The 71,185-nt window shown below is 42.8% G+C and overlaps 3 protein-coding genes and 1 long non-coding RNA gene across 12 annotated transcripts; 3 read left to right on the forward strand and 1 right to left on the reverse strand.

Moving 5' to 3' along the window:
- The first annotated feature begins 2,813 nt into the window (after nt 1–2,813).
- On the forward strand, nt 2,814–7,426 carry mtg2 (mitochondrial ribosome-associated GTPase 2). 2 transcript variants are annotated; one of them, XM_024384868.2, is made up of 6 exons: nt 2,814–3,396; nt 3,744–3,870; nt 5,937–6,052; nt 6,230–6,448; nt 6,610–6,748; nt 6,837–7,426. In XM_024384868.2, exons 1-6 carry the CDS (start codon nt 3,163–3,165, stop codon nt 7,232–7,234), a joined length of 1,233 nt encoding a protein of 410 aa, XP_024240636.1. In that variant the 5' UTR covers nt 2,814–3,162; the 3' UTR covers nt 7,235–7,426. The 2 variants fall into 2 exon arrangements, with proteins under 2 accessions (XP_024240636.1, XP_024240635.1); XM_024384867.2 differs by having other exon boundaries at nt 2,817–3,396; nt 3,744–3,891; nt 6,837–7,425.
- Nucleotides 7,427–8,735: 1,309 nt separating this feature from the next.
- On the forward strand, nt 8,736–12,883 carry LOC112222185 (uncharacterized protein SCO4629). 3 transcript variants are annotated; one of them, XM_024384869.2, is made up of 6 exons: nt 8,736–10,389; nt 10,909–10,997; nt 11,388–11,511; nt 11,644–11,796; nt 12,280–12,462; nt 12,670–12,883. In XM_024384869.2, exons 1-6 carry the CDS (start codon nt 10,362–10,364, stop codon nt 12,786–12,788), a joined length of 696 nt encoding a protein of 231 aa, XP_024240637.1. In that variant the 5' UTR covers nt 8,736–10,361; the 3' UTR covers nt 12,789–12,883. The 3 variants fall into 3 exon arrangements, with proteins under 3 accessions (XP_024240637.1, XP_024240638.1, XP_024240639.1); XM_024384870.2 differs by having other exon boundaries at nt 10,385–10,482; XM_024384871.1 differs by lacking the exon at nt 8,736–10,389 and adding an exon at nt 10,491–10,761.
- A 155-nt stretch (nt 12,884–13,038) lies between these two features.
- LOC112222183 (cadherin 26, tandem duplicate 1) lies at nt 13,039–42,316 on the reverse strand. 6 transcript variants are annotated; one of them, XR_002949116.2, is made up of 12 exons: nt 35,104–35,219; nt 34,834–34,979; nt 34,422–34,649; nt 33,857–34,078; nt 33,374–33,504; nt 30,822–30,905; nt 27,875–27,943; nt 22,884–22,991; nt 22,649–22,681; nt 22,438–22,509; nt 19,823–20,410; nt 13,039–13,931 (listed from the first exon to the last, which is right to left on the reverse strand). XR_002949116.2 is itself a non-coding variant. In XM_024384864.2 (11 exons), the coding sequence occupies exons 1-11, from the start codon at nt 35,118–35,120 to the stop codon at nt 20,204–20,206; spliced, it is 1,317 nt and encodes a 438-aa protein (XP_024240632.2). In that variant the 5' UTR covers nt 35,121–35,219; the 3' UTR covers nt 18,811–20,203. The 6 variants fall into 6 exon arrangements, 4 of the variants coding, with proteins under 4 accessions (XP_024240632.2, XP_042159921.1, XP_024240633.2 ...); XR_002949115.2 differs by lacking the exon at nt 13,039–13,931 and adding an exon at nt 18,811–19,414; XM_024384864.2 differs by lacking the exon at nt 13,039–13,931 and having other exon boundaries at nt 18,811–20,410.
- Nucleotides 42,317–49,729: 7,413 nt separating this feature from the next.
- Nucleotides 49,730–51,272, forward strand: LOC112221453. The gene is made up of 2 exons (XR_002949032.1): nt 49,730–49,988; nt 50,280–51,272. It is a non-coding gene; the product is annotated as an uncharacterized LOC112221453 (long non-coding RNA).
- The last annotated feature ends 19,913 nt before the right edge of the window (nt 51,273–71,185 follow it).

Here is a 71,185-nt window from a genome sequence, read left to right on the forward strand (position 1 = left end):
TGTGCAGACCAGCTGGCTGGAGTGTTTCCAGACATATTCAATCTCTCCCTATCCCAGTCTGCTGTCCCCACTTGCTTCAAGATGTCCATCATTGTCCCTTTACCCAAGAAAGCAAAGGTAACTGAACTAAATGACTATCGCCCCGTAGCACTCACTTCTGTCATCATGAAGTGCTTTGAGAGGCTAGGTAAGGATCATATCACCTCCACATTACCTGATACTCTAGACCCACTTCAATTTGCATACCGCCCCAATAGATCCACAGACAATACAATTGCAGTCACACTGCCCTATCTCATCTGGACAAGAGTAGTCCCCGTGAATAGTCCCTGCGAATAACATCGAATAGTCCCCGTGATATGCAACTGTTCAGAGAAGTCAGGAACCAATACACACAGTCAGACAGGAACGCAAAGGCTATCTTTTTCAAAGAGAAATTTGCATCCTGTAGCTCTAACTCCAAAAAGTTTTGGGACACTGTAAAGTCAATGGAGAACAAGAGCACCTCCTCCCAGCTGCCCACTACTCTGAGGCTAGGTAACACGGTCACCACCGATAAATCCATGATAATCTAACATTTCAATAAGCATTTCTCTACGGCTGGCCATGCTTTCCTCCTGGTTACCCCAGCCAACAGCTCAGTCCCCCCCGCAGCTACTTGCCCGAGCCTCCCCAGCTTCTCCTTCACCCAAATCCAGATTGCAGATGTTCTGAAAGAGCTGAAAAACCTGGACCCGTACAAATCAACTGGGCTAGACAATCTGGACCCTCTATTTCTAAAACTATCCGCCGCCATTGTTGCAACCCCTATTACCAGTCTGTTATTAAACCTCTCTTTCGTATCGTCCGAGATCCCTAAAGATTGGAAAGCTGCCGCGGTCATCCCCCTCTTCAAAGGGGGTGACACTCTAGACCCAAACTGTTATAGACCTATATCCATCCTGCCCTGCCTCTCTAAAGTCTTCGAAAGTCAAGTTAATAAACAGATCACTGACCATTTCGAATCCCACCGTACCTTCTCCGCTGTGCAATCCGGTTTCCGAGCTGGTCACGGGTGCACCTCAGCCACACTCAAGGTCCTAAACGATATCTTAACAGCCATCGATAAGAAACATTACTGTGCAGCCGTATTCATTGATCTGGCCAAGGCTTTCGACTCTGTCAATCACCACATCCTCATCGGCAGACTCGACACCCTTGGTTTCTCAAATGATTGCCTCGTCTGGTTCACCAACTACTTCTCTGACAGAGTTCAGTCTGTCAAATCGGAGGGTCTGCTGTCCGGACCTTTGGCAGTCTCTATGGGGGTCCCACAGGGTTCAATTCTTGGACCGACTCTCTTCTCTGTATACATCAATGATGTCGCTCTTGCTGCTGGTGAGTCTCTGATCCACCTCTACGCAGACGACACCATTCTGTATACTTCTGGCCCTTCTTTGGACACTTGTGTTAACAACCCTCCAGGCAAGCTTCAATGCCATACAACTCTCCTTCCGTGGCCTCCAATTGCTCTTAAATACAAGTAAAACAAAATGCATGCTCTTCAACCGATCACTGCCTGCACCTGCCCGCCTGTCCAACATCACTACTCTGGACGGCTCTGACTTAGAATATGTGAACAACTACAAATACCTAGGTGTCTGGTTAGACTGTAAACTCTCCTTCCAGACCCACATCAAACATCTCCAATCCAAAGTTAAATCTAGAATTGGCTTCCTATTTCGCAACAAAGCATCCTTCACTCATGCTGCCAAACATACCCTTGTAAAACTGACCATCCTACCAATCCTCGACTTTGGCGATGTCATTTACAAAATAGCCTCCAATACCCGACTCAACAAATTGGATGCAGTCTATCACAGTGCAATCCGTTTTGTCACCAAAGCCCCATATACTACCCACCATTGCGACCTGTACACTCTCGTTGGCTGGCCCTCGCTTCATACTCGTCGCCAAACCCACTGGCTCCATGTCATCTACAAGTCCCTGCTAGGTAAAGTCCCCCCTTATCTCAGCTCGCTGGTCACCACAGCATCACCCAACTGTAGCACGCGCTCCAGCAGGTATATCTCTCTGGTCACCCCCAAAACCAATTATTTCTTTGGCCGCCTCTCCTTCCAGTTCTCTGCTGCCAATGACAGGAACGAACTACAAAAATCTCTGAAACTGGAAACACTTATCTCCCTCACTAGCTTTAAACACCAACTGTCAGAGCAGCTCACAGATTACTGCACCTGTACATAGCCCACCTACAATTTAGCCCAAACAACTACCTCTTTCCCTGCTGTATTTATTTATTTATTGTGCTCCTTTGCACCCCATTATTTTTCTTTCACTGCAAATCTACCATTCCAGTGTTTTACTTGCTATATTGTATTTACTTTGCCACCATGGCCTTTTTTTTTGCCTTTACCTCCCTTATCTCACCTCATTTGCTCACATGTTTATACTGTATTATTGACTGTATATTTGTTTTACTCCATGTGTAACTCTGTGTCGTTGTATGTGTCGAACTGCTTTGCTTTAACTTAGCCAGGTCGCAATTGTAAATGAGAACTTGTTCTCAACTTGCCTACCTGGTTAAATAAAATAAATAAATAAACATTGAAGAATTTCAAATATAATTTTTTTTTTGACTGGTACTGTATATATATAACCAATTATGAATGTGTAGCTGCTTGTTCAGCTTCGATTTATTTTACTGTTTTAATACGTAAAATAAATCGACTTTCCGCTAGTTTTGTATCCGTATTGTATTATGTATTAAGAAGCAATGTGTAGACCCATCCCTGTGATTTGCTGTGCTTTTTGACCCTCCGTAGGTCCCGTAGGTAGATCTGGTGGAAGATGACGTTCAACATAGGTACCGTGTAGCTCATTTGATCTAAAAGCTACATATTACTTAGAGTTGCAGATGTTATGTGTAAACTCTAGATAGATTATTGTTTTCATTTGTTAGCGATTTAATTAGCTAGTCGGTTTATTGACGGTGATTTCGTTAACTAGCAATAGTAGCTAACATTAGCTCGCAGGCTACAGCTGGTCTAACGCAGGGTTTTCTGGGTGCACGTTTTGGTTTTTGCCGAGGTCAGGGCTACACTGGCTGTCTCACTACGAAATAACTACGGTCTATGCTCTGAGATTACATTTGATTACTTTGCAATGTTAACTATATTGACCAGATTTCAAAGCCGAAGATGGTTTGTCCAAGAGATAAGTCGACTATTTGCACAAGTTTGCGTTAGGCACGAGTTCATTGGCAGCTTGTTGCTAGGGCTCAAAAGCAACTTGGCAGCACAGAGGAAAACAACTGGAATCATGAATGTCAGCACGTCCTGTGCATTGTGCGCCAAACCTCGAATTTCTAAAAAGAAAGAACTTTCAGAAAAGAAACTGGTATGTCATGATATACTAGGTAGATGGCTATCATATCCTCTGTCCTCATCACACTAGCCAAGCACACGTTGGTTTGTTTATATTTGCAATACCCAAGTTAGCTAGTTTGTTTAGATTGCTTGTTTTCTTGGTCTTCTGCTTGTTTTCTTGGTCTTCTGCTCTATCATGCACTCACACATGGATAAGTAGATATTGATGACACTATGAGTTAAGATGAAACATTGGTGCTATGCCAGTCCAGTGTGATATGAGTTTAGACCAATGACTTGTGTATATAGACTGCAGGTGGCTAGTTAACTAAGCTTATGTTAATGTTCACTTTGGGTCTCTCTCTCTGTGTTGCTCAGACTCGCCACTTTGTGGACCACCGCAATGTAAAGCTACTGGCTGGAGCAGGTGGAAAAGGGGCCTGCACCTTCCACAGTGAGCCCCGGAAAGAGTGGGGTGGACCAGACGGAGGGAATGGAGGAGATGGTGGGAACATAATCATCAAAGGTGTGTCAGACACACCGTTACACTCAAGTGTTGCACTGTTCCCAAACAGAATTGTTTATTAGAGGTCGACCGATTATTGGAGGACCAAAAAAATCCGATACCGATTAATCGGCCAATCTTTTTTTATTATTTTTTAAAAACATTTTTATTTGTAATAATGACAATTACAACAATACTGAATGAACATTTATTTTAACTTAATATAATATATCGATAAAAATCAATTTAGCCTCAAATAAATAATGAAACATGTTCAATTTGGTTTAAATAATGCAAAAACAAAGTGTTGGAGAAGTAAAAGTGCAGTATGTGCCATGTAAAGAAGCTAATGTTTGAGTTCCTTGCTCAGAACATGAGAACATATGAAAGTTGGTGGTTCCTTTTAACATGAGACTTCAATATTCCAAGGTAAGAGGTTTTAGGTAGTAGTTAATATAGTATTTATAGGACTATTTCTCTCTATACCATTTGTATTTCATATACCTTTGACTATTGGATGTTCTTATAGGCATTATAGTATTGCCAGTGTAACAGTATAGCTTCCGTCCCTGTCCTCGCCGCTACCTGGGCTCGAACCAGGAACACATCGACCACAGCCACACTCGAAGCAGCGTTACCCATCGCTCCACAAAAGCCGCGGCCCTTGCAGAGCAAGGGGAATAACTACTCCAAGTCTCAGAGGGAGTGACGTTTGAAACGCTATTAGCGCGCACCCCGCTAACTAGCTAGCCACTTCACATCGGTTACACCAGCCATTAGGCTGATAGACTTGAAGAGCTGCTGGAAAAACGCACGAAAGTGCTATTTGAATGAATGCTTACGAGCCTGCTGCTGCCTACCATCGCTCAGACTGCTCTATCAAATCATAGACTTAGTTATAACATAACACACAGAAATACGAGCCTTTGGTCATTAATATGGTCGAATCCGGAAACTATCATCGAAAACAAAATGTTTATTATTTCAGTGAAATAAGTAACCGTTCTGTATTTTATCTAACGGGTGGCATCCCTAAGTCTAGATATTCTTGTTACATTGCACAACATTCAATGTTATGTCATAATTACGTAAAATTCTGGCAAATTAGTTCGCAATGAGCCAGGCTGCCCAAACTGTTGCAAATACCCTGACTCTGTGTAATGAACGCAAGAGAAGTGACACAATTTCACCTGGTTAATATTGCCTGCTAACCTGGATTTCTTTTAGCTAAATATGCAGGTTTAAAAATATACTTCTGTGTGTATTGATTTTAAGAAAGGCATTGGTGTTTATGGTTAGGTACAGTCGTCCAACGATTGTGCTTTTTTCGCAAATGCGCATTTGTTAAATCATCCCCCAGCTTTGCATCGATTATATGCAACGCAGGACACGCTAGATAAACTAGTAATATCATCAACCATGTGATTGTTTTTTATGAGATAAGTTTAATGCTAGCTAGCAACTTACCTTGGCTTCTACTGCATTCGCGTAACAGGCAGTCTCCTTGTGGAGTGCAACAAGAGGCAGGTGGTTATAGCGTTGGAATAGTTAACTGTAAGGTTGCAAGATTGGATCCCCCGAGCTGACAAGGTGAAAATGTGTCGTTCTGCCCCTGAACAAGGCAGTTACCCCACCGTTCCTAGGCCGTCATTGAAAATAAGAATGTGTTCTTAACTGACTTGCCTAGTTAAATAAAGGTATAAAAAATTGGCAAAATCGACGCCCAAAAATACAGATTTCCGATTGTTATGAAACCTTGAAATCGTCCTTAATTAATCGGCTATTCCGATTAATCGGTCGACCTCTACTGTTTATACATTGTTTATAATCTCGTTACAATATGTTGGTCTTCTGAGGTGCTCTCGTTTTGGCTATTCAGATCAATATTTTGATCATCAGGATATCCACAATAGGCTTACAATTTCACACAAGGATATAATCAGACCGAAGAACATTTTTTTTAATTTGTAGGGATATTTTAACCAGGGCATTGGAGACGGTTTTCGTATGTGTACTTCAAGCCATCAAGTCCTATTTCCGAATATCTGTGATTTGCGTGCCTCCAGTCGACCTGCAGGTGAAATCCCTGGCGCAGGTCGCCCCTGTTTACAAAGGAGACAACGGCGATTCAGGAGGCAGTAAGAACTGCTACGGACGCAACGCCAGCTCAACCTACATCGCTGTGAGTTAGTTCCCATGACTACAGCTGGGGTGTTGCTTTTAATTAGGGGTTCTTTATATTATTATTATTTTTTTTAAACTATCGTTTAGCTGTGTAATTGCCACAAATACCAGATACTAAAATGCCGACTGTAAAATAGTGTAACTGAATATTGTTTGGTATTTTGTGATGGTGCAGGTGCCAGTGGGCACGGTGGTGAAGGAGCAAGGGAAGACGGTGTCAGACCTCTCCCAGCACAACCAGGAGTATGTGGCTGTGTTTGGGGGGGCGGGGGGAAAGGGAAACCGCTTCTTCCTGTCCAATGAGAACCGCGCCCCCATGACAGCCACCCTGGGAGAGAGGGGACAGGAGAGGGTCCTCCAGCTGGAGCTGCGCACCATGGCCCACGCCGGACTGGTGAGACACGGAAGAGGGACTCACTCCACTGACTAGGCCCATCTTATTAAATGTGGGCTGGTTAAAATAATATTGTAGAAATATAAATGGTATGTAGTCTATCCCCCAAAAATGTATAACATTTTCTTGATTTACCTGTTGGTGTGTGTCTTCCACTCCAGGTTGGGTTTCCCAATGCAGGGAAGTCTTCCCTTCTAAGGGCCATATCCAATGCCAGGCCTGCTGTGGCTGCCTACCCTTTTACCACCCTTAACCCCCATGTGGGTATTGTCAACTACAGGGACCATGAGCAAGTGGCAGGTAAAGCAGTTTTTGATTTTAGTGTTGTATATTATGTTGGGCACAAAGGTTGGTGTTGTAGTTTTACTGTCCCCATCCTCTTGTCTAGTGGCTGACATTCCTGGTATCATCTGTGGGGCCCATCTGAACCGAGGCCTAGGGATCTCCTTCCTGCGCCATATTGAGCGCTGTCGCTTCCTTCTCTTTGTCCTGGACCTGTCCTCCCCAGAACCCTGGACTCAGCTCCAACAACTGCGCTATGAGCTGGACCAGTATGAGCCCGGCCTCACCCACCGGCCTCACGCTATCGTAGCCAACAAAATGGACCTGCCTGGGGCTCGGGGAAACCTTGAGGCCCTCCGGGGCCACGTGGCACACAGGGTGATCCCTGTGTCTGCCCTCACCGGCCAGAACACAGAGGAGCTGATCCTGCACCTCAGGGAGTTATATGATGGCTATCTACAGACCCATGGACAGGGCAGTGGGCAGGACATGCCCACCAGGTAGTAGGTCTGCCCTGGAAAAGGACTGAAAGACTTCCATGCCTTTTCCTCACTGCGCCCCACCTGCTAAGTGTATTTTGTTTAAATTATAGAACTAAATAAATACACTGCTCAAAAAAATAAAGGGAACACTAAAATAACACATCTCAATGAATGAAATATTCTTATTAAATACTTTTCTTTATGTAGTTGAATGTGCTGACAACAAAATCACACATGATCAATGGAAATCAAATTTATCAACCCATGGAGGTCTGGATTTGGAGTCACACTCAAAATGAATGTGGAAAACCACACTACAGGCTGATCCAACTTTGATGTAATGTCCTTAAAACAAGTCAAAATGAGGCTCAGTAGTGTGTGTGGCCTCCACGTGCTTGTATGACCTCCCTACAATGCCTAGGCATTCTCCTGATGAGGTGGCGGATGGTCTCCTGAGGGATCTCCTCCCAGACCTGGACTAAAGCCTCCGCCAACTCCTGGACAGTCTGTGGCGTTGGTGGATGGAGCGAGATGATGTCCCAGATGTGCTCAATTGGATTCAGGTCTGGGGAACAGGCGGGCCAGTCCATAGCATCAATGCCTTCCTCTTGCAGGAACTGCTGACACACTCCACCCACATGAGGTCTAGCATTGTCTTGCATTAGGAGGAACTCATGGTCTCACAAGGGGTCTGAGGATCTCATCTCAGTACCTAATGGCAGTCAGGCTACCTCTGGCAAGCACTTGGCCCCCCCAAAGAAATGCCACCCCACACCATGACTGACCCACTGCCAAACCAGTCATGCTGGAGGATGTTGCAGGCAGCAGAACGTTCTCCACAGCTTCTCCAGACTCTGTCACGTCTGTCACAAATGCTCAGTGTGAACCTGTTTTCATCTGTGAAGAGCACAGGACGCCAGTGGCGAATTTGCCAATCTTGGTGTTCTCTGGCAAATGCCAAACGTCCTGCACGGTGTTGGGCTGTAAGCACAACCCCCACCTGTGGACGTCAGGCCCTCATACCACCCTCATGGAGTTTGTTTCTGACCGTTTGAGGAGACACATGCACATTTGTGGCCTGCTGGAGGTCATTTTGCAGGGCTCTGGCAGTGCTCCTCCTTGCACAAAGGCGGAGGTAGCAGTCCTGCTGCTGGGTTGTTGCCCTCCTACGGCCTCCTCCACGTCTCCTGATGTACTGGCCTGTCTCCTGGTAGCGCCTGGACACTACGCTGACAGACACAGCAAACCTTCTTGCCACATCTCGCATTTATGTGCCATCCTGGATGAGCTGCATTACCTGAGCCACTTGTGTGGGTTGTAGACTCCGTCTCATGCTACCACTAGAGTAAAAGCACTGCCAGCATTCAAAAGTGACCAAAACATCAGCCAGGAAGCATAGGAACTGAGAAGTGGTCTGTGGTCACCAACTGCAGAACCACTCCTTTATTGGGGGTGTCTTGCTAATTGCCTAGAATTTCCACCTGTTGTCTATTCCATTTGCACAACAGCATGTGAAATTTATTGTCAATCAGTGTTGCTTCCTAAGTGGACAGTTTGATTTCACAGAAGTGTGATTGACTTGGAGTTACATTGTTGTTTAAGTGTTCCCTTTATTTTTTTGAGCAGTGTATTTATTCAACTGTGAAAATGGAATTGATTTAATAAATGCGTTTCAGTAAATCTGATTCCTCATTGTTTTATTTACACAAGTACTGAGATCTGTGTACAAGGGTCAGTACTGATGACATCAGATAGTTATTGTGATGTCATATGTACTTGTGTTTTCCCTTATATCAACATCACACATTTTACCCCATGGATGTCTAGAAACACACTTCATCAAAAATGCAAGTACTGGTACATCTTAGACATTTGGATTATTTTAACTACGCTGATAAAAAAATATTAACGCAACAGGTTTCCTTATATGAACTGTAGCTCATTAAAATCTTAAATTGTTGCGTTTTATATATTTCAGTATAATGACAGGAATTCTCATTGATGCATCTGTCACCTTCGCTAAAGGATTTTTATGTGTTTCTTGGTTGAAAAACAAAACAGCAGTGAGTTTCTGCTGACCTTTGACCTCGGAGAGCAAACGAGATCAGGTATGGGCTGGCACACCATGGCTAGGTTTCATTCTAGAAAACTGATCCCTCTGTCCTTGTTATATGGCAGAAACTAGGTGGAGCAAATGTATGTAAAGGGGAAACAATTAGAGAATAGAAGGGGATAAAATAAAATGTAGCGCTTGTGTTATGGATGGGGTTGGGTCTAGTCATGTGACAAACAAAACAACATCCAATTTAAACTTGAGTGGGTGTGCAAGCAGGTTAGCAGGAAATAGCTAGGCTTTAACAGCAGTAGCGCTCTGTTGATGGTTTCTCACAGATCTTTCACTTTGGAACCTTTCAGATTTGTGTCTACTTCTTTCTACTCCACTTAGAAACACAATCATCAGCCTACACTCAGACCAGTCAGAGTCAAATAAAAATGGACAAAGACAGTTATAAACTAATGCCGCGTTCGTGCTATAAGAATTATCCGAAGCTCCAAGTTCCCTGTGGGAAATTTCGCTTGATAGACACACCAAATCGTAATTACAAGTGGGAAACTTGTGTTTGCCAAGTTGTGACTTTTCACTCACTGACCTTTTACCTTTTCAACCAAAAGATGACAATAAATCAGTTTATTACAATACATATTGATCTTATCAATATGTATAATGTAGCTAATTTGACAATATGTCAATGTTAAACAAGCTAGCTAATAACTGGGAACTCAGAAAGAAATGTGGTCAAATCATGACATCAGTGATCTTCAGGTCAGAAAGTCGGAACTCTAGTTTCCGTTTTAGAATTCCGTGTTGGATGACCTTTCAAAACGATTTATCCTAATCGGATATCGTTTTCCCCCTAGTTCCCAGTTGCCTTGAACACGCTATAGCCGGAGATTTACCAGTTCCTAGTTGTTTTGAACGCGGCATTACAGAGACCCACCAACCAATCGAATAAGAGAAAGGAGGCCTAATCAGCCGGTCTAATAAAGAGTGAAATGTAAATTAGCCAATGAGAGTTAGACTGAGCAGCTGGATATAATTTAGACTAGCCAATCACAATAATGCCATAGAGTGGAATCTGAAGTGGAATATGCCGGAACATTGGCAGTGCATCCTGGGTAAGAAAACATTGACAGGTGAATGAGAACAGTCGAGATAGGGAGAGTATCGCGCAGGATGAAAGAAAGAGACCTGGATAGAGAGCCGCTGGGGTGTGTAAAGCTTTCATCCTTGCGACAAATGAGAAATAGAACGGCAATTCTAATGGCTTCTGAATGATGTTCAGGGAGTTAATGAGTTTAACACTGGTGCAGTGTAGTGTAGTGTGTTGAGCATGGTCACTTCTTCAGCAGACGTCTGTAATTTAAATGGATGACCCACGACACCTGCCCTCAGGGCGCTGTTATTGTGGTCTGCATGCTGCTGTTGCATCACATGTTCATTGTCAACTCGACGGGCCTCCACTACAGCTCAGTTTGTTCTCCCCTGAGGTGAGGTGGAGTGCCTCCTCTCCACACATGTATTTAATGAGGACATTGTTGACCTGTGAAAAGGTCTACTTTTAAGTATTGATTCATTCAGTATCATGTTGTTTATTCCATTTGGTTCTGCATTTGAAGTGTCTTTCGCTCCCACAGACCAGCATGTGAGAGAAATGGACAAAGAGAGTGAGAAGTGGGCCAGAATTCTGTGGGACTACCTTTGTCTGCCCCATTCTCTGGAAAAGGCAAGCCTTCATATCTGATTGTACAGACACATAAGATACGTTTTGACTGGATTTAAAATGAACTGCAATCAGAATTGTAAGCAGTATGATGCTACATCCTTCCCCATTATCTTTTGATTTGATATGATTATATGATATGCTCTTCTGGCTTCACCAAAAATAACAACATAATGATCTGTACTCTTTTAGGATGATGTCATACTCCTAGATTTTCTCTCAGGGTTTTGTAACAATCAATGCTGTCTCCTCTGTTGAATAATCATGTATGTTCTGTCAGTGATGTCATAATTTGAAATGCCATGATGTCCTCTGTTGAAGTGCCATAATCCTGTCATAGTGATATCATAATTTATGTATCTGAAATTGCATCATAATCCTGTCTGATCTCAGAGTGATGTCATAATAGGCCTGGGTTGCCATGATGTGCGTGTGGCGGAGAGGTCAGCTGCTCTCTTCCTGGAAGGGTGGGCTCCTTGGCTGCTCTTCACTGGTTACCAAGGCAACCAGACTGCAGGTCAGCAAGACTGAGCATCATTCTCTCTTTCTGTCCCTCTTTCTGCCAATGCAAGAAAGCACAAAGGCACGCACATATTCCATTTTTCTACCTAATGTCTCTAATGTCTGATGTGTGTCTTGTGTGGTCCAGGTGTGTGGTCGAGGCCAGAGGCTGACGTGTTCCTGGATGTGGCTCTGAGGATGGGAGTGCCCAGGGTGAACATACTGCTGGAGACAGAGGCCACCAACACTGGAGACAACATCTGCTTCTCATACAGGCTCCTCAAGGAGAGAAACATCCCAGGTGAGACTCTCCTCATTAGACACAATGATGGAGAACCTTTCTTATAAAATATATGTTATTGTTGTTGCGTTATTCTACAGCTAGGGGGCAGGACAGCACAACTGAATCACTGGAACACATTTCAGCCAAGCCAATATTGTATTCCTATTACAGGAGGCTGTTGAGGGGAGGACGGCTCATAATAATGGCCTGAACGGAAAAAATGGAATGGCATCAAACGCATGGTTTCCATGGAATGGCATCAAACGCATGGTTTCCATGGAATGGCATCAAACGCATGGTTTCCATGGAATGGCATCAAACGCATGGTTTCCATGGATTGGCATCAAACGCATGGAAACCATTCCAACCATTCCACTCCAGACATTACCACGAGCCCGTCCTCCTCAGTTAAGGTGCCACCAACCTCCTGTGATTCCTATGTACAGTATGCCGATGTATATTTTGTCATGTATCCATTTGTGGTTGTCATGTCTACCCCAGCCAACAGGGTGATCCTGGTCCAGCAGCCCTTTATGGAGCGCAGGGTCTCTGCAACATTCCTGCGCCAGTGGCCTGACCAAGGGGAACACACGCATGCCATCGTTACCTCCCCCCAGATGGGCATCTCTGCCTACCCCCATCCCACTGTGGGCACTGCCACAGACCTCATCACATACATGCTAGGTATGTACTCTGTCCATAATCCCAGGACTTGTGTGTTGTCTTAAAGCATTTAGACCATGGAAAATACATTTTTATATGGTAAGCCCACCTGTCATCTTTCTAGTGCAGGAATGTATGAAGGATTTCAGAATCAAATATTCTAAAAGACGTGTAGAAACAACAGACCAGAGTATGATGCGGTGAGTAAGGTGTAAACGTGTGTTCCAGGTGTTCTAGAGAGGATCCGTGACTACCCACAGAAAGGTTTCCAGGTGGAGCAGGAGATCACACCCAGTGCTCTCTCTGCCTACCACTGGTTCCTGCAGGCTGGCTACATTCCCAAGTGAATACACAACACACACACACTTGTGCTTAAGTTTCGCTATGGACATGTTGATGCTGCTGATGGTTGGGAATTTAACATTAAATTACAGTAAATTCATATTTTGCGAAGATGGTTGTTTCATTGATACCGTGACTTGAGGCGTATGAAAATATGCCACAGAACTCAATTTGTGCTTACCCTTATTTACATGCCATATAGAATACACATTAAAAGACAACCTCAAAATATACACCCAAATAAAACAACTGGACTTAAGCCCAAGTGTTTAATTGATAATAATCTTAAACATGACCATCATATATAACATCAGACTATTTGTCTTGCCATATGTGGGTAAGAGATGGTATGTTAAAAGAATGACCTATTTCTCTCTCATTCACCGTTATAGCACTATTTCATTGCAGCCATCGCATTTGTAAAATCAGAGCTAAAAAGTAATTGACATTCAAGTATTTTCCACTCCACGTTGCTCACTTCCCTGGTCTGTTCTCGGTGCAGAAATCCTTTTGTTTTTTTGCTGGCTGGTCAAACCAGTGGGCCCTGGCCAGTGTACAATAGAGTAGAATGTAGCATGCCTGATAAGTACAACCAGGCTCCCTAGGGCACAGCTGTACATAGCTACTGCCCATGTAAGATCCATTGGTAAATTGCATTTATTTTCCTTCCAGCACTGAGTTCCATCTTGGTCTTTGTATTGGTCAATGATCTCCATAGTCCTGTGTATTTTATGCTTTAAAAAAAAGTAAGGTTAACATTGCTTGTTGTTATCCAGATTTTCCAAGAGCAGGTTTGCTGTTCTACCTCATTTTTAAGCATGAGTGATCCAGTTCAATTTATAATCCATGAAAGCAGCCGGTACCTAGCCTGTTATGCCCATGCTAGCTAGCCACTCCTGGCAGAGCCTCTTGCCCAAGAGGGTGAGGGCGAGGTGGGCTTAGGATGTGCTGGGGTATGGGGTGTTGCAAATGGAGGCCAGCGTGTTGAACCTGGCGCCCTAGTAGAGTAGCTTTTCCTGGTCGAAGGGGGTCTCGGGATGGCAATAGCACCTAGCTGGAGGTCGGTCTCTAGGTCCCCCTCTTTAGCGTAGGGGGGGGGGGGCATAGTCCCCCAGCTCCTCTCCGGGAATCTGCAGAATTAACATCCTCTGGAGAAGGGAGGGATTGGAGGTTAATGAAGGGATAGAGTTCACCAGATAGAGGAGATAGAGTTCACCAGAGTTCAATATGCTGTAATAGAAATGGCCATGCTCATAAAATAAAACTATTAACGTCACCGACTGCCATTGGTCATTTAAATCCTAGTCTGAATGAACACAGATGGTTCGGTCTCTCTCACAATAAAACTCCTATTCCACAAGTCACCAGAGGGAATCTCAAATGGTCTTCCCAAACTGTGTCCAAATTAATAGTTGCGCATGATAAACCACTGTGTCTGTCTGCCCGTCAGTCCATTAACCCTGCATCCCTCTAATCAGCAGATAATCGATAGCAAACATCAATTCCTTACCAGTATCATGAGCAGACATGTAGTTGTCATCCCCATCATGTATCCAGATGTGTGAAATTATGTTACTCCAATGCCACAGTGTGGACTTGATCCCTAAGTACAATACAGATACAGTCCACCTGAGGTGAAAAAACAGCTCAAGAGATGTGTCCTGGCTTCAGTATTTATCTCTCTTTTACTCTCTTTTACTCTCTCTCTGAGGCCTTAGTCAGTCATGCATTAACTACAGTACCAGTCAAATATTTGGACACACCTACTCATTCAAGGGTTTTTCTTTGTTTTTTAACTATTTTCTACATTGTAGAATAGTGAAGACATCAAAACTATTAAATAACACATATGGAATCATGTAGTGACCATGAAAGTGTTAAACAAATCAAAATATATTTTACATTTGACATTCTTCAAAGTAGCCACCCTTTGCCTTGATGACAGCTTTGCACACTCTTGGCATCATTCTCTCAACCAGCTTCATGAGGTAGTCACTTGGAATACATTTCAATTAGCAGGTGTGCCTTCGTGGAATTTATTTCCTTAATGCATTTGAGACAATCAGTTGTGTTGTGACAAGGTAGGTTTGGTATACAGAAGATAACCCTATTTGTTAAAAGTCAGAGTCCATATTATGGCAAGAACCGCTCAAATAAGCAAAGAGAAATGACAGTCCATCATTACTTTAAGACATGAAGGTAAGTCAATCCAGAAAATTTCAAGAAATTCAAGTGCAGTCGCAAAAACCATCAAGCGCTATGATGAAACTGGCTCTCATGAGGACCGCCACAGGAACGAAACACCTAGAGTTACCTCTGGAGGAGGATACGTTCATTATAGTTAACATTAGAGTTAACTGCACCTCAGAATTTGCAGCCCAAATAAATACTTCAGAGTTCAAGTAACAGACACATCTCAACATCAACTCTTCAGAGGAGACAGCGTGATTCAGACTTCCAATGTGAAGAAGAGACTTGCTTCGGCCAAGAAACACGAGCAATACACCATCCCATTTGGGTTGTGCTTAGTGGGACTATCATTTGTTTTTCAACAGGACAATGACCCAAAACACACCTCCAGGCTGTGCAAGGGCTATTTGACCAAGAAGGAGAGTGATGGACCCCCACATTTTTGGCAAAAAAATAATAACATTCTTTGGGCTTGCCTGTTTTGCATGTTATTTTGGTATTAATACGTGTCACACATCAGTTTGCAAACAATGTAAAAAATAATAATATATATATATATGAGTTAATAAAACCAAGTACAAACATGGTCTCTTTTTTGTTTTCTTGAATAATGCAGGTGTTTCAGCCTAGCTCAGTGCTTTCTGTGGTGGTGGGGCAAGCCAGCAGAAAATACGGAGTGTCCCCATGAGTGACAGTATTCTGGCTGACTAAAAAATTTTTTGCCCCACTGTAGCTGGATATACGCTGCACTTGCAAGATAGAACAGCACACTCCGGTAAGACAAGGTGGGGTGGTCTGTGCATATTTGTAAACAAATCTAAGGAAGTCGCTAGATTTTGCTTGCCTGAAGTAGGGCATATTGTGATAGATTGCAGGCCACAATAATTGCCTAGAGACTTTTCAGGTATACTTTTCGTGGCTGTTTATTTACCACCACAGACAGATGCTGGCACTAAGACCGCACTCAGTCAGCTGTATAAGGAAATAAGCAAACAAGAAAACCACTCACCCAGAGGCGGCACTCCTAGTGGCCGGAGACTTTAATGCAAGGAAACTTAAATCAGTTCTTCCAAATTTCTATCAACATGTTAAATGTGCAACCAGAGGGAAAATAATTCTAGATCACCTGTACTCCACACACAGAGACACTCATACAAAGCCCTCCCTCACACTCCATTTGGTAAATCCAACCACAACACTATCCTCCTGATTCCTGCTTACAAGCAAAAATTAAAGCAGGAAGCACCAGTGACTCGGTCTATAAAAAAGTGGTCAGATAAATCAGATGCTAAACTACAGGACTGTTTTGCTATCACAGACTATCACACACGTTCAGGGATTCTTCCGATGGCATTGAGGAGTACACCACATCAGTCCCTGGCTTTATCAGTAAGTGCATTGAGGATGTCGTCCCCACAGTGCCTGTATGTACATACCCCAACCAGAAGCCATGGATTACAGGCAACATTCGCACTGAGCTAAAGGGTAGAGCTGCCGCTTTCAAGGTGCGGGACTCTAACGCGGAAGCTTACAAGAAATCCTGCTATGCCCTGTGACGAACCATCAAACAGGCAAAGCGTCAATGCAGGGCTAAGATCGAATCATACTACACCGACTCCGACACTCGTCTTATGTGGTAGGGCTTGCAAACTATTACAGACTACAAAGGGAAGCACAGCCGTGAGCTGCCCAGTGACATGAGCCTACCAGATGAGCTAAATCACTTCTATGCTCGCTTCGAGGCAAGCAACAGTGAGGCATGCATGAGAGCATCAGCTGTTCTGGACGACTGTGTGATCAGGCTCTCTGAGGCTGACATGAGTAAGACCTTTAAGCAGGTCAACATACACAAGGATGCGGGGCCAGACAGATTACCAGGACGTGTGCTCCGGGCATGTGCTGACCAACTGGCAGGTGTGTTCACTGACATTTTCAACATGTCTGTGATTGAGTCTGTAATACTAACATGTTTCAAGCAGACCACCATAGTCCCTGTGCCCAAGAACACAAAGGCAACCTGCCTAAATGACTACAGATCCGTGGCACTCACGTCCATAGCCATGAAGTGCTTTGAAAGGTTGGTAATGGCTCACATCAACACCATTATCCCAGAAACCCTAGACCCACTCCAATTTGCATTCTGCCCAAACAGATCCACAGATGATGCAATCTCTATTGCACCCCACACTGCCCTTTCCCACCTGGAGAAAAGGAACACTTATGTGAGAATGCTATTCATTGACTACAGCTCAGCGTTCAACACCATAGTACCCTCAAAGCTCGTCACTAAGCTAAGGATCCTGGGACTAAACACCTCCCTCTGCAACTGGATCCTGGACTTCCTGACGGGCTGCCTCCAGGTGGTGAGGGTAGGTTGCAACACATCTGCCACTCTGATCATCATCAACACTGGAGCTCCCCAAGGGTGCATGCTCAGTCCCCTCCTGTACTTCCTGTTCACCCTCGACTGCATGGCAAGGCACAACTCCAAACCATCAGAGACTCCAGTCACCCAAGTTATAGAGTGTTTTCTCTGCTACCCTAAGGCAAGCAAGTCTAGTACCAAAAGGCTCCTCAACAGCTTCTATCCCCAAGACATTAGACTGCTGAGCAATTCATAAAAATTGGGACAATTTACATTGACACCCCCCCCCCTTCTTGTCTTCGGTGCATGTGGCAAATAAAGTGTAACGACCCTGGGTTTATAAGCGCGGAAATCGACCCTGCCGCTCGAGCATGCTTTTGCGGCACAGTCGATAGCGCGCCGGACCTCTGGCTCGAAGGTCAAGGGTTCGAGACCTGCTCCCTGCTGTTTCATTACAAAAGTATGATTTGATTTGATATATTGGACACACCTGAGTGTCATTAATATCTCTAGGACAGTCTAATAGGATAAAATGCCAGGGCTGAATTCTTGTCCCAGTCCATCCGTGACGGGAAGTCAATTCAGCCCCAATGTCATTTACTTTAGAAGGTGGATACTGTATAAAAAAAATATTAGGACTTGCAATAATGTTACTAATAGAAAATGGTTTTCTAGCAAATGCATATGTATTATAAACAAATCAAACTGTTAGCTCCTTATCGATCCTCTGCTTAGGATATGTATTACATAAAGTTGCAGCTCTACTGCAACATAGAGGACAATATTATCTAGTGCTTGATGTTGTGTGCATACTGTTTTTTATATGGCACAAACTTTACAGAATCAAGTCTTGTACCGCACCTCTACACCCTAGGTCTCTCCACTCCTCTATTCTGTAGTATTACAGAACCTGTTCTACAACTTTGTCTGTATCATCAACAAGAAGGGAGGGTCAGAGCATGTACTATCAGCATGATTCAAACTCAGTTTGCTGAGGGATCATTAGAATGGGTTAGATATGGGTACAAATTTAGATCTTAATTTGAGCCAGTTTGCTATAGCAGGAAAATAATCCTGCAGCAACAGCAAATGTGCATTATTATGTGGATTATAATTAATGGCCATTTTTGTAGGGGTTGATATATTCTTCATAAGAGAAAATCAAGTCTGAAATGTCAACGTGGAAATTATGAACTTCCGAAGCCTTTTTAAACCTCAAATACACTACACGTTTTAAGATATCCTGCAAAAGAGTGGGCAAATTAGTGCCAGGACTACACAAAAAAATGACCTTCTCCTATTCACATGAATTGTTACAGTGGGTCAGTTTTACGGAGAACACAAGGGGGTGTTCCAAGGAATCCATGTCATTGAAGTGATTTCATGTCATGTTTAGTGTGACTAACCTTGAAAACCGTTTAGGATCATAATCGTGTTTGTTGTGAGGTATGGCTGAGAGATACGGAGACACATTTCCATGACGCGCATACTTTAATCAAATTTGAAATATAAACAAAAACATTTTGATATATTGACTACTGATACAAAAGCGGCATAGTGGACGTTAGCAGGGAGTAAAAGAGAAGCAAGTCAAAAAGAAAAAAAAGACCAGTGCGCAAAAGTGAAGGAAACCAAGTCTAGTATTATACAGTGAACCTTTACGTTATGTTTAGGATACACAACAGCACAGCTTTGATTGCTCTTAAAGGTTTGGTGAGGACAGAGCACACACTGGTTCCAGGCTCTCAGATTAGCCATGGTTAGGCATTGTCACTTTTCTGCAGATAGGTGATGATTCCAATATAGCTATCAATTGTTCTCCTGAATCTGCTGTGTCCCAATTCTATACTACCAGATATATCGTGTTGGATTCTACTCCATCGAGGTCAAGAAATTAGTTGAAAGCAACATGTGTAAATCATTATCCTAAACAGAGAGGTTATGAATTATCATTCGCACAATAGTAAAACTCCCACAGAGGTGATGTTGACGTTTCCATTCAAGTGTTGGCATCGAAGTTATCCCATTCTGGCTTAGCTCGTAGATCAAGAGATGATAAGCTGCTGCTGAAAAGTACTGTGAAGCGTGATGATAAAAAACACATTAAACAACAAAACAACAGTGGTGGGAAAGTACCCAATTGTAATACTTGAGCAAAAGTAAAGATACCTTAATAAAAAAGTACTCAAGTAAACGTGAAAGTCACCCAGTAAAATGTACGGATAGCCAGGGGTACACTCCAACACTCAGACATTATTTACAAACAAAGCATTTGTGTTTAGTGAGGTTGCCAGATTAAAGACCCTATCGATGACCAGGGATGTTCTCTTGACAATTGTGTGAATTGGAAAATGTTCCTGTCCTGCCAAGCATTCAAAATGTAATGAGTACAAAATGTAATGAGTTATTTTCTTTTGTAATGTATTGGAGTAAAAATAAAAGTTGTCAAAAAGTACTATAAAGTATTTATGCTCAAGTACTTACTTTACACCACTGCAAAACAATCACCATACAAACACACCCCGGCCCGGTCAAAACATAAATCCATTCGAGCATGATGTGGTTTATTCAGTGCAGTGATTCATTGTGTCTTCAGACATCCAAAATATCGAAAGTGTCTCTCCCAGTCCCTCCTTGTGTGGGTAAAAGCCAATCCAGCTTGGTTTTGGTCGGTATTTTTTTCCCCTCTGTCGTATATGACGCAAAGCATGATCCAGAATCTCAATGGACGATGTTTGGTGTGTCCTCTTCTCCAGCTGATGGCTCTCACCCTATCAGTGTTGTAGAGCAGTTACGTTAGAACCATCTCCAGTCCCAGTCCAGCCAGTTGTGTGTGTTTGTGTTTGTGTTCATGTGTGTGCGTGTCTACAGCCTGATGTTCCTCTCCTGCATGTCCTGCCGACAGATGCCCCCCAAGGTGTTGAACTTTGACCCCAGGTCCCCCAGGAACTCCAGGTTGTCATCTAGATTGTTTAGCGACAGCTCGTCCAGTGACTGGCACTTGCTGCCTGTCCCCTCGTAGCCATACCCGTAGGGTTGGTAGTCCACCTCGTCTCCAATCATATGCAGCTTCTGGAGATCCAATGTGTCAATGTTAGAAAAAGTTATCTTAAATCATATTTGAATTAGATTCTACAAAGTCTGATAAAACTCTCAATACTAGTAACTAAACAAGTAGGCCATTTATATGTAATAGATCCAATAGAGGGATACTTCTTACATTACAGAATTTGTATTAATGATAAGACAAATATTACCACCATTTGTTCTTGTTTTCAAGACCACATGGTGCATCACACACATCTTTACCTAAATGTCTCTCTCTGTTCCAACACCCCAGGCTACTTACTGTATGTAACCTTTTCCACATGTCACCATGACATTTTCTGCATGTCACATACAGTACCAGTCAAATGTTTGGACACACCTACTCATTCAAGGGTTTTTCTTTATTTTTACTATTTTCTACATTGTAGAATAATAGTGAAGACATCAAAACCATGACATAACACATATGGAATCATGTAGTAACCAAAAAAGTGTTAACCAAGGCAAAATATATTTTAGATTTCAGATTCTTCAAACAAGCCACCCTTTGCCTTGATGACAGCTTTGCAAACTCTTGGCATTCTCTCAACCAGTTTCATGAGGTAGTCACCTGGGATGCATTTCAATTAAGAGGTGTGCCTTGTTAAACGTTCATTTGGGGAATTTATTTCCTTCATAATGCATCTGAGCCAATCAGTTGTGTTGTGACAAGGTAGGGGTGGTATACAGTGGGCTCCAGTGTAGCGCAACAGTCTAAGGCACTGCATCTCAGTGCTAGAAGCGTCACTCCAGACCCTGGTTCGATTCCAGGCTGTATCACAACCGGCTGTGATTGGGAGGCCCATAGGGCGGAGCACAATTGACCCAACGTTAGGGTTTGGCCGGGGTGGGCCGTCACTGTAAATAAAAATGTGTTCTTAACTGACTTGCCTAGTTAAATAAAAAAAATTAAACTGAAGATCACCCTATTTGTTAAAAGACCAAGTCCATATTATGGCAAGAACAGCTCAAATAAGCAAAGAGAAACGACAGTCCATCATTACTTTAAGACATGAAGGTCAGTCAATGCGGAACATTTCAAGAACTTTGAAAGTTTCATCAAATGCAGTCCCAAAAACCATCAGCCCTATGATGAAACTGGCTCTCATGAGGACCACCACAGGAAAGGCAGATCTAGAGTTGCCTCTGCTGCATAGGATAAGTTACCAGCCTCAGAAATCGGCAATTAACTGCAACTCAGATTTAAGCCCAAATAAATGCTTCACGGAGTTCAAGTAACAGACACATCTCAACATCAACTGTTCAGAGGAGACTGCATGAATTAGGCCTTCGTGGTTGAATTGCTGCAAAGAAACCACTACTAAAGGACACCAATAAGAAGAAGAGACATGCTTAGGCCAAGAAACACGAGAAATGGACATTAGACTGGTGGAAATCTGTCCTTTGGTCTGATGAATCCAAATTTGAGATTTTTGGTTCCAACCACCGTGTCTTTGTGAGACGCAGAGTAGGTGAACGGAGGATGTCCGCATGTGTGGTTCCCACCGTGAAGCATGGAGGAGGAGGTGTGATGTTGTGGTGCTTTGCTGGTGACACTGTCTGTGATTTATTAAGAATTCAATGCACACTTAACCAACATGACTGCAACAGCATTATGCAGCAATGCACAATCCCATCTGGTTTGCACTTAGTGGGACTATAATTTGTTTTCAACAGGACAATGACCCAAAACACACCTTCAGGCTGTGTAAGGGCTATTTGACCAAAAAGGAGAGTGACGGAGTGCTGCATCAGATGACCTGGCCTCCACATTCACCCTATCTCAACCCAATTGAGATGGTTTGGGATGAGTTGGACCGCAGAGTGAAGGAAAAGCAGCCAACAAGTGCTCAGCATATGTGGGAATTTCTTCAAGACTGACTACCTCATGAAGCTGGTTGAGAGAATGCCAAGAGTGTGCAAAGCTGTCATAAAGACAAAGGTTGGCTACTTTGAAGAATCTCAAATATTAAATATATTTTAATTTGTTGAACACTTTTTTGGTCTCTTACCCGGTCTATGTGCTCTGAGATGTGCTGGTTTGACAGCAAGCCGAAGGAACGGGAATACCTCGAAGAGTTACTCTGAGGAGAGAGTGGAGAAAACACAAAAAAACAAACATGGATGATTGATGGAGGAACAACAGTGTATGTCGTGTGTATGTATGTGTCAATGGTGTGGTGTCAAGTCGACCACATCCTGATAGTGCACGGCAACACTTACCCTCATGGTATTGTTCCTGCTTGTAGTCTGGTACTGCAATTAGAAAATACACATTCATATTATAAGGATCGACTGCATTAATGCACCCACTTCACTGTATAAATCCTTGATAACCTGTAGTTAATCTGTAATAACCTGTATCTATACACCTGTCAAATCATACAGCACTATGGTAAAGAATTCATAAAAGGAGGGTTATGTTTCCCTCTAGTGGCTGCCTGGAGATGTCACTCACCATGCCCCGCCCACCCTGGCTTCTCAGAGTTCCGTTGGCCTCGCCCATTCTCTGGAATGTTCCCCCTCCTGAGAACCCTCCCTCTCCTGACGAGGACATCTGGGTGACCTGGGGAGAGATGGAGGTTGAGTTCTGAGACACAGGCGCTGCTGCTGGGACTGTACTGGATGGCCGCTGTTTTGCAAGCTCTGACCCAACTTCACTATTTTGTGATTCTTTTGTCATTCATTTTTACTTTATTTTCATTAAATGTATCCTCTATCATTTTTTACAACCGACAAGAACATTTGAACATCAGATCAGCAGTTAATTACCTAAATTCAGCCTTCATCTTCAACTCATCTGCCCTGAGCCCTTTTTGTAATTCTGACCCAATTTTTGGGATACGCAAGAGGAAACGCCGGCATTACAGAGGCAAGAGAGGAAGGATCCTGAAGAGTGTAAGGCAAAGGGAAAACCGGCCACCTCTTCCCTCTATTGTACTTTCCAATGTTACTTGATAATAATTTGCTTCTAAAGTGATTCTCGAACTGCAATATTCTCTGCATTTCTGAAACATGGCTCTCGGTCTCCCTCACCACTAGGGGTGATAAAGTCGTTGACCACTGTTATTTTACCCACAAGCAAGCATACAAGGCCCTCCCTCATCCGCCATTCATCCGCAAATCAGATCATAACTCTGTACTCCTGCTTCCTGTTTACAAGCAGAAGTTCAAACAGAAAGTACCCGTGACACAATTCATTGAAAAATGGTTACAAGAATCAGAGAATATGCTACAGGACTACTTTGCTAGCGCTGATTGGAATATGTTTTGAGACTCCGCCGATAACATCAACAAGCTAACAACTTCCCTCACCGGCTTCATTAGGAAATGCGTCGGCAAATTTGTCCCCACAGTGAAGGTTCGCTGCGTCCCCAATCAAAAGCCCTGGATTAACACTGAGGTTGGCCCTAAACTACAGGATAGGGCTACCGCAGACAGGGCTTTCGCAGCCAACCCCGAGGCTACGGCTGAGGACTGGAACAAGTACAAAAAGTCCTGCTATGTCCTCCGCAGAGTCATCAAACGAGCAAAAGGACAATATAGGAATAAGGGGGAATCATATTACACATGCTTAGATGCCCGCCGCATGTGGCAGTGGCTACAGTCCATTACGAATTACAAAGGAAGACCCAGCCGTAAACTGCCCATCATTGCCTCTCTATCAGACGAACTCATTGCATTTTATGTATGCTTCGACAATACCAACATTGTGCCGGGTGTGAGGGCCGTCACCGAACCCAGATGATTGGGTGATATCGCTCTCCGAGGTCGACGTGACTAAAGTCTTTAATCAGGTCAACAGTCACAAGGCCGCGGGGCCGGACAGTATTCTAGGGCACATTCTCAGAGCATGTGCAGAACAGCTGGCAGGCATATTCACAGTAATTTTCAACCTCTCCCTGTTCCAGTCTGTAATCTCCACATGTTTTAAGATATCCACCATCACTCCTGTTCCCAAGAACTATAAGGCTTCATGCCACAATGACTACCGCCCTGTTGCACTCACATTTGTAATCATGTGGTGGTTTGAGAGGCTGGATATGGCACACATCAACTCCAATTTGTATACCGCACCAACAGATCCATAGATGACACAATCTCAATTGTACGCCACACTACCCTCACCCACATAGATAAAAGGAATACCTATGTGAGAATGTTGTTCATTGACTACAGCTCAGTGTTCAATGCCATTGTCCCCTCTAAACTCATAACCAAGCTTACAACCCTGGGACTAAACACCCAGGTGGTGAGGGTAGGCAACATTACCTCTGCCACACTGACCCACAACATGGGGGCCCCACAGGGGTGTGTGCTTAGTCCCCTCCTGTACTCCCTGTTCATCAACGACTGGTGGCTATGATTCCAACACCATCATCAAGTTTGCTGACGACACGATGTAGGTAGGCCTGATCTTCGGCATTGATAAGACAGCCTACAGGGAGGAGGTCAGTGACCTGGCACAACAATCTATCCCTCAGCGTCAGTAAGACCAAGGAGTTGATCGTGGATAACAGGAAATGGGGGGCACACCCCCATCCACTTCAACAGGGCTGCAGTAGAGCGGGTGTCTAAATCACTCAGGACTTAAAATGTTGACAGTTCCTCTTCTACCTCAGGAGGTTGATAAGGTTTGGCAAGGGCCCTCAAATCCTCAAAAAGTTCTACAGCTGTACCATTGAGAACACCTTGACTGGCTGCATGACTGCCTGGTATGGCAATAACACCGCCCTCGATCACATGGCGCTATAGAGGGTGGCATGAACAGCCCAGTAGGTCATTGGGGCCGAGCTCCCCGCCATCCAGAACCTCTATCAGGCGGTGTGAAAGGAAGGCCTGGAAAATCGTTGAAGACTCAAGCCACCCAAGCCATAGACTTTTCTCTCTACTTTCGCACAGCAAGTGGTACCGGTGCATCAAGTCTGACACCAACAGGCTCCTGAACATCTTCTATTCCCAAGCCATAAGACTGCTAAATAGCTAACAAAGTAGCTAACTAAATGGCTACACGCACTGAGTTAACCCTTGTCACACACACTGACACTCCAACACACGTAAACACTCACTCCATAGTTTGCTCACACACACACATACATTTATACTGACGCTACACTCACCCACTCATATCCAATCATAATTTACTCTGCTGCTACTCTGTTTATCATATATCCTGATGCCTAGTCACCTTACCCCTATACAGTACATATCTACTTCTAGTGATCCAGTATCCCGGTTCAATTCTTGGACCGACACTTCTCTGTATACATCAATGAGGTCGCTCTTGCTGCTGGTGAGTCTCTGATCCACCTCTACGCAGACGACACCATTCTGTATACTTCCGGCCCTTCTTTGGACACTGTGTTAACAACCCTCCAGGCAAGCTTCAATGCCATACAACTCTCCTTCCGTGGCCTCCAATTGCTCTTAAATACAAGTAAAACTAAATGCATGCTCTTCAACCGATCGCTACCTGCACCTACCCGCCTGTCCAACATCACTACTCTGGACGGCTCTGACTTAGAATACGTGGACAACTACAAATACTTAGGTGTCTGGTTAGACTGTAAACTCTCCTTCCAGACCCATATCAAACATCTCCAATCCAAAGTTAAATCTAGAATTGGCTTCCTATTTCGCAACAAAGCATCCTTCACTCATGCTGCCAAACATACCCTTGTAAAACTGACCATCCTACCAATCCTCAACTTTGGCGATGTCATTTACAAAATAGCCTCCAATACCCTACTCAACAAATTGGATGCAGTCTATCACAGTGCAATCCGTTTTGTCACCAAAGCCCCATATACTACCCACCATTGCGACCTGTACGCTCTCGTTGGCTGGCCCTCGCTTCATACTCGTCGCCAAACCCACTGGCTCCATGTCATCTACAAGACCCTGCTAGGTAAAGTCCCCCCTTATCTCAGCTCGCTGGTCACCATAGCATCTCCCACCTGTAGCACACGCTCCAGCAGGTATATCTCTCTTGTCACCCCCAAAACCAATTCTTTCTTTGGCCGCCTCTCCTTCCAGTTCTCTGCTGCCAATGACTGGAACGAACTACAAAAATCTCTGAAACTGGAAACACTTATCTCCCTCACTATGTTTTAAGCACCAACTGTCAGAGCAGCTCACAGATTACTGCTCCTGTACATAGCCCACCTATAATTTAGCCCAAACAACTACCTCTTTCCCAACTGTATTTAATTTTTATTTATTTATTTATTTTGCTCCTTTGCACCCCATTATTTTTATTTCTACTTTGCACATTCTTCCATTGCAAAATACCATTCCAGTGTTTTACTTGCTATATTGTATTTACTTTGCCACCATGGCCTTTTTTTGCCTTTACCTCCCTTCTCACCTCATTTGCTCACATTGTATATAGACTTGTTTATACTGTATTATTGACTGTATATTTGTTTTACTCCATGTGTAACTCTGTGTCTTTGTATCTGTCGAACTGCTTTGCTTTATCTTGGCCAGGTCGCAATTGTAAATGAGAACTTGTTCTCAACTTGCCTACCTGGTTAAATAAAGGTAAAATAAAAAATAAAAAATTCCTGCACATTGTAAATATGGTACTGGAGCTGACCCTGTATCTCGTATGCTTACTTACTTACTCTCATGTTCTTCTTATTTCTTATTTTTATTTCTTGTGTGTTTTTGTTCTACTTTTTTTTTTTTTTTAGTATTACATCGATATTGATTACTGCATTGTTTATAGTTTGCAAGAAATGCATGTGACATCAGAACTTGAAAGGTTATATACATTTTAATGTAGACTGATGCCCTACTCCATCAGCTGACTGAATTGTGTACCACTGTTGTCACCACTATTTTGTTGCGTTAAGTATCTAACATGGTATGAGCATGTTAGATAATGACATAGTAAAAGGGAAAATGCACAAAGTGCAAAATGAAAGCATAACTGAGGATTACGAAGAGTTAAATTCTGTTATGTACACTGTGATGTAGTACCACTCAGTGTAGAACTACGGAAAGTATACCACTGAGACAGGTAGGAAGGGCATTTAAGATCTTCACTCTTTGAAATGTCTCTCACAAATAGTTGACAGAGGTCAAATGCAATGCGTATCAGTGCTATTGACCAGTCAGGACAGACCAACGGGGTCAAGCTAAATAAAACAGGCTAATATCCTCCCTGAAACAACGTTTCCCACAGTTCAGATTGAGCTGTAGCCAGTGAACAAGGGCAGGCATGAACTGCAAGTATTTCACACTGCCCAAGTGGTTTGATGTGATGTGAGACTTCCATCGACTAGAGATGAGATGCATCCAAAAGGGGAAAGTATTTCAAGGTATTTAAAAACACATACTTTAACAAAAAGTTTTAAAATAATGCATTCATGTTTGCATTGTGTGGACCTAAGGCTGATACCTCAATGCTTGAAAATTGTCATTGTCAGTAAGGATGTCACTCACAATGGTCCTCCCTGTGGTTCTGTACATCTCATTGGTCTCTTGGGTCATCTCATTATTCTTCTGAGTAAACTGTCCAATCAGAGAGCAAGAATTAAGCACAGCATAAACAACAGTTATTTAGACTGTGATCAAAGTGTTGTAGTAAGATGGTAGAAGATATAGTAACTAGTCTTGTTGTTGGTGGTGACACAATTAAGAATATAATAATATTTACATTTGAGTCACTTAGCAGACACTCTTATCCAGAGCGACTTACAGTTAATGAATTCCTACATTTCATTATTTGTTTTCTCCATGCTGGTCCCCCGTGGGAATCAAACCCACAACCCTGGCATTGCAAGCGCCATGCTCTACTGTACCAACTGAGCCACATAATATGATATACAGGTATGTGGAGTAGAAGTTCTCTAACGGTGGCAAATGAAGTGGTGTAGTACAGATGTAGGATCTTTATTTGATCCCCCTGTTGCAGGAGAACTTTTCACTTATAGTGTATTTGAGGTTTTAAAAGGCTTCGGAAGTTTGTAATTTCCACTGTGAAATTTCAGACTTGATTTTCCCTTACGAAAATCTATCAACCCCTACAAAACTGTCCATTAATTATAATCCACATAATAAATCACATTTCCTGTTGCTGCAGAATTATTTTCCTGCTGTAGCAAACTGGCTCAAATTAGAATCCTACTTCTGTAGTAGATAGAAACATAGAAAGGTAGGGACAGGTATATAATAGGTAGTTCTGTTCAAACAGTAGCACTATCTTACAGATAGGATACTTGGCTCCAACTCATTCTCCATGGGCAAGCATATGATACATATTGCTTGTAAATCCCTAAATCTTAGGAAACTATCATTTAATGTTACATTATATATACAAAAGATATGTGGACACCACTTCAAATTAGTGGATTCAGATATTTCAGTCACACCCGTTGCTGACAGGTGAACAAAATCGAGCACACAGCCATGCAATCTCCACAAACAAACATTGACTGAAGAGCTCAGTGACCTTCAACATGGCACCGTCATAGGATGGCACCTTTCCAACAAGTCAGTTTGTCAAATTTCTGCCCTGCTAGAGCTTCCCCCGGTCAAATGTAAGTGCTGTTATTCTGAAGTGTAGGAGCAACAACGGCTCAGCCGCGAAGAGATAGACCACACAAGCTCACAGAACGGGACTGCCGAGTGCTGAAGCGCGTAGCACGTAAAATATGTCTGTCCTTGGTTGCAACACTCACTACCGAGTTCCAATCTGCCACTGGAAGCAATGTCAGCTCAATAACTGTTCATCGGGAGCTTCATGAAATAGGTTTCCATGGCCGAGCAGCCGCCCACACAAGCCTAAGATCACCATGCGCAATGCCAAGCGTCGGCTGAAGTGGTGTAAAGCTTGCTGCCATTGGAGTCTGGAGCAGTGGAAATGTGTTCTCTGGAGTGATGAATCTAGTTTCACTTTCTGGCAGTCCGGTGGACGAATTTGGGTTTGGCGGATATCAGGAGAACGCTACCTGCCCATGCATAGTGCCAACTGTAAAGTTTGGTGGAGGAGGAATAATGGTCTGGGGCTGTTTTTGATGGTTCGGGCTAGGCCGCTTAGTTCCAGTGAAGGGAAATCTTAATGCTACAGCATACAATTACATTCTAGATGATTCTGTGCTTCCAACTTTGTGGCAACAGTTTGGTGAAGGCCATTTCCTGTTTCAACATGACAATTCCCCCATGCACAAAGTGAGGTCCATACTGAAATGATTTGTCAAGATCGGTATGGAAGAACTTGACTGGCCTGCACAGAGCCCTAACCTCAACTCCATTGAGCACTTTTGGGATGAATTGGAACACCGACTGCGAGCCAGGCTTAGTCGGCCAACATCAGTGCTCGACCGCACAAATGCTCTTGTGGCTGAATGGAAGCAAGTCCCCGCAGCAATGTTCCAACATCTAGTGGAAAGCATTCCCAGAAGAGTGAAGGCCGTTATAGCAGCAAGGGCGGGACCAAATCCATATTAATGCCCATGATTTTGGAATGAGATGTTCAACGAGTAGGTGTCCACGTACTTTGGACATAGTGTATGTTAGTCAGCGCCCTTCTAAATCTTCTGAATCTCACTGATGTGGTCCACCGGGCCTACTTCACCATGCACGCTGTGTCCTACACAATCCAATACACTCAATATCTTAGTGCATACTAATTCGCTCCATAATATCCGTACACTCTATACATCTCTGGTACACACTACTTAGATGTGGCCTATACTTAGCTCTTTAGTAGTCACATCTGTACGGTATTCTATAATTAATATTCACCCTTTACAAAATGCAAGTCTCCTCCAAGACTTGTAAGCAAATGTTTAGGTTTCTAAAAGCACATTTTACAGTGGAACTGCAACCTGTTCTGGGCGCTCTAACACATTCTTTGAGCAGATGAGTCATCTTCCCTGCACAGTCAGCCTTACCATATAAATGTGGTTTGGAGAATGTGGTCAGTGTTGTAGGCTTACTCACTCTGCATGTGGCACATGTTCTCATGAGTCACACCAAAATCATGGATGTGATCTCTTTAACTCTCTCATTGGTACTACAGAAACTAAATGATGCTAATAGTGACCGAACCTGCTTCATTCAGTGATTACCATACATACAGTACGTTTTAGAAGGAAGCACACACCCTACACAGAAACCACTAATTACCTGTAACTGTCGTGACATTAATTCCTTTCCCCTCCATCATATGACACCTCACACACTCTCACACGCTCTCTCACACGCTCTCTCACAACTCCACCTAACCGTGCAGAATACACCCACAGATACGACATTGAAAAATCTCAGACCCTGTGTTTGACCATAGACTGTTTTTGTCTTTTTAAATAAGGGTTGTGACACGGAAAAATATGAGTTACAGAAAGAATGAAAAAGAAGAAGAAAGTAAGAATAGTGGCCAGTTTACCGGTATGCCTGGGGTGGTCTGCTTCATTCCATCTATCACCTCCCTGTTAGGAGTGGTGGGGGTCAGGATCAACATGGGCTCACCCTAAAAGGTAGGGACAGGAGGAGAGGGAGAGAAGAAAAAAAGGAGGATATGGGTATAAGAGTGGAAGAGAGGAGACAGGAGAGGTAAGTAGAGAGGATAAGAAAAGAACAAGAGTTTATGATTGCAGAGGAGAGGAAAGAGAAAAGAGATGAGGAGTGGAAAGAGACGAGAAGAGGAAAGAGATGAGGAGAGAAAATAGGAAAGATATGAGTAGAGGAAAGAGAAAGAGATGAGGATAGGATAGAGATGAGGAGAGAAAAGAGGAAAGAGATGAGGAGAGGAAAGAAATGAGGATAGAGAAAAGATGAAAGAGAAAAGAGAGAGGAAAGAGGAAAGAGATGAGGAGAGGAAAGAGATGAGGAGAGGAAAGAGAAGAGATGAGGAAAGAAGAAAGATATGAGGAGAGAAAAGAGATGAGGATAGGAAAGAGATGAGGAGAGGAGAGGAAATAGTTGAGGAGAGGAAGGAGGAAAGAGGAAAGAAGTGAGGAGAGGAAAGAGAAAAGAGATGAGGAGAGGAAAGAGAAGAGATGAGGAGAGAGATGAGGAAAGAAGAAAGATATGAGGAGAGAAAAGAGATGAGGATAGGAAAGAGATGAGGAGAGGAGAGAAAAGAGATGAGGAGAGGAAAGAGATAAGGAGATGAGGAGAGGAAATAGGAAAGAGATGAGGAGCGGAAAGAGAAAAGAGATGAGAGATGAGAGGAAAGAGATGAGGAGAGAAAATAGATGAGGAGAGGAAGGAGATGAGGAGAGGAAAGATGAAAGAGATGAGGAGAGGAAAGAGAAAAGAGATGAGGAGAAGAGGAAAGAGAAAAGAGATGAGGAGAGGAAAGAGAAAAGAGATGAGGAGAGGAAAGAGAAAAGAGATGAGGAGAGGAAAGAGAAAAGAGATGAGGAGAGGAAGAGAAAAGAGATGACAAAAGAGATGAGGAGAGGAAAGAGAAAAGAGATGAGGAGAGGAAAGAGAAAAGAGATGAGGAGAGGAAAGGGAAAAGAGATGAGGAGAGGAAGAGAAAAGAGATGAGAAAAGAGATGAGGAGAGGAAGAGAAAAGAGATGAGAAAAGAGATGAGGAGAGGAAAGAGAAAAGAGATGAGGAGAGGAAGAGACGAGAAGAGGACAGAGAAAAGAGATGAGGAGAGGAAAGAGTAAGAGATGAGGAGAGGAAAGAGACGAGAAGAGGAAATGAAGAAGAAAAGAGATGAGGAGAGAAAATGAACATTGAAAGTTATTACAAGATGAAACATCACGTCAGACTACAAACTGTTCACATACCAGAGGAAGAATACCTGTCTTGCAAACAGTAAAAACATGTCTTACCCAGACTCAATGACAACAATAACATGACTAGGGTTACAAAGCTACTGGTGATTTACCAAAGTTACCGGAATCTTCAGTAATTTTGGTTATTTACAGAACATCTATGGCAACCTATTGTAACTTTGGTCAATTATACTTGAATAACTTAAATGTATATATATATATTATATATCTGTGTCAATATCATCCATGAGTATCTAGTAGACAGACCATACGGTTCAAAAGAAAGTAGCCAAATTCATGAATAAAGCATCTAACTAACATGGCATTTTTTTCAATTACCTCTGAAACTCTTCAACTATTGACTTTTTCACAACTGCCACCAGACGCCAAAACATTGACAACAAATACATAGACATAATAAAATAACTACATACTGACATAGTAAAAAACATTGACATAGTAAAGTAACTAATACTGACATAGTAAAGTAACTACATATGAATAGTAAAATAACTACATACTGACATGGTAAAATAACTACATACTGACATAGTAAAGTAACTACATACTGACATAGTAAAATAACTACATACTGACATAGTAAAGTAACTACATACTGACATAGTAAAGTAACTACATACTGACATGGTAAAGTAACTACATACTGACATAGTAAAATAACTACAAGTGTGTAAAATATATATATAAAGGTTATTTCATGCTGAAACCCTCATATTAAACACCAATGGTATTCACTGGTATTCACCAATGGTATTCACTAAGTTGATGGTTTATATTTAGGATGATGTTTTACAGCTTTGTCATTCGATTTTTTATTTTAAAATAATCTTGTTTAATTATTACATATTTTACATGTGATAAGGCCACACAGAGTGCCATTGATAGTTACAGACACCTGTGATATTCTGAAGTACCCAAGAAGGCCGCGAGATGTCTTGTGATAGATAACATAACATCTGTGAAAGACACACAAATTCTGGTAGTTTACTGGTAAACTTAGAACGTTTCCATTATTAATATACCCTCCGTTTGCATCCCTACACATGACAGCTCAGTAAGTGATTGTATTGTACACTCCTGTCTTTGTGCTGAACACCCAGACACATAACTTAATGTATACATTCGGCACAAATACTGTAGATATACATGCACGCATGCACGTGAACATATACACCCACACACACCTTGCATGCACTGCCCCCTGACTCCTCGTTGTATTTGATGAGAGTCTGGTTGCCCTCTTCTTGCAGGTTGAGGGGGAGGTGTGTGAACGTCTTACCGCCACACTCACACAGCAGGAGGAAAAGCAGTAGCACTGGGAGAGGGACATACAACCACAGAGTCACCACTAACAGTCATATCTCATAGCATTTTACCATACAAAAATGAATGGATGTTTAGTCATGTTTTTATAACTTTTCATAGCATGCTGTATCACTGCTATCTATCAACATGTTTTAATTACAATAATGCATCAAAAGTTTGCTCTCAATTTGATAGATGTGATTTAGTTGGTGTCTCTCTTCATTTTTTCCACTCTGAATTTCAGGCCACAAGCACTAAGTTCTACGAGTGTCTGAGTAACTGACTTACTGATTATCCTTCTACTCTATAACTATCCCTTATCCCTATATACAGTACTCCATTCCTAGTCCCTTCTAACTCACGTAAGAGGAGCAGCAGTCCAGCCAGCAGTAGTCCTATAGCGGCAGGGCCCAGGTTGGAGCTTCGGGGGAGAGTGGCCCTACACTTGTCTCCTTTCCCACAGTCACACACTATCACCTGGACAATGTGATGTGCCTCCTGGCTTTGCTGGTCGAGGATCACCAGAGGCACCGTGTAGTTACCGTACGGCAGGGTCTTCAGACTGACCAGACCCGCCTCCATACCTGACCACCGGGGGGAGAGCGACAGAGAGTGGTGAACGGAGAGGAAAAGAAGGTAGGAGGTTAATTAAGCAATAAGTCCTGGGGGGGTGTGGAACATGGCCAAAATACCATGGCTAAGGGCTGTTCTTACGCATGACTCAACCCAGAGTGCCTGGATACAGCCCTTAGCTGTGGTATATTGGCCGTAAGGACCTGGCGTCTGAGTAGTGGTATTTTCTAGGTTAGCAGGTTGTATGGAGATAGTAGATGGATAAAAGCAGTGCTTTGGTGTGTGTGTGTGTGTGTGTGTGTGTATGTATGTGCGTGCGTGCGTGTGTTTATGGGTGTGTGTGATTCTGCTGACCATTGGCAGGGTCCAGTTTCCAGTGGCTCTTCAGTGTTTTGTCTCCATTGTCCACTCCCAGGGAGAAGGAACAGGGGCATCCAAAGGGAGGTTTGTCCTTGTCTTCTACTGGCACAATCACTTTGTTACCACACATGACCAGCTCCTTCTCCACCAAAGAGGGTATGTTATCATTGATATCCCCCAGGTGAACCAGAATGGTGCCTGTAGCTGTGGCAGGAGGTTTGCCTGAGAAAGGAAGAGATTCTTTAAATACTTTATTATGCTCAATAGCATATACTGTACATATGCATACGTACGTACACACACAGCTACATGCATGTTCACACGCACACAGGTGCACACGCAGGCACACACACAAACACTCACACTCACACACAGACACAGACAAACGCACACCTCACGCACTAACCGTCATCTATGGCATGGATTAGGATAGTGTATATGTTGTCTTTGTTGACGTGAGGTGACTCCCGGTCCATCTTCTTCACTGTGGTAACCGCTCCTGTCTTGTTATCTATGGTGACCCAGCCTGCTGGGTCCTCAACTAACTCATACCTGGTCAGGACATGGATGGGACAGATAGATGCTTACTTTGAATGCATACTGTACATACAAAATAAGTTGTGGTAATCAATTTCACAACCCAGGTGAATCTGAGTCATCACATGTTGCCACCTACCTGATTTTTTCCCACATCTGAGTCAACGTCAGTGACCTTGGGCGTGTACAGCACCTTCCCTGTCACCTCCTCCTCCTTCACGTACACGTCTACCACATTTTTGTCAAACTCCGGGGGGTCGTTCACGTCAATCACCTTCACCGCCACGTTCACTGTCTGGGGGAGCGCGGTCAGGGTTTTAGGGGAGTTGGGCCCTCCTGAGCCACACACAAACAGAGGCTCCTCGTTCTCCACGGCGATCTCCACGTTGGTCACCGTCGTCTTCTCAAAATCCTTCCCCTGGGAAATGTAGTCAATAAGTCAATACAGAACAAAAATTTAAAAAACTACTTGGAACTAATACTATCTTAATCTGACCAGTTTCTCACAGCAGGAAAGTAATCCTGCAGCAACAAGACATGTGAGTTAATATGTGGAGTATAATTAATGGTCATTTATGTAGGGGTTTATACATTTCTCATCAGGGCAAATCAAGTCTGACATTTTAAGGTGGAAATTACAAACTTTTGAAGCCTTTTTAAACTTTGAATACACTGGAAGTTTGCATTTACTGTTGTGCAGGAAAATGATCTGCAACAACAGAGTGATCAAATTAAAATGGCATATCTGTAAGTGACGTTGATGCTCAGAAACTTGTATAAGGTCATAAGGTCAAACAGACTCACCTTGATGACAGTCAGTATACCCTCGTTGGTCTTGGGGTCGGTCTCAATCTTATAGTTCCCTTCCTCGTTCCCCTTCACAATGGAGTAAACAGCCCGCCATGCGGGGGTGTTGGGGGTGTCTGCATCAGTCACAGCCACTCTGAGTATCTCCCTATTGGACTCCATCTCCATAACCTGAGTATTGTACTGCACAGAAAGAAGGTAAAGTAAATATTTGTGTTTCACAAATTACTTAAGACATGTTCACTCAATCAATCAGTTGATCAATCAACCAACAAATCATTGAATCAGTCAATCAACCAGTCAACCAACTTGGAACTTACAGTCTTGTTTTTGAACACTGGCTGGTGAGTGTTGGAGTCCATTATGTGGAGGTTGACCACGGCAGTTGAGGACAGGGCTGGTTTCCCATGATCCTTAGCTTCAACAGTCACTTTATACATCTTTACTTTCTACATGAAGAACAAAATAAATTAAATATTGATCCCACCATTTTAAAATACATATTAAGAACACCTTTGTAATATTGAGTTACACCCCCTTTTTTCCCCTCAGAACAGCCTCAATTCTTTGGGGCATGGACTCTAAAAGGTGTTGAAAGTGTTCAACAGGGATGCTGGCCCATGTTGACTCCAATGCTTCCCACAGTTGTGTCAAGTTGGCTGGATGACCTTTGGGTGGTGGACCATTCTTGATACACACAGGAAACTGTTGAGCATGAAAAACCCAACAGCATTGCAGTTCTTGACACAAACCTGGCACCTGGCACCTACTACCTTACCTCATTCAAAAAGGGGCTCGAATATGTTGTCTTGCCCATTCACTCTCTGAATGGCACATACACAATTCATGTCTCATTTGTTTCAAGGCTAAAACACCCTTCTTTAACCTGTCTCCTCCACGTCATCTACACTGATTGAAGTGGATTTAACAAGTGACATCAATAAGGGATCATAGCTGTCACCTGGATTCCCCTGGTCAGACTCCCCATGTCATGTTCATAATGTTTTGTGTATGTGTTTGTGCATGGGTGCGTCAAGTGGGTGTGTGTCTGTGCATGTAATGGCTTGTCTGAGTGTGCGTGTGTGTTGTAGTGGAATCTCACGTCGTAGTCGAAGCAGCCGGTGAAGGTGAGCTGGCTCATCTTGGTGCCCTCCACCTGCTTCAAGTTGATCTGGGGCTCAGCTGGCTCCTGAGACAACACCCTTAAACTGATGGCGGAGTTCTCTGTGTTCGCCTCATCCCTGTCCTTGACTATCAGAGGCACTGGCAGATAGCCTAAGACGGGGAGACGAGGGCAGGAGGGGAAGATCAGGAAGGATGAGGAGAAATATTGGGGAAGAGGAGAGAAGAGGAGAGAAGGGGAAATTAGTTCCCCTTTACATGTTCTCTCTGCTCAAAAAGAGCACCCACTTGCCACTTGATTTCTCAGCCGAACGCAATGACTGATTGGTTCTTGTGCGAACAGTCTAGTTAAGCATATTTTGTGCAAGGCCTATATGCAGGCATATGATTTACAGCCTTTCTGTGTACTGACCCTCTGGTAAACTTTCTTTCACACTGGCTTTCGTGACAAGGTTCTCAAAGTAAGGCTCATTGTCATTGATGTCCTTAATCGCCACGTCGAACCCCAGAGTCCTGTCCACGGGATTACCAGTCTCCTTGTCCATGATGTCAAAATTAATCTGTAGGAAATAATATTATGATTGTCAATTTATGTTTAGATATTCTTTTTGGTGAAGATAGTTTTATCTGTCTGTTCTGTAGTTTATCTGTAGTTTTTATTTTATCTGTCTGTTCGTCCGTCTGTCTGTCTGTCCGTCCTTCTGTCTGCGTGTGTTGATGCTCACGTGAAAGAAGGGGTATGTCTCCCTGTCGATGGACTTGTGTACAGAAACCACTCCGTCCGTTTCGCCGATGGAGAACACGCCCATCGGTTCCTCGGTCACTCCGGTTCCACTTATTCGGAACTGGTAGTTGTTTATGAGCATTGGTGTTCTATCGTTGAATATCTGGAAAGACAGCCTTGTTGATGAGCAGTTTGCAGTGTTATGAATACTGGATCCCTGGTTTAGGAGAAGCCTAAAATGGGTCCAGGGTTTACAGTATGACTCACTACAGAGTTATGTTGGAAGCAACTGTTCTTCTGATGAATGACTATTAGACTATTTATGTGCCCAGTGCCTTTGTACCTTGTTTGGTGGTGTATGATGCTTTTACCTGTGTGGCTATCTTGGGAAAAGGTCCAGGGTCCTCCTCCACTAGCTCAATGGTGGACAGGACCCACCTTCTTTTGGAACGCACCAGCAGCTCCTTTAGGAAAGGGGATGAGGGCCATTGTACTTCTTTCTTTAAACTCAAAAATGTATTTCAAATTGTTCTCTTTTTTTCTGGAAATGCCCATGACATACCCGCTTTTCCCGCTTGTTCATTGTATAGTTGCCAGTATCGTGTGCCAGTGCTAATGCAACCATGATTGAGACCTGATGACATAAACAGTGCAAACATGCAATTAGAGAGAATATATGTGTGCATAGTAAAAAAATAAAATACATAAAGATGAAGGTGTGGTTCATCCAGTCATATTCCCACCCTGTGTTCGATCCAATAGCCTGCAGGTGAGTCATTGCAGGTGACAGACCTCTGGGAGACATGATCTCTCTCTCTCTCTCTCTCTCTCTCTCTCTCTCGAACACTGTTCATAGACATTTGTATAGACATAATAAAAAACACAGATTATACCTAATGAATCATCCAATGAGGTAGCCTAGTGGTTAATAGCATTGGGCTAGTAACCAAAAGGTTGTGTGTTTGAATCTCTGAGCTGACTAAGTGAAAGGTCTGTTGATGTGTCCTTAAGCAAGGCACTTATCCCTAATTGCTCTGAATAAGACTGTCTGCTAACTTACTCAAATGTACATTTAATTAGAAGGAAAACTAAGAGATGGACACTTGTAGTTGGTCAAGTGATGGTCAAATTGAAAAGTTGCACCACAAATTGACAAATTAAAAAGCTGAATAATATGTTTATTCAGGGTCAGGCATTAAAACGCAATGGGGTGTGTAATTATGATGATTTAAGCAAAGCTCTTACGGTTGAAGGCAAGGTGAAGGTTTATAACAATTGATTTGGAATTATATTTACTGCAATCAATTGACATGTATATTACATAATAAGTAGTTTGAGAATGTGGGGCTACACCCCAATGAAGGCTGTCCGCTACACATTGACAGTTTTGGCTCAGTCCAGTAAAGAAGTTCAGAGTGAAAATGCAATTCGATAGATCTGTGATCGATTAAATTCTGGAGAATGTTACAAAGTAGGACGTGAAATGAGGGCACTTGCATTCTCACCACCACGGCCTCTGATAAAGACTTCAGGTTTATTCATCCTCCAGAAGCCCTGCATACTCAGCTATCAACACCCATTCAATGATGTCCCAATTATCATGGGAGATTTTCAAAGTCACTATTGATTCAAAGCTCAGTGAACTCCCTACATGCTCAGACTGGTCGTTTTAGTAGAGAGTAGTTTTGCATTAACATTCCAAGAAAGTTATTTAGCATATTTAAGTAAGTGATGCTGTGAAGTTAGGTGAACGGACATGTCACTGTAAATGAGGTGAGAGATGAGAGGAGACAAGCTTCACAAAATAATGGTAGTAAAAGTTTAAGGGAAGATGGTATATTTACAGTTAAGTAGAGTGTGTGCAGAGCATTGGATAGCATAATTACTTACGCCTGACATGATTTTCAACGGAAAGTCTAGTTGAAAAAAGTTCACCAGATAATACCAGTTTGCAAGCTAGATTCAGCTAGCCTACAGTACAGCTAGCTAATTTCTCTGAGGTGATTCGGCTAGCTAGACAGCTAATATGGACATAATCAGCTTTGTAAAACTTGGATGAACTTGACTGATGCTCCAACAGACAGAAGCAGAGATTCGAAGACTAGGGAAAATAGTCTCTTCCCATCAGTTGTTGATGTTTTGATTTGTAGTCTACTGGCCTGAAGCACACTTCGCAGCTGAATCTAAAATAATAGGCATCCTTGCACACTCACACTTAAAACCTCTGAAGGATCCGCCCCTTTTTTCAATTTTCGCCTAAAATGACAGACCCAAATCTAACTGCCTGTAGCTCAGGCTCTTTAGCAAGGATATGCATATTCTTGGTACCACTTGAAAGGAAACACTTTGTGGAAATGTGAAAGGAATGTAGGAGAAAAAAACATTTTTTTGTGTATTTTTTTGTACCATCACCTTTGAAACACAAGAGAAAGGCCATAATGTATTATTCCAGCCCAGGTGCAATTTAGATTTTGACCACTAGATGGCAGCAGTGTATGTGCAAAGTTTCAGAATGATCCAATGAACCATTGCATTTCTGTTCAAAATGTTGTATCAAAACTGCCCAAATTTGCCTAATTTGTTTATTAATAACTTTTCATGTTCAAAACTGTGTTCTCCTCAAACAGTAGCATGCTATTCTTTCACTGTAATAGCTACTGTAAATTGGACAGTGCAGTTAGATTAACAATAATTTAAGCTTTCTGCCAACGTCAGATATGTCTATGTCCTGGGAAATGTTCTTGTTTCTTACAACCTCATGCTAATCTTATTAGCTTGCGTCAGCTCAACCGTCCCGTGGAAGGGACACCGATCCCAATGAAGTTTTCAAGACAATGTCAATCAGATGGCAATGAAATCTCCCATTTGTCCAAAGTGTAATGGGTATATGCCTATATGTAGCCTAACTGAACATCAACAGCACCAGGTAGCCTAGTGGTTAGAGTGTTGGGCCAGAAACCAAAAGGTTTCTAGATTGAATCCCTGAGCTGACAAAGGAAAAATCTGTTGTTCCGCCCCTGAACAAGGCAGTTAACCAACTCTTCCTAGGCCGTCATTGTAAATAAGAATTTGTTCTTAACTGACTTGCCTCGTTAAATACAATGAAAAGCCCCAGCTAACACACCTGACTCCAATAATCAACTAATCATGATCTTCAGTTAAAAATGCAAATAGTTTAAGTCAGGTGTGTTTGTTAGGGATTGAGAAAAGTGTGACACCAATCAAGCCCTGAGGACTGGAATTGCCCAGGACTGCCTGGAGGGTTAAAACCCCTGGTAGGTATTTTGTGCCATTGTTTATGAGGTAGGCTAGATATACTAAAAACCTTTCAACATTCAGAGAGAAAACACTCAAGCATTGCAGAGTGGCATACTAATGTTATAACATGATATATTGCACCCAGATGACACTTCTGTGATCAATATTTCAGGTATGTTTACATTTATACCAGGGGTTGGAACCGGTTCATAGAACAGAACCGAAAATCAGAAAATAACATTTTTTGAGGAACATTACCAGAACCGAGAACAAAAGTGATCTATATTGTTCAGAACTGTTATTTTAAAGCATGGGAACAGGTTATAATGTAGTTTTACACTCTGGACATTTTTTTCCAATCCCACAAAAAAAACACAACAAGCGCCTATGCAAAACCCTCACTGTCACTCAGAAATGTGTCTGCCTGCTGAAAATCTTTGCCTGTGTGTGTGTGTGTGTGTGTGTGTGAAGCCCACCTGCCCCTCCCTCTGAAGCATGCATAGGGTACTGTAGCTACTGACGTTACAGGCGTGATTCAGAAATTAGTGAGAGATTTTAATTAGAGAACAATGGATACACTTTTTCAATGCCAGTTAACAATATTATAGTTATCACGTTTCACATTGTATTTATCAACTACAAAAAGGTAAGAAGTGTTTTTATTTTAATTCGGGTGTTGCTCCACACATACAATCTTGTTAGCTAGCTAGCTTATTAGCTAGCTCTGATCTAGCACTGGAAAACTCTAGGTGACATTATGTGTAATGTAATGGATCTGAGATTCATGATCAAGAGCTAGCTCTGGTCCAACATTAGTTAAGCCAACTCTCTGAAATTCAAAGTTCCTTCATAGAAGCCGATCCTCCGTAGGTATAATTCTGTGGGTCTAATTCAGATAATGCATGTCATAACAACAAGATGCCCAGTGCTTCATGCCCAGAGCTCTCTTCATCCTCAAAATGTAGGTCGCATGTCGCACCCTACACTACACTTCTAGGAACAATGCATGTACATAGCTAGCCCGCTCCACAGCAAGCTACTCTATCCATTGGTGAAGCGATTTAATGTCAAGCTAAATGTAAAAAAATGTTTTTTTTAAATTGAGAGGAACAGAGAGGAACAATATTAACCATGACTTATTTTGGGTCGAAACGTTTCAGAACTTTATTTTGCTGGTCGGAACAGTGAAACTGAACACAAAAAATTAGGGTTCTGTTCAGAACGAAACGATTGGAAAATAATTTTAGTTACAACCCCTGGTTTAGACAAATGTGCCTATTTTGTCAATGCTAATCTACTTTAGCACAATTAATTCTGTAGAAGCTGGTTTTGTACTCACTATCAGCTGAAGCAAGGACAACTTCCCCATTTTGGACCGTTCCGCTTGATATCCTCTGGGTGAATGACAACAACTCAGCTTGAGACACTTATGTGAGGGATGTATGTGAGGGACGGCCCACTATCCCTCCAGGCAGAACAGGCGTGTTTGATCCTGTGTGCGTGTGTGTGTGTGTGTGTACATTATCAGGACCCTAATGTGCTAACAAATCACCAGAATGTCCTAACAAGGTAGGAAAACAAGAAGATTTTAGAAAATTCTTAACTTTTATCATGTTCTGAATGAGTTAAAATGCTATTTTAGGCTTAAGGGTTACACTCTTTAAAAAAAGGTGCTATCTAGAACCTAAAAGGGTTCTTCGGCTACCCCCATAGGAGAACCCTTTGAACAACCCCTTTTGGTTCCATGTAAAACACTTTCCACAGTGGGTTCTACCCACTGTTCTCTCTAAGCTGTTCGCTGCACAGGACTGCGTGGTCCCCGGGACTGCCCAGGCAGAGAAGAACCAGAGTGAACTTCACTCCACTAGAGATTTCCTTGTTAGTTAGCACTATCAACGTTTCCCTTTACTGTGGGAATTGTGATCGAATCAACGCAATATTAGCCCCTTTCAATGCAACATACTGAAACAAAACTAACTATGCATTTGTTGTAGGCAGAATGCAGTGGAGAGTAGGATTCTATTGCATTGACAGGCACTACTCAGGCCCATACTCTTCTACACAGACCTGTGCGCCATAACCAGTCAGAGCTGCAGTACGCCTATATGCAAATAGACCAGTGCAATGTACTGTACGAATCTGTGCCCTTCAGCGGTTGTAATTAGATGAGCTTGTTTTGAGATCAAAGAGAGAGCTACATGTAGCGACGTGAGCACATTTGTACATTTGTTCATATCCTTTGCTTGTAAGTGATTTATTAGCCCCATTACAGATAATGTGTAGTCAGCAATGGTGGAGTGATTACCTCCTACAAGAGCACAAAACATGTGCATTTCTAGACATTGTTGACCAATAAAATTGATAAAAATTCTAAATTAATTTACCTTTCGTCTCTCTGTGTCAATTAGCATGTGGCTGAATCTCACAGGAGAAATCATCCGAGTGAGGGAAACAGTGCCCCTCTGTCTCAGTATGTGTAGCCCATGTATCTGATGCTATCTGGAACAAAAGAGAATGACATGTTGCCGCCATAGCATTTGATTGATTGATGCTAGCAAGCATTTGGCCTCCCTTGATCATTTTTCAAAATAAAATAATTAGCCAATCAGCGTTGAGCTGAGCTCAATTGTGGGTTGTCCTGGCACAGAAAAATGCCCCCCAAGGAAAGTCAGTTTGGATTTGCCTTACACCAATCAAGTCACATCCTAAGCTAAATGTCATCGTTGTCAGTCAAACGTTTCTGTTTCTGGTCTGCTTGTGTTGATGTCCTGCAGTAGCTAGCTTGCTAAATCAGCCCTTTCCTAAGCCATGGATGGAGATTGGATTTGGACTTGGGGTTTTGACTGAATTCTCTGTACAGTCCAATGATTATGAAGGCAATTCTGATCTAACCATTAATTAATATATTGAGCCACTGGTCTGTGATGATTTAATTTCAATTTGTAGCCTTTTAACTAGCTAGCTAACTTAGCTGATTCCTTTTTGCCCATGCATTTTTAGCAAGGTAGCCTATGAAAACTAAAACTAAAAGAGTACTGTATGACAGAACCATAAACCATTTTGCAAACATGAAAGAAAGGAGAATGGCCTTGGCATTCAACTAATCTACAAGTAGGGTGAGTCAACATTATTTTGTTTAACTTGCGCATGCATGCAAGCACGAACACACACACACACAGACAGAAATCAGTCCCATTGTAAGCCACATGATACAGTGCATTCTGAAAATATTCAGACCTCTTGACTTTTTCCACATTTTGATACGTTACAGCCTAATTCTAAAATTTATTCAATTCATTGTGTTCCTCATCAATCTGTACACAATACCTCATAATGACAAAATTAAAACATTTTTTATTTATTTTTTTGCTAATTTATTAACAAAAACCTTATTTACATACAGTACCAGTCAAATGTTTACTCTTTCTTACATTGTAGAATAATAGTGTAAACATCAAAACTATAAATAACAAATATGGAATCATGTAGTAACAAAAGAAATGTTAAACAAATCAAATATATATTTGAGATTCTTCAAATTAGTCACCATTTGCCTTCATGAGGTAGTCATGAGGTAGTCACTTCATGTGCTTCATGAGGTAGTCACCTGGAATGCATTTCAATTAATAGGTGTGCCTTGTTAAAAGTTTATTTGTGGAATTTCTTTCCTTCTTAATTAGTTCGAGCCAACCAGTTGAGTTGTGCCAAGGTATGGGTGGTATACAGAAGATAGCCATTTTTGGTAAAAGACCAAGTCCATATTATCACAAGAACAGCTTAAATAAGCAAAGAGAAACGAGAGTCCATCATTACTTTAAGACATCATGAAGGTCAGTCAATACGGAAAATTTCAAGAACTTTGAACGTTTCTTTAAGTGCAGTCGCAAAAACCATCAGGAAAGGAAGACCCAGAGTTACCTCTGCTGCTAAGTTCATTAGATTTAACAGCCTTCAGAAATTGCAGCCCAAGTAAATGCTTCACAGAGTTCAAGTAACAGACACATCAACTGTTCAGAGGAGACTGTGTGATTCAGGTCTTCATGTTCGAATTTCTGCAAAGAAACCACTACTAAAGGATATCAATAAGAAGAAGAGACTTGCTTGGGCCAAGAAACATAAGCAATGGATATTAGCCTGGGGGAAATCTATCCTTGGTCTGATGAGACCAAATTTGAGATTACTGGTTCCAACCGCTGTGTGTTTGTGAGACACAGAGTAGGTGGACAGATGATCTCTGCATGTGTGGTTCCCACTGTGAAGCATTGAGGATGAGGAGTGATGTTGTGGGGGTGATGGTGTGGGGGTGATGGTGTGGGGGTGCTTTGCTGGTGAAACTGTCAGTGATTTATTTAGAATTCAAGGCACACTTAACCAGCATGTCTACCACAGCTGACAAGCCTCGAGTCTGGTCTGACAAATCAGAATCAACGCTTCAAGATTGTTTTGATCACGCGGACTGGGATGTTTCGGGTAGCCACAGAGAATAATATTGACATATATGCTGACACATTGAGTGTGTTTATAAGGAAGTGTATAGGAGATGTTGTACCCACTGTGACTATTAAAACCTACCCTAACCAGAACCGTGGATAGATGGCGGCATTCGCGCAAAACTGAAAGCACGAACCACTGCATTTAACCATGGAAAGGTGACTGGGAATATGGCTGTATACAAACAGTGTGGTTATTCCCTCCGCAAGGCAATCATACAAGCAAAACGTGATTATAGAGAAAAAGTGGAGTCGCAAATCAAAGGCTCAGACACGAGATGTATGTGGCAGGGTCTACAGACTATCACAGGCTGTAAAAGGAAAACCAGCCACGTCACAGAAACCAACGTTTTGCTTCCAGACAAACTAAACACTTTCTTTGCCCGCTTTGAGGATAATACAGTGCCACTGACGTGGCCCGCTACCAAGGACTGTGGGCTCTCCTTCTCCGTGGCCGACATGAGTAAGACATTTAAATGTATTAACCCTCGCGAGGCTGCCGGCCCAGACAGCATCCCTAGCCGCGTCCTCAGGGCATGAGCAGACCAGCTGCCTGGTGTGTTTATGGACATATGCAATCTCTCCCTATCCCAGTCTGCTGTCCCCACATGCTTCAAGATGGCTTGGGGGTAGATCTGTTAAGAAGCCTTTTGGACCTAGACTTGGTGCTCCGGTACCGCTTTTTAGCGGCAGGGACTGGGAGACTATTCAGGATCAAGGGAAAGATTAACGGAGCAGAAAGACCCCTTGATGAAAACCTGCTCCAGAGAGCTCTGGACATCAGACTGGGGCAAAGGTTCACCTTACAACAGGACAACGATCCTAAGCACACAGCCAAGACAACGCAGGAGAGGCTTTGCGACAAGTCTCTGAATGTCCTTGAGTGGCCCAACCAGAGCCCCGTCTTGAAACCAATCGAAACATCTCTGGAGAGACCTGAAAATAGCTGTGCAGTGACGCGCCCCATCCAACCTGACAGAGCTAGAGAGGATCTGCAGAGAAGAATGGGAGAAACTCTCCAAATACAGGTGTGCCAAACTTGTAGTGTCATATCCAAGAAGACTCGAGGCTGTAATTGCTGCCAAAGGTGCTTCAACAAAGTACTGAGTGCAGAGTCTGAATACTGTAACATTTCAGTTATTTCAGTCTATTTTTATACATTTTGAAAAATGTTGAAAATGTTGCTTAGTCGTTATGGGGTATTGTTTGTAGATTGATGAGAATAAAAAAACAACATTATAATCAGGGTGCACATGGGTGGGGTCCCAGGTCTCCTCTGAGCGCTTAAACCATTAATCCACTGCAGGAGCTTCGATCTGGCTCTGATGCCAAGGTGCCAGAACCGGCTGATACCCCAGCATGCACTGGAAGGGAGAGAGGTTAGTGGAGGAGTGGCGAAGTGAGTTTTGGGCCATCTCTACCCAGGGGATGAATGCCGCCCACTCCCACTCCTGGCAATATGACCGCAGAAACCTACCCACATCCTGGTTTACTCTCTCCACCTGCCCATTACTCTCGGGGTGAAAACCTGAGGTAAGGCTGACCGAGAACCCCCAGACGTTCCATGAACCCTCTCCAGACCCTGGACATGAACTGGGGACCCCGATCAAAGACTATGTCCTCAGGTAACCCGTAGTGCCGGAAGACGTGAGTGAACAGGGCCTCCGCAGTCTGTAGGGTTGTAGGGAGACCGGGCAAAGGGATGAGACTGCAGGACTTAGAAAAACAATCCAAAACGACCAGGATGGTGATGTTGCCCTGTGAGGGAGGAAGATCCGTCAGGAAGTCCACCGATAGGTGCAACCATGTAACCTCCCTCTGGGCAGGTGCCTGGGAGCCTTGTACTGGGTGCACACCGAGCAGGAGGAAACATAAACCCTCACGTCCTTGGCCAAGGTGGACCACCAGTACCCACTAAGGCAACGCACTGTCCGACCGATGCCAGGGTGACCAGAGGGGGGTGACGTGTGGGCCCAATAGATCAAATGGTCACGGACAGCACACGGAACGTACAGGCGCCCAGCTGGACACTTGTGGGGAGTAACGCCCGTTCGATGTCCGCGTCCAGCTCCCACACCACTGATGCCACCAGGCAAGAGGCCGGAAGTATGGGAGTGTGATCCATTGACCGCTCCTCTTTGTCATATATCCGGCTCAGTGCATCTGCCTTAGCATTCTGGGAACCTGGTCTTTTAGGTCAGGGTGAAAACAAAACGGGTAAAGAACATGGCCCACCTAGCCTGGTGAGGGTTCAGTCTCCTCGCCGCCCGGATGTACTCCAGATTGCGGTGGTCAGTCCAGATGAGAAAATGGTGTTTAGCCCCCTCAAGCCAATGTCTCCACGCCTTCAGAGCCTTGACATCAGCCAACAGCTCCCGGTCCCCCTCATCACAGTTTCGCTCGGCCGGGCTGAGCTTCTTCGAAAAGATAGCACAGGGGCAGAGCTTTGGTGGTGTGCCCGAGTGCTGAGAATGCACGGCTCCTATTCCAGCCTCGGACGCGTCCACCTCCACATGAACGCCAAAGAGGGATCCGGATGAGCCAGCACGGGAACCGAGATAAACAGAGCCTTCAGGTGACCAAAAGCCCTGTCCGCCTCAGCCGACCACTGCAGCCGTACCGGTCCCCCCTTCAGCAGTGAGGTAATGGATGCTGCTACCTGACCAAAACCCCTAGAAACCACTGCACTTCCTTTACCATGGTGGGAGTCGGCCAATTACGCAAGGCTGAAATGTGGTCACTCTCCATCTCCACCCCTGACGTGGAAATGCGGTACCCTAGGAAGGAGACTCTACCCTCGGGTTGGTGGTTGAAGACTGCCCGGAGGCGGCGGGTGAAATCCTCAAAATGGTCCAGCGCCGCATCTCCTTCTCCCCACATGGCGTTGGCCCACTCCAGGGCTTTCCCGAGAGGCACGAGACAAGGGCGGACACCTTCTCACGTCCAGAAGGAGCCGGGTGGACGGTTGCCAGGTTGCCAGAGATCCAGCTGCAACAGGAAACCCTGGCAGCGTGCAGCCGTCCCATCGTACTCCCGGGGAAGGGCGAGACGAATCCCACTGGGACTGGGTGCAGGGGGTGCGAGTAGTGTAGACCCCGGTTGTGCTGGTGGAGGCGCTGGAGGAACTCCATGTCTCTCCCAGCGGTCCATGGTTTGGACGACGTGGTCCAAGGTTGCACCGAGATGGTGGAGCATCACCGCATGCTCCCGGACGCGCTCCTCAACCCCTATACCATGGGCACCTGCTCCTGCTGACTCCATATTCGGGTGTGAAATTCTGTAAGAGGTGTGTGACTTGCTGCAGGGAAGTCAGGCACAGGAGAGCAGAACTGGGTAATAACTGGAGCGGTTTAATGTGCAAAACCAATGGCACCCAGAACAACAGAATATGGGTACAAAATAACCCGTGGTGAACCAGTCAGAGAGCACAAACAATTTCACACACACACATGGGGGGAACAGAGGGTTAAATACACAACAAGTAATGAGGGAATGTAAACCAGGTGTGTGAGAAAACAAGACAAAACAAATGGAAAATGAAAGGTGGATCGGCGATGCCTAGAAGACCGGTGACGTCGTCCGCCGAACGCCGCCCGAACAAAGAGAGGAACCGACTTCGGCAGAAGTCGTGACAGTCTAGAGGCAACTCAATCCTTCTTTTTAATTGCCTAATTTGCTTTTAATACCATAGTTAGGATAGCTTCTCCTAGCTAATTAGCTAAATCTCTCAGGATGTCATGGTGAATGGCTAGAAACACTTTTGATATTTTAGGGAGGCAGTTGACACAGTCTAGTGTTGTAATTCCAACCTTGTTGCCAACTTTTGGCAGTCGATGATAGTTTTAAACACATTTAAAGCTGTACATTGCTTTCAAACAAACATAAACAATGCACTAATACAGGCTTAGTTCTTGGTACCAAACTTGCATACAAGTTGGAGTTACCTTTGCAGTTCAAGTTCCCTGTGAAATGCAAGAAAGGAATTGTAGATGGAAGAGGAAAAAGGATATTGATAATAACTACAAAGCTGAAATATATCTTAAATCATGCCATGTGTTGATGAAATTAGTAACCAGTGTTGTGGCTGACCTTCCCGATATCCACAGGTGGGATTGTTAAGAAAAGCATAGCAATATCATAGTTCCATAGTCTTAACGTGTGCACGGTGACCGTGGTAAAACTGTATGCCCTCCATACCTGTGCATATCTAATTCCTGGTCACACATGTACTTTGATGTCACACCCTGATCTTAGAGAGCCTTTTCATGTCTCTATTTTGGTTTGGTCAGGGTGTGACTTGGGTGGGCATTCTATGTTCTGTTTTCTATGTTTTTGTATTTCTATGTTTTGGCCGGGTATGGTTCTCAATCAGGGACAGCTGTCTATCGTTGTCTCTGATTGGGAATCATACTTAGGCAGCTTTCTCCTTTTGTCATTGAGGGAAGTTGTCTGTGTTAGGGGCACTATTTCCCTTGTAAGCGGTACGGTCGTGTTTGTTATTTATTGTTTTGTTGGGGACATTTGACTAAATAAAAGAAAATGTACGCTCACCACGCTTAGCTTTGGTCCAATGATTCTTTCCAGGGAGAAGCCTGTGACCAGTGACCCATGACTCAACATATAGTGAGTGCAATCTAGGAAAATTGTCTTAGACACAGTATACACAAACATACAAATTATTTTGGTGGAGTTTCCCTTTAACTAACCCTTGTACCTAAACAATATCAACCCCCATTCCTAACCTTAAGTTTTTGTTCTGCCACTTCCTTTTGACATAGTTTAAAAACCCATGTATGGAATGCTTGCTTCAACAAGGGGAATACATGTGTAGAGTAGGTGTACATTTAGTCTGCAATTGTTCCTAAAATGTGTGGTCTTTCTGATCTTTTAAATAATTGATTGTGCCTCTCTCAGGTTGGATACCCTTTAACCCTGTTGGCACCCCAAACAACATCACCCAGGTCAACAAAAGCCAGGCTAACATCCCTCAGGCCAATGACAGTCAGGCCTCCGTCTCCCAGGCCAACGTCTCCCAGGCCAACGTCACCCAGGCCAACGTCACCCAGGCAAACGTCACCCAGGCAAAATACAGGCAGACTGACGTGTCCCAGGCCAACGTCACCCAGGCAAACTACAGGTAGACCGACGTGTCCCAGGCCAACGACAACCAGACCAAAGTCTCCCAGGTGAACAACAGCCCAGACAACATCACACTCAGATACCCCCCCTGACTCCGGACAGCCCGGATGACACTGTCACCCTGAACTCAGTTGACTCCCTATCCCTCCCCACAAAGGGAGGAAGAAGGATGAAGAAGACATGAATGTTTAGTGCCTTGGAGCATTTTCACAAATCCACATCTGATTCTGATCTTTGTGTTTAGTACCTTTATTGGCACTAAAATATGTAAATTAAAAACGAAACAAAGTCTTGCTCTAACAAATCTTGGTAGCTGCCTGAGGTGGGTGTAGGAACAGTGAAAATATATTAAGATGCCGTTTTTAGATCAGAAGTAGTTGAGTACATAAGGCTCCGTAACTGCAACAGAGTGATACTTCTGAAGATGTAAGATAAGTTGGGCAGTATGTGAAGTTGCACTCAAGAACAGTATTTCCCTCCCTTGTCTGTCTCTGATAGCTGTCTCCCCTTCTCTTGGCTCTTTGAACTCTGTGGCTCATTCAATGCCTCAGCTATCCTCACAGTTGCATTCCCAAGCAGGAAATCTGTAGATGATTAGTGTTTGTAGTTAAGGTCATCTTGTCTTTTTGTAGTTGAAAGGGAACTTAGTCATTCTGCTTTTGATATTGCAGTGTGCACAATGGAGTATGGCCAGCGAAGTCCGTGATCAGAGAAAGGTTGGGCCAGGCAAGGCACAGAAAGAGAAAATAAATGTGATCGTATAACCTACTGTACGTATTATTGAAGATCATTGGCTGTTTATAAGAAAAATCACAATGTCCCATGATTAGGACCTTGTGTTTTGTGCAATCATTTCACATAGCCTGAGGATGGTTTAAATAAAGGTACAAGTACAATCATTTCACATAGCCTGAGGATGGTTTAAATAAAGGTACAAGTACAGGCATTTCACATGATTTCACAAAACACAGGGTCGTACCCATGATTTCCCAATAGCAGTGGTACATAAAGGTGACGGACCCCATACACTTACCACAAATTCCTCCATATGTTACATTGCTCTCCGTTACTGTTTTTTGTATGGTCATTAGCAGGGTATACATGAGGCCAATTTTAGCTTCAAGACAGGCAAAAAATGAAGTAATATATTGTGCTGATTCATTGGTATATTGAACCATATCACTCGCCGTAGTTTAAAAACTCAGTGTGGATAGTGTTAACAATAACATTTTGGGATTCTGCCATCTATGCACCTTCCTCATTGTATCTCAGCTTATACATTTGATTAATTTATGTTTTTTTCTTTGCAGTGGGATGACGTTTGGCCAATTTGCTGTAGTGGTGGCAACGGCAGATAGTCCACTTAAATATTTTGTCTTGCCCATTCACCCTCCGAATGGCACACATACACAATCCATGTCTCAAGGCTTAAAAATCCTCCCCTTTAACAAGTGACATCAATAAGGGATCATAGCTTTAACCTGGTCAGTCTGTCATGGAAAGAGCAGGTGTTCTTAATGTTTTGTACACTCAGTGTGTACACAATGACTCTACAAGAATATAAATGAAAAATGTCATGAGGTAAGTACAATTACATATGTCTGCCTCACTCTCAGAGAAAAAAGTAGCACTGCAAGGTTTTACACAGTCAAATGTGACAAACAAAGAGCTGTACAAATAATATATTTGTGACATGAATATTTAAAAATAAATATATTTAAACATTTATCAATAGAATATGACAGTACAATAATATGAGATATAGGGTCTGGTCAAAAGTAGTGCACTTGGGAATAGGGTGCCATTTGGGATGAGACCTAACTCTAACCAAACACTATCGCATGAAGCCAGATTTATGATGATTTGAATTTGTATGTTAATATACGGGACACAAACATATTCCAACTAAACAATGGATATAAGGTGTTTCGCAACTAAACCAGTATAAAATCTAGGAATTAGTTATATTTTACAAACACATAAAGGTACCCACAAGCATAATATTTCTGATGGAAATAAACTCTTCAATTGTTGACCACCGTATTCCCTCCTTAGGTTTTATTACGCCATTGTTTATAAACACCAAAGAAAGCTCAATCATATGTTTAACATTGTGTGGAAGTCATGGACTTTCAGTCCTTACATCTAAAGTGCTGTTTAAGAATTTAAGAGGGCTTACATTTTCCCAGGACCATCCTTCCTCTGTAGCCAAAAATAAGTGTCTGGGGCTGAGAGGTACAGAGAATGTAATTAAATGAGTCCCCCTTAAATGAAAGGGTGATACTGTGGGGGACAGATTCACAGCTGCATGGAGTGGGCTTTTGGTGAAGGTAGATGGTATGACAGCTGTTTTCTGAAGCAACTCTTCCTGCTCTCAGGAAGGGAACCTGAACTGCACTTGTCTAGTACATAGTAAGAAAAACAAACAAAAAACAAAAAGCCTAATAAAATGTATTGAAGCCATAGTAAGCCATCTGTAATGAATGTATGTACATGTAAAAGACAGTTATTTGAAATGTCAACTACGCACAAAAACAAATAACAATGTAAAAACTATGGTAACTCATAAAAGCTCAAGGCAACAAAACAACATCAGTATAATTAAAAGGTACTGTAGTACCTAGGTTGCTCCCTCTTCTGCCTCCTCTTCATCATCACCACTGCTAATGTAGTCATATCCCTTCTGTTCCTCCTCATCCCCATCTAAAATAAGAGAGGAGTTCAGACCCAAAGCAGTCTTGGACATTTGCCTGAGTAACTTAAGCCTGCCCCAAATTTCTGCGAGTCTCAGTAGACCTGTGTGTCCTTCTGCAGAATGTCCTGTAGTATAGGTACGAAAGAAAGACATCAAATTATTAACATACAGATACAAAATCACAAGACTGATCAAATAAATACATTAACTTGGTGGGAATTGACAGAACAATATCGGAATTTGTGTGAAATCAAACTAGCTGAAAAATGGTGGGTATGAGAGGAACCTGCCATCACTTGAAATCTGGGTCCTAAGGACCAGAGAGGAACAGTGCTGGGCCATCTCCCTAACCAGAATTGTTTTCTCCCCCAAAAGGAGCATGCTCCGCACGTGCTGATCGTGGAACTTTTTCTTGGTCAGGGTTGTAACAGATGATCCTGGAACAATTACAACCACATTAAATATGTATGTCCCAAAGAAAACTCCAGCATCCGCTAATTACATTTTAAACACGTACAGCTGCTATGGATTTCCCATGGCCAGATCTGCACTTAGGAACCACTCTCAGGATCAACCAGATTCCCCTCAACAATTTTAGGAAGTGCGCACAGGTGTCTATTCTGTGTTGAGAGGTTAACAAAGAAATATGTACACCTATATCAAATCAAAATCAAATCATATACACATGTTTACCAGATGTTATTGTGGGTGTAGCAAAATGCTTGCGATTCTAGCTCCAACAGTGCAGAAATATCTAACAATTTCACAGCAATACACACATCTAAAGTAAAGGAATGGAATTAAGAATATATAAATATTTGGATGAGAAATGTCTGTCCCGTTCATATAAAGGATTGGGAGACAGATGCAGGAATGCGTAACAGTTTGTTCTATTACTACCCAAATTACAGCATGCCCTGTTAAGGCACGGGACAAAGACCTAACAAACACGTATACAAAACACAGGGTTGAGACCCAAACAAAAGAGTGAGGAGTACCTCGAAAAAATACACGGGACGAGACCTGAATACACAAGCGTACAATGATACAATACGGGACGAGACCCATAATCATCTGCACACTACAAGCGACACGAAAGCCTAAACAAGGCACAGGTACTCACATGACCAACGGACATGGGAACAATAATCAACAGCCCAATGGTGAACCAAAGGCACATTTATACAAATATAAATCAGTGAGGAAATGGGGACCAGGTGTGTGCGTAATGGCACAGTTCAGTGCCTAGAGGCCGGTGATGTAGACCTCTGAAACTGGTGCACGGAATGAGTAACAGTACCAAGGGCTCCGTGACGATCTCAGAGCGGCATAGACTAAGATACAGTAGACTAGAATAGAATACAGTATATAGACATGAGATGAGTAATGCAAAATATGTAAACATTATTCAAGTGTTAAAGTGACTAGTGTTCCATTTATTAAAGTGGCCATTGATTTGAAATCAATGTATATATTCATCCTGTAATGTGCTAGTGATGGCTATTTAACAGTCTGATGGCCTTGCAATAGAAGCTGTTTTTCAGTCTCTCTGTCCCAGCTTTGATGCACCTGTACTGACCTCATCTTCTGGATGATAGCAGGGTGAACAGGCAGTGGCTTGGGTGGTTGTTGTCCTTGATGATCTTTTTGACCTTTCTGTGACATCGGGTGCTGTAGGTGTCCTGTAGGGCAGGTAGTTTACCCCCACAACTGCGGTTGTGGGCGTTGCAGTTGCCATACCAGGTGGTGATACAGCCCGACAGGATGCTCCCAATTGTGCATCTGTAAAGTTTGTGAGGGTTTTAGGTGCCAAGCCAAATTTCTTCAGCCTCATGAGGTTGAAGAGGCGTTGTTGCGCCTTCTTCTCCACACTGTCTGTGTGGGTGGACCATTTCAGTTTGTCAGTGATGTGTACGCCAAGGAACTTGATAGATTTTTATGCATAATTTAGTTATTAATGTACCTTTATTTGTTCTATATGTTTGGATATTTAATACATTGTAAGGCTGCATGATGAGACTAATGATGATTTGAATAAAGTTGCTTGAAAGTCATGAGCTGTGCAGGCTGTACACACTTCATCAGTCTCACATTCACAATTTGACAAGCACTTGATAATGCCTCAAATTTCACGCCGCTATCCCCTTTGTGTGACCGTAATGCACCCTAAAAAATCCAGGCCTTTTGCGCCCAGTGGCATTTGTGCCCTTGGCCCGGAGTGCTGCGTTGTGCTCTTCTCCCTGAGTGCTGCATGCTCTGAAACACATCTCACTCACATGGCTCTCCATCACCTGATCGGGTCTTTCTCACAGGCTACAAATGAAAACAGACACATCGGGAACGCAACTGCACGTGTCCTTATCCAATTCCGAGGTGCATATTGAATATATTGGAAGAACTGTCCACAATAAATGTTGTCAGCCAACAAGGTGAGTAGGCCTAACAAACAGCAAAAGCACTAGCCTATGTCCATCTACTATCCCCCATAGTACTATTCTATTCTGTCCGAGAAATTAATATTCCAAACATATTCTGCCACAGTTGGAGATACGATAGATCACAAATTAATACAACCACTGGCATCAAAAACATTTTTTTTCACAATGTGGCTGACACATCAGATCAATATGTTTAGCTTAAAATGTTGATAAACTATTCAGCTATTCCTTCACATTATAAGCTCACCAATGTGCATATGACAGTAGGCTATAGGGAAAACACCATTATCAAAAGTGACAGAAAATGTGATCATGCATGTAATGCTTTTATTATGAACTTGAAACTCATGCGCTGCTTATGTATGCCAGTTAGGCTCTACACCCTTTGATTTAATTTATACATTTCACATTTTTGTTATATTTTTTTACCCCTTTTTATCCCCAATTTCATGGTATCCAATTGATAGTTACAGTCTTGTCCCATCCCTGGTAATTCCCGTACAGACTCGGGAGAGGCGAAGAAACACAACCAAGCCAAGCAACACTGCTTTTTGACACAATGCCCGCTTAACCCGGAAGCCAGCTACACCATTGTCTCGGAGGAAACACCGTACACCTGGCAACCGTGTCAGCGTGCACTGCGCCCGGCCCACCACAGGAGTCGCTAGTGAGCGATGGGACAAGAACATTTCTGCTGGCCCTATCCTCCCCTAACCCGGACGACGCTGGGCCAATTGTGCGCCGCCCCATGGGTCTCCCAGTTGCGATCGGCTGCGACCGAGCCTGGACTCGAACCAGTATCTCTAGTGGCACAGGTTAGCACTGTGCCACTCGGGAGGCCATTCTACACCCCGTTTAAAGCAGATTAATGTGCTTCATTTTAAGTTATTTGTCCACTTTAGTTGTGATACAAACCTTATCAAAACATATAGGCCTATTGGCTAGGCTACATGAGGTGTGCGAATATGAAAAGGCATTGTTTCTTTCCTTATGCTGATGATGCTTATGCTTATGATGGGGATCATTCATAAGTGATCATATATCATTCACAAGTGATAGGCTAATATTGTCACCCATCAGGCTATTCTTGAATTAATATTGTCTTTACATATACTAAATAACATGTGTGTCTCGAAACAGGGGAAGCGGGAAAAGTACATGTCATCTCTGCTTTTCAATAGAGAATGGAGGTGTCACGCCCTGACCTTAGAGATCATTTTAATTCTCTATTTGGTTAGGTCACGGTGTGACTAGGGTGGGCAATCTATGTTTTATATTTCTTTGTTGGCCTGGTGTGGTTTCCAATCAGAAGCAGCTGTCTATCGTTGTCTCTGATTGGGGATCATATTTAGGCAGCCTTTTCACACCTGCGTTTGTGGGATCTTGTTTTTGTGTAGCTGCCTGTGAATAGCATAGAATGTTACATTTGGTTTTCGCCTGTATTGTTTTTGATGAGTTGCATATTTATTAAACAGATGGAACTGTAAGTACGCTGCGCCTTGGTCCATTCATTCCAACGACCATGACAGAGATACCTAGGTGTCTGGCTAGACTGTAAACTCTCCTTCCAGACTCATAATAAACATCTCCAATCCAAAATCAAATCTAGAATCGGCTTTCTATTTCGCAACAAAGCCTCCTTTCACTCACGCTGCCAAACTTACCCTAGTAAAACTGACTATCTTCATGTCATCTACAAAATAGCTTCCAACACTCTACTCCGCAAACTGGATGCAGTCTATCGCAGACTCACATTTTGTTACCAAATCACCTTATACCACCCACCACTGCGACCTGTATGCTCTAGTCGGCTGGCCCTCGCTACATATTCGTCGCCAAGACTCACTGGCTCCTGGTCATCTATAAGTCTATGCTAGGTAAAGCTCCGCCTTATCTCAGTTCACTGGTCACGATAACAACAGCCACCCGTAGCACACGTTCCAGCAGGTATATCTCACTGATCATCCCCAAAGCCAACACCTCATTTGGCCACCTTTCCTTCCAGTTCTCTGCTGCCAGTGACTGGAACGAATTGCAAAAATTGGAGACTTTTATTTCCCTCACCAACATTAAACATCAACTATCTGAGCAGCTAACCGATTGCTGCAGCTGTACATAATCCATCTTTAAATAGCCCACCCAATCTACCTACAGTATCTCATCCCCATACTGTTTAAAAAAAAAACTTTTCTGCTCTTTTGCACACCAGTATCTCTACTTGCACATCATCATCTGCTCATTTATCACTCCAGTGTTAATCTGCTAAATTGTAATTATTCGCTCCTATGGCCTATTTATTGCCTACAACCTCATGCCTTTTGCACACTGTATATAGACTTTATTTTTTTCTATTGTGTCATTGACTTGTTTATTGTGTTATTGGCTTGTTTATCGTTTACTCCATGTGTAACTCTGTGTTGTTGTCTGTGTCACACTGCTTTGCTTTATCTTGGCCAGGTCGCAGTTGCAAATGAGAACTTGTTCTCAACTAGCCTACCTGGTTAAATAAAGGTGAAGTGAAATGAAAATAAAAAACACAAGTTAAGGCCATGTAACCTGAGTTGAATGCTGCGTGAGGTGCACATGTATAGTAAACAGATGCATGCGCCATATATTTGTGGTGGACACTTGTTACGGCCACATGATAATGTTTTGGTATGTCACAAAATCACGTTACGACCACACGATATTCAAGTCTTGCTAAGTGGATGGTCTCTACAGAAGGTGTAAATGGTTGCAAATACTTGCATAGTAGCAATATCATAAATAGATAGTGTCAATATAAATAAAATATACAGTATGTACACGATATCAGTGATAGATGAGGTAGTTATATGCATACAATCAGGGGTAAAGTGGCTGAGCAGCAGAATTTAAAAAATTGTAGCCGCAACGTAGGAGAGAGTCATTTGACTAGAGGCACTGCAGGTAGAGCTGATCCAGACTGTGGTGGAGCTTGTGCATGGTCCTCCAGGCACAATACCAGGGCACAAACTTGTTATTGTTTTGGCCACTGCAGTTATCAAAATTCAGGTCCACATGTGTTTCCCCAACTCCGTAGTTGGTGAAGAAATGGTGCATGTAGTTGATGACTGCGCTGCTGCCTTCTTCAATCAAGTAGTTGACTTGTTGTGGTATTCCTTCACAGCAGACACCAAACAACCAACACTTGCAAGGCGTTAAAATGTAGATTGGACCTGGCTGCATAGGTTCAGAAGGGTAGTGCAGCTGCAAACAACAAAAGAACATTAAGATCATTTACAATTAATTGTCTCACCCCTGTCAATCTGTCTTTACACCGCTCAGTGAAATGTATTTGCCTGCCTCTCAAATATGTACATATATATATATTTTTTAAATGATTTCTGTATATTTTTGTTGTGTATATTTATCTATCCATCTATGTTCTTAATCAGTATAAAGGAGGACATGTTGCTTACTTGTTGAGCAAAATCAAAGCTGTAATGCATCCTGATGTCTTTGCTTGCTGGTTCCGTAGGGGCCCCCAGAGACAACTGGTTCCGTAGGGCCCCCAGAGACAACTGGTTCCGTAGGGGCCCCCAGAGACAACTGGTTCCGTAGGGGCCCCCAGAGACAACTGGTTCCGTAGGGGCCCCCAGAGACAACTGGTTCCGTAGGGCCCCCAGAGACAACTGGTTCCGTAGGGGCCCCCAGAGACAACTGGTTCCGTAGGGCCCCCAGAGACAACTGGTTCCGTAGGGCCCCCAGAGACAACTGGTTCCGTAGGGGCCCTCAGAGACAACTGGTTCCGTAGGGGCCCCCAGAGACAACTGGTTCCGTAGGGGCCCCCAGAGACAACTGGTTCCGTAGGGCCCCCAGAGACAACTGGTTCCGTAGGGCCCCCAGAGACAACTGGTTCCGTAGGGCCCCCAGAGACAACTGGTTCCGTAGGGCCCCCAGAGACAACTGGTTCCGTAGGGCCCCCAGAGACAACTGGTTCCGTAGGGGCCCTCAGAGACAACTGGTTCCGTAGGGCCCCCAGAGACAACTGGTTCCGTAGGGGCCCCCAGAGACAACTGGTTCCGTAGGGCCCCCAGAGACAACTGGTTCCGTAGGGCCCCCAGAGACAACTGGTTCCGTAGGGGCCCCCAGAGACAACTGGTTCCGTAGGGGCCCCCAGAGACAACTGGTTCCGTAGGGGCCCCCAGAGACAACTACAGGTCTTGACAGGTGGTCTTGCAGTCAGCAACCATCGTCTTGTAGACAGACCGCTCACTCTGAACAAGCAGGAGATGCTGCTCGTGCTTCTTTAGCTTGGCTGACTTAACAGCTTCTGGCAGATTGGTAGATCTGAAAACCTGAGAGTTGTTCCTCTGGCACTGCCAGCAGAGGTCTGTCCTCAACTTCGTGCTTGAGATGTGGGGCAGCAATTTTCTCTACAGATTCCTGAAGGACGACCGCCCGACCAAATGTACCTCTGGAAAATACAGAAAAAATGTGAGGTCAATAAAAGTAGTGCCAATCATGTTGGAGGCCAATTAAATAATCAAAATGTGTTTATGCTTTACATACCAAGTGTTGTCATCGAATCCTTGTAGAGACGCCACACTGCTGCTTTTGTCACTTCGGATGGGAGCAGCTTTCCACCAAAGCGTTTGTGTCCTGGGTGGCGTCCTGGTAATACTATTCCACTATCCTCTGCGTAGTTGTTGATGAAGTTCACCACTCGCAGCAGGTCCTCGTGCTTTAGGTGTAACCAGCCAGCTTTAACTTGGGATCTTTTGTTTAGACATGTCATGTTAACATTAGCAGGCAATGTTTTTTTTACAAAAATCACAATCCATCAAGTAACGTTAACAAGCCAGCCATCTAACCTCCGCTAAAGTTAGCTAACTAACAGCAAATTTTAACTTGGTATTTTGTTTAGACATGTAACGTTAATGTTTTTACCTAAATCAATATGGAACATTTCAAGAACTTTGAAAGTTTCTTCCAGTGCAGTCGCAAAAACCATCAAGCATTATGATGAAACTGCCTCTTATGAAAACCGCCACAGGAAAGAAAGACCCAGGGTTACCTCTGCTGCAGAGGATACGTTCATTAGAGTTTCCTCAGAAATTGCAGCCCAAATAAATGCTTCACAGAGTTTGAGTAACAGACACATCTCAACATCAACTGTTCAGAGGAGACTGCGTGAATCAGGCCTTCATGGTCGAATTGCTGCAAAGAAACCACTACTAAAGGACACCAAGAAGAAGAAGAGATTTGCTTGGGCCAAGAAACACAAGCATTGGACATTAGACCGGTGGTCTGGTCTGATGTCCTTGGTCTGTCCTTTGGTCTGATGTGTCCAAATGTGAGACTTTTGGTTCCAACCGCTGTGTCTTTGTGAAACGCAGAGTGGGTGAACGGATGATCTCTCCATGTGTGGTTCCCACCGTGAAGCTTGGAGGAGGAGTTGTAATGGTGTGGGGGTGCTTTGCTGGTGACACTCTCAGTGATTTATTTAGAATTCAAGGCACACTTAACCAGCATGGCAACCACAGCATTCTGCAGCGATACGCCATCCCATCTGGTTTGCGCTTAGTGGGACTCACTATCATTTGTTTTTCAACAGGACAATGACCCAACACACCTCCAGGTTGTGTAAGAGCTATTTCACCAAGAAGGAGAGTGATGGAGTGCTGCATCAGATGATCTGGCCTCCACAATCACCCAACCTCAACCCAATTGAGATGGTTTGGGATGAGTTGGACTGCAGAGTGAAGGTAAAGCAGCCAACAAGTGCTCAGCATATGTGGGAACTCCTTCAAGACTGTTGGAAAAGCATTCCAGGTGAAGCTGGTTGAGCAAATGCCAAGAGTGTGCAAAGCTGTCATCAATGCAAAGGGTGGCTACTTTTGAAGAATTTGTTTAACATGTTTTTGATCACTACATGATTCCATATGCGTTATTTAATTGTTTTGATGTATTCACTATTACTCTACAATGTATAAAACAGTAAAAATAAATTAAAACCCTTGAATGAGTGCACTGTAGGTGATGTCCAAACTTTTGACTGGGACTGTATGTAAGTGTGTGCATGTGTGGGTGTGTGATTGTGTTGGTGTGTGCCATTAATGACCAGTTGCTGTGATGTGTCACCTCAGGTCCCCAGGGTTTTAATAAGATACATTGTGTGGCAGGTGAGGCTCAGGTGTACACAGTTAGGTTCTCATCCTGATGCTCATCCTACAGTTAATTGATAATGCCCGAGAAGCCAGTGTTTGGAAGATATATTGTCACGAGTGTTGTCAGGCCCGATAGCCGGCAAACCCTGCCAATATATCCTCCAAACACTGGCTTCAAGGGCATTTACCACTTTTATACAATTGGTTAACAACATATTCAAATAATGATTTACATATTTTGATTAAAAACGTTACATTTATGAATTAATTCATATAATTTCATCCTTCCACAAGATATAGTCCCGACACAAATCTAGGGTTGCTATGCAAGCCGGCTGGTCATTGGTTCTATTGGTTCGGTTGCCAGCCATTCAGTCTTTTTGTTCTGTATGTATGGAGACGACCCAGTCGTTCATTCTAAATGTTCCATTGTCATACAGGCTGGCAACGTCCTTATGCCTTGCTTGCTAGCGAGCCAATTACGGCTAATTTAGTCACTTCAAACAGTTAAGCCAGAATAACAACAGTATTTGTATTTGTTAAAGCTGTTTACTAGTGACATTTATTTGGACACATCCATAACAATGAGTTTATAAGGCGTGATTTTGCCTGGAATAGAAAATGCGCTCTCTCGTCAGGACACGGTTATTCAGAGGACATAGCCAACAACACAGCTAACAATATCACTTCAAACTGAAACTGGAAAGACCGCAAACTAGCTGCACTTCGCATTGTTTGACATTTTTTCTATTGACATTTCTTTGTATATACAGTTGAAGTCGGAAATTTACATACACTTAGGTTGGAGTCATTAAAACTTGTTTTTCAACCACTCCACAAATTTCTTGTAAACAAACTATAGTTTTGGCAAGTCGATTAGGACATCTACTTTGTGCATGACAAGTAATGTTTCCAACAGATGTTTACAGACAGATTATTTAACTTATAATTCACTATCACAATTCCAGTGGGTCAGAAGTTTGCATACACTAAGTTGACTGTGCCTTTAAACATCTTGGAACATTTCAGAAAATGATGTCATGGATTTAGAAGCTTCTGATAGGCTAATTGTCATCATTTGATTCAATTAGAGGTGTACCTGTGGAGGTATTTCAAGTCCTACCTTCAAACTCAGTGCCTCTTTGCTTGACATCATGGGAAAATCAAAAGAAATCAGCCAAGACCTCAGAAAAAGATTTGTAGACTTTCACAAGTCTTGTTTATCCTTGGGAGCATTTTAAAAATGGCTGAAGCTACCATGTTCACAGTAAAATGAGTCCTATATTGACATAACCTGAAAGGCTGCTCAGCAAGGAAGAAGCCACTGCTTCCAAAACCGCCATAAAAAAAGCCAGACTACTGTTTGCAACTGTTCTGATGAAACAAAAATAGAACTGTTTGGCCATAATGACCATCGTTATGTTTGGAGGAAAAAGGAGGATGCTTGCAAGCCGAAGAACACCATCCCAATCGTGAAGTACGGGGGTGGCAGCATCATGTTGTGGGGGTGCTTTGTTGCAGGAGGGACTGGTACACTTCACAAAATAGATGGCATCATCAGGTAGACAATTATGTAGCTATATTGAAGCAACATCCCAAGACATCAGTCTTTAACATAAGTTAAAGTTTGGTTGCAAATGGATCCTCCAAATGGACAATGGCCCCAAGCATACTTCCAACGTTGTGGCAAAATGGCTTAAGGACAACAAAGTCAATCTATTGGAGGGGCCATCACAAAGCCCTGATCTCAATCCCATAGACAATTTATGGCCAGAACTGAAAGTGTGTGTGAGCAAGGAGGCTCAGTTACACCAGCTCTGTAAGGAGAAATGGGCCAATATTCACCCAACTTATTGTGGGAAGCTTGTGGAAGGCTACATGAAACGTTTGACCCAAGTTAAACAATTTAAAGGCAATGCTGCCACATACTAATTGAGTGTATGTAAACTTCTGACCCACTGGGAATGTGTTGAAATAAATTAAAGTTGAACTAAATAATTTTCTCTACTATTATTCTGACATTTCACATTCTTAAAATAAAGTGATGATCCTAACTGACCTAACACAGGGAATGTTTACTTGGATTAAATGTCAGGAATTGTGAAAAACTGAGTTTATATGTATTTGGCTATGGTGTATGGAACCTTCCGACTTCAACTGTATATCCATAAAAATGATGACCGCTGATTCATGATTTCGACTGGCTGAGAAATGCAGCCTGCCAGTCTCTCATCTCGATTCCCGACGCGTTCATAACTATGGGACAGCTGGAGATCGAGGTTGAAAATTGAAACAATGTTGCAAATGTCGGAGAAACAAACAGTAATGTTTATACAAATCTGAGGTGGAGATTAGCACACACTGACCCTAGAGATCCTTTTTATTCTCTATTTTGGTTAGGTCAGGGTGTGACTAGGGTTGGTACTCTAGTTTTTGCATTTCTATGTTGGCCTGGTATGGTTTCTTAACAGAGGCAGCTGTCTATCGTTGTCTCTGATTGGGGATCATATTTAGGCAGCCTTTTCCACCCTTTTTTTATGTGGGATCTTGTTTTTCTGTAGGTGCCTGTGAGCAGCCCAGATCGTCACGTTAAGTTTTCTTCTATATTGTTTTTGGTGAGTTGCATATTTATTAAACACGTGGAATTCTAAGTACGCTGCGCCTTGGTCCATTTATTCCAACGACCGTGACAGAGATCAAGTTTATGAATTGCCTGGCTGGGCTGAGACAGTGGACTGTAGTCAGATGCCACAGAGTAAATGGGGGGGCACTGGCTGAGTAAATAGGGTAAATAGGGCATAGATTTATCTGGTGGTAACTTGTGGAACAGACACTGGCTGGAATGCGTTTTTTTTTTTTTTTACCAATCAGGATTAGACCCACCCATTGCATAACAAGAGAACTCATCCTAGACACCAGTGTTGTAGTCCTCAAGGCCCGTCTCGGTCTCAAGACTACATATTGAGTGTCTCGCTCTTGTCTTGGTGTCCGATACATTTGTACTCGGTCTGAGACCAGCTGAGTAAAAAAACTCATAATTATCCATTTCCATTCAGTCAGCGCATTAAACCACTTCGCCAGGCCAAATATATACAATCCTTTTTTGAAACATTAATATCTTATTGCCTATTAAACTGGGATTTTGACTTTTGTCCTAACATAACTGTACTTTACTTTCATTGAAAAATATCCTCAAACTTTGTCAGAATTTCCTTGATTTGCTGGTAGGGAAGAGAGGGGGAAATTCTTGGAAAGTTCATTCACTCAGAATTAAGTGAATGGACAGAAACAAAGGTCTTTGTTTTTGGCCATTTTGAGCCTATAATTGAACCCACAAATGATGCTCCAGATACTCAACTAGTCTAAAGAAGGACAGTTTTATTGCTTCTTTAATCAGGACAACAGTTTTTAGCTGTGCTAAAATAATTGCAAATGGGTTTCCTAATGATCAATTATCCTTTTAAATTATAAACGTGGATTAGCTAACACAGTGTGCCATTGGAACACAGGAGTGATAGTTGCTGATAATGGGCCTCTGTTGTCCGATGTAGATATTCCATTAAAAAAATCTGCCGTTTCCAGCTAAAATAGTCATTTACAACATTAACAATGTCTACACTGTATTTCTGATCAATTTGATGTTATTTTGATGGACAAAAAAGTACTTTTCTTTCAAAAATGAGGACATTTCTAAGTGACCCCAAACTTTTGAATGGTAGTGTATATATTTATATATATTAAATATGTGTTATTTTATAAATCCCTCATTGTTCCCATCTGTGCTTGGGTTAGCAATAATTTGTAGATTGGCTCTATTTGGCTGCAGTATGCATGTTTTCACCATTCTGAATGTCTAAAGAATCAAGATGTTCTTCTGAAATATGAACCCAGAAATACTGGACATTTTGAACTCTTATTATGGTGGCAATTTGACAAAATTATAATCATTGTCTTGAAATAGACTCACGTTTTTCTGGTCTTGCTATTAATTAACTCTGTCTCCCTCTCTGGTCTTGGTCTTGACTTTGACAAGATTCGTCTTGAATCAGTCTTGCTTTAGGTGGTCTCGAACTCTACACTGCTAGACACTACCCAGATCTCAGAAATGATTTTATAGGAGTACAGAAAATACGGTTAACATTCCAATCAGAAGGCAAGTTGTTTGTTGTTTTGAAAGTGTATTGGAAATGTCATAGTAGCTAGCTAACATTTTTAGTTTGGATCTTGCGAGGCAGTTGGCATCAGTTGCCAGTGATCCTGTCGACCAAGGACGGGTCTGAGGAGCTATGTGGGGTTGCAGCAAGCCTAGCTGCTAGCTAGCTGCATATCAAGATAGCAGGATTTACTTGAGGGCTTGAACGCAGTCCATGAAGCGGTTAGCCATTGTGGTAACAGCGTAACCTAAGTTGCTAGCTACCATGACAAAGACCAAAGCCGGCGACCAAAGCCGGCGATCAAAGATCAACGCCATCTTTCATTGAATCAGATGGCTTATTCATCACAAAACCGTTTGATGTTGCCAATTATTTTAATGATTACTTCATTGGCAAAGTGGACAAACTTAGGCAGCAAATGCCAACAACGAACAGTGAGCCATCGTATTCCTGCATAAAAACAATAATAATGAAAAAAGTACTGCAAATTTGATAATCGTGTAGCTGTTGAACAAATTGAGGGGATTAAATTACTTAGCGTTAGCTAAGATTGTAAACTGTCATGGTCAAAACATATGAATTCAATGGTTGTAAAGATGGGGAGAGGTCTGTCCGTTATAAAGAGATGCTCTGCTTTTTTGACACCATACTCCACAAAGCAAGATCTGCAGGCTCTAGTTTTATCTTATCTTGATTATTGTCCAGATGTGTGATCCAGTTCTGCAAAAAGACCTAGTTAAGCTGCAGCTGGCCCAGAACAGAGCGGCACTTCTTTCTCTTCATTGTAATCAGAGGGCTGATATAAATACTATGCATGCCAGTCTCTCTTGGCAAAGAGTTGAGGAGAGACTGACTGTATCACTTCTTCTTTTTATAAGAAACATTGTGTTGAAAATCCCAAATTGTTTGCATGGTAAACTTGCACACAGCTCTGACACACACACTTACCCCACCAGACATGGTACCAGGGGTCTTTTCACAGTCCCCGAATGATCAAATCAAGAAAGCGTACAGTCTTACATAGAGCCATTATTGCATGGAACTCCGTTTCATCTCATATTGCTCAAATAAATAGCAAACCTCGTTTCAAAAACAGATAAAGCAACACCTCACGGCATAACACCTCTCCCCTATTTGACCTAGATAGCATTTTTTTCAAATGTATGTAGTTCTGTCCTTGAGCTGTTCTGGTCTATTAATGTTCTGTATTATGTCATGTTTCATGTTTTGTGTGGACCCCAGGAAGAGTAGCTGCTGCTTTTGCAACAGCTAATGGGGATAATAAAATACCAAATATATCAATGCAGCCATTTCATATGAAGGGTTGTTTCTTGACAAAATCAAATCAAATCAAATCAAATCAAATTTTATTTGTCACATACACATGGTTAGCAGATGTTAATGCGAGTGTAGCGAAATGCTTGTGCTTCTAGTTCCGACAATGCAGTAATAACGAGCAAGTAATCTAACTAACAATTCCAAAAAAAAACTACTGTCTTATACACAGTGTAAGGGGATAAAGAATATGTACATAAGGATATATGAATGAGTGATGGTACAGAGCAGCATAGGCAAGATACAGTAGATGATATCGAGTACAGTATATACATATGAGATAAGTATGTAAACCAAGTGGCATAGTTAAAGTGGCTAGTGATACATGTATTACATAAGGATGCAGTCGATGATATAGAGTACAGTATCAACGTATGCATATGAGATGAACAATGTAGGGTAAGTAACATTATATAAGGTAGCATTGTTTAAAGTGGCTAGTGATATATTTACATAATTTCCCATCAATTCCCATGATTAAAGTGGCTGGAGTAGAGTCAGTGTCATTGACAGTGTGTTGGCAGTAGCCACTCAATGTTAGTGGTGGCTGTTTAACAGTCTGATGGCCTTGAGATAGAAGCTGTTTTTCAGTCTCTCGGTCCCAGCTTTGATGCACCTGTACTGACCTCGCCTTCTGGATGACAGCGGGGTGAACAGGCAGTGGCTCGGGTGGTTGATGTCCTTGATGATCTTTATGGCCTTCCTGTAGCATCGGGTGGTGTAGGTGTCCTGGAGGGCAGGTAGTTTGCCCCCGGTGATGCGTTGTGCAGACCTCACTACCCTCTGGAGAGCCTTACGGTTGAGGGCGGTGCAGTTGCCATACCAGGCGGTGATACAGCCCGCCAGGATGCTCTCGATTGTGCATCTGTAGAAGTTTGTGAGTGCTTTTGGTGACAAGCCGAATTTCTTCAGCCTCCTGAGGTTGAAGAGGCGCTGCTGCGCCTTCCTCACGATGCTGTCTGTGTGAGTGGACCAATTCAGTTTGTCTGTGACAGGGCCTGTGGGTCTGTGATGGAGCATGGAAACCTCTGTATGGGTGCAGAAAAAACACTCTAGGAGACTCATTAAACCAGTTGTGAAATGTGATGTCTTACCGTCATCCATTGACTCTGTTCTTTCTCCCAGGCATGGACCCACCCCTGAGCCCTGTAAGAAATGACAGCACTCTGAGAGCTGGGACCAGTCCAGATTCCATTTACAGGTCATGATTTAGAACATTACTCTATTCTGTCTAGAACTGTAGGGTAAACTGTGCCATTGTCTTGCATGCCAACCACAACATTATCTTGTCAGTGCCACTCTGATATATAGCACTAGGTGAAAGTATTTCAAAACACAAGGTCTATGTCAAATTTGGCATCATACACAAATCCACATAAAAATCTTTCAGTTTAAGCTAGAGATATCTGAGACGTCCAGAAATTCTGTCTTCTCACAGAATCGTCTGTAGTGTCCAAATGGTTTGGCCTACACAATAATATCACACTAATAACAACCCTTTGTGCAAATTTAAATGGCAGTTGTTTTGCTCTAGGATGCCCACATGCCTCAAAACTCGTCTGAAAGCCCCCTCTGGTGCCAGTTGAAAATATTTATGGAAGTACAGTATACAGGTATTCTGTTTAGTGGGGAACAAAAGAGGTTAAATACATGTAAAAAAAAATATATAATAATAATTGTGTTCTGATATCTCTCACATATAGGATAGACACTTCAGAACAAACTTCCTTTAGATTTTGGGGGTGACTATGTGTTCCATGTAGTGAGTGTATTTGTTTGGGCTAATAGCAGTAAGGTCAAAAGTAATTTGACAGTGCTTAAATGTATGGGTTAAATACCAAACACTGAGCATTTGGAGGTCTGTGACTGGCAATGACATCTAACAACTATTATAAACTTGACTAAATGACCTGAACTTAGTTTCAGATCAATTTACAGACAAAATGCAAGCGTATGAAAACTGTACAGAGCATCCAATAAAGTTGAAGGTAACACTTTACTTGGATAGTCCATCTGTATGTCATCGACAGAATATCAGTAACATTTCAACTATCTGCTAATCCTAACCCTAGCTCTAACCCTTATTCCTAACCTTAACCTTAACCCTTCCTCTAACCCTTATACTAAACCTAACTCTAACCATAACTTTAGCAAGCAGCTGCTTATCAACAGATAGTTTGTTGATAGTATGACATAGTATGACAATCTGTAGTGCATCTAAAGATGGAAGATCCAGACTTTCCAAATAAAGTGTGACCAAGTTGAATAGTGCCCAGGTTTCATCAAAGTTTTTTTTACAGTGCACACAGTAAACATAATTCTACAGTAACCTAACCGATCCTTCGCCTCACTCCCCAACCGTTACTATTTCTTAATTTGCATGGCTTTTTATAAGTATCAGAATAGAGTTGTGCCAACGGGTATTTTCTGTACAGTACGTAAAACAATGATATGCTTTGTGTCCTGGGGATGTTGGCTAGAGTTGTAGGCTAGAGATGTTTTAGCTGAGGTTATGTCCAGAAGTGTGAAGGTATGGATTTGACTTCAATGGTGTATTTTTGTTTTTATGCAGGCCTACTGTGAACAGTATAGGGACTGGGTAAACCTGTTCTTCTTAGTGTCTTGATAGTGTGGGAATAGCATTTGGAATAACCCAGTATCAAGTATACTTTGTAGTCAATGAGGCAAAGAGTCATTTGTTAAGAGGTACTTAATGACAAACACCTCCCTTCTAAATTACCCGAGATTCACACCCAATGTCACGCTATCCAAACCCTATGATTTCCCTATAATTTCTCATTATAAAATTAACTGGAACAACCTTCAGTTTCAATCCTGTTCTCATCTTCAGTTCCAGACTTGCCACTAGTGCCCCCGGACTTAAAACAACTTGCCTGTGACTAACCCAACCTCAACTCCAGGAAGAGACTCCTGAGGTTGGAAATCAGACTGAAAACTGGTTGGTCCTCATCTTGGCTCTGTTTTTTTTAATGTGATTCCCAGACTGTGACGTGGAGGTTATTAAAATGATTTGTGATCACAAATGAACATAGAGGTATATAGAAGAATTCAAGTCTCAAATTGTTATTATATGCTAACAGCAGTGTCAGAAGGAGACCCACAAATTTATTTTCTTGTAGAGAGCTTGAACACACACCAACATGTATGGCACTCTAAAAAAAAGAAAATATATTGTATTTGTTTGGCAATTGTATTCATTTTATTATTTATCTTGATTGGGAGCTCATAGAGAGAGGGAAATTATACACATAACCATGTTTTCCACTGTCAAAAAAGGACCATTATAAAACCAGAAAGCACATGTACACTCACAAACACAGTCACATTCATGGTGAGAGGAGTACAACCAGACAACATGAGGCTGCTCTCTACTGTTCTCTTGCAATGAACACATGCATGCATGCGCACACCCACACACACACCCAGGCACACACCCACCCACATACACACAAACTATTCCAGCTTGTTGATATACTCTAACACCCGAAAAACTGGCATAAACCACTTTGTGTGCCAAGTTTCTAGTGTCTACATATCCAACCCTCAACATTCAGCTCAATAGGAGGCTACAGGGAGGAAAGACGCCCTGTTTGTCCTCACAAGACTTGCTTCATGCATAGATAGGCATACAATTTTATCTGAAGTGCCAGGAAAAACACTGGAAATGATACACCTCATAGCAGATGATCAGAATTGTACAGAACATACAGTACATTTACAATGTGGCATGCATTTCATGGTACTCAGATGAGATGAGTATAACCAGACAACATGAGGCTGGGGACTGTGTGGCTCACTCCTGCTCTCTACTTTTCTTTTACAGTTAAAACATCAGTATGTACTGAATTAAAACGGTGGGAAATCTTACCTTGTGATGGCAGGTGTGGGTGCAGGATTTTGCTCCAAC

This window comes from Oncorhynchus tshawytscha, linkage group LG22, assembly GCF_018296145.1.
Source record: "Oncorhynchus tshawytscha isolate Ot180627B linkage group LG22, Otsh_v2.0, whole genome shotgun sequence".
NCBI classification, from domain to species: domain Eukaryota; kingdom Metazoa; phylum Chordata; class Actinopteri; order Salmoniformes; family Salmonidae; genus Oncorhynchus; species Oncorhynchus tshawytscha.

Bases quoted from the DNA above. Each gene is read 5' to 3' on its own strand.
- LOC112222183 (XM_024384864.2), bottom strand. The intron at 33,505-33,856 runs GTGAGTTAGAAG...TCCCTCTCCCAG, and splicing joins TGGACTGCTGCTCCTCTTAC to TGCTACTGCTTTTCCTCCTG. The intron at 27,944-30,821 runs GTAAACTGGCCA...CTGATTGGACAG, and splicing joins AGACCACCCCAGGCATACCG to TTTACTCAGAAGAATAATGA.
- mtg2 (XM_024384867.2), top strand. From the start codon at position 3,163: ATGTTAACTATATTGACCAGATTTCAAAGCCGAAGATGGTTTGTCCAA. The intron at 6,053-6,229 runs GTGAGTTAGTTC...GTGATGGTGCAG, and splicing joins CCAGCTCAACCTACATCGCT to GTGCCAGTGGGCACGGTGGT. The intron at 6,449-6,609 runs GTGAGACACGGA...CTTCCACTCCAG, and splicing joins CCATGGCCCACGCCGGACTG to GTTGGGTTTCCCAATGCAGG.
- LOC112222185 (XM_024384869.2), top strand. From the start codon at position 10,362: ATGCCGGAACATTGGCAGTGCATCCTGG. The intron at 10,390-10,908 runs GTAAGAAAACAT...TCGCTCCCACAG, and splicing joins ACATTGGCAGTGCATCCTGG to ACCAGCATGTGAGAGAAATG. The intron at 11,512-11,643 runs GTCAGCAAGACT...TGTGTGGTCCAG, and splicing joins CCAAGGCAACCAGACTGCAG to GTGTGTGGTCGAGGCCAGAG.